At 40.8% G+C, this 72089-nt stretch overlaps 1 protein-coding gene and 1 pseudogene across 3 annotated transcripts; one reads left to right on the top strand and one right to left on the bottom strand.

Moving 5' to 3' along the window:
- Nucleotides 1-82: 82 nt before the first annotated feature.
- On the top strand, nucleotides 83-2184 carry LOC118644787 (annotated as a pseudogene).
- A 13513-nt stretch (nucleotides 2185-15697) lies between these two features.
- On the bottom strand, nucleotides 15698-57929 carry LOC105835710 (nuclear hormone receptor E75). 3 transcript variants are annotated; one of them, XM_012679206.3, is made up of 5 exons: nucleotides 57689-57929; nucleotides 30923-31011; nucleotides 23474-23618; nucleotides 20265-20506; nucleotides 15698-19893 (listed from the first exon to the last, which is right to left on the bottom strand). In XM_012679206.3, the coding sequence occupies exons 1-5, from the start codon at nucleotides 57840-57842 to the stop codon at nucleotides 17938-17940; spliced, it is 2586 nt and encodes an 861-aa protein (XP_012534660.1). In that variant the 5' UTR covers nucleotides 57843-57929; the 3' UTR covers nucleotides 15698-17937. The 3 variants fall into 3 exon arrangements, with proteins under 3 accessions (XP_012534660.1, XP_028049966.1, XP_012534661.1); XM_028194165.1 differs by lacking the exon at nucleotides 57689-57929 and adding an exon at nucleotides 31304-31610; XM_012679207.3 differs by lacking the exons at nucleotides 23474-23618; nucleotides 30923-31011; nucleotides 57689-57929 and adding an exon at nucleotides 20982-22030.
- Nucleotides 57930-72089: the final 14160 nt, after the last annotated feature.

Below are 72089 nucleotides of genomic sequence, written 5' to 3' on the forward strand. Positions count from 1 at the left end.
ATTATTTAAGCGTGTGCGTTGGAGGTGACTCGATAATTCGACTGACGAGTAATGTTAAGTAATTTGTAGAGATCCCGACGAAATTTTGATCCACACCCACGGAGATGCTCGCTCTCACTCTCCTTTCCCCGTCGACCCGTTCGATCGAACGTTTAAAAAGTATCATTAGCAGGATTTGGCACATCTATAAGGCTGCGAGCGCTGACGCTTGCTTCGGCATTCTGGTTGACAGTTTGTTCTTGTTGACAACTTCACGGCGGTGGCAGCGGCGGCGGTGGTGGCGGTGGCGGCGGTGTCACAAGGACGACGGCGCACACATCAATGTTGTATCGTCACGCATGTGCGCAGCATGTTGCTACGTGCACGCGTATACATATATCTCCGCCTCGCGGATTTGTCGCAATGTCTCGTGTCGTTCGGAGGCAGAGCCGGAGCGAGACGCGGCGAGGCAAGGAGCGGAGCGGAGCGACGCGGCCTGACCTTGTCCTTGAGCATAATCTTTCCTCGTTATCGGACGGCGTCGAGGCTGTGCGGTCGCATCGGACCGACCGACTGCGAACGATTAGTGCAGCTCCCGACCGTGCGTCAGCCTTCCTTTTATATTTGTGAATAATAATATACGCCCGGTCGTATCACGGCGTATCGGGAGTACGTAGCGGCGGCCGCACGATGATAAATGTAAATGGTTAATGCACGTTAATCGTTGAGAAACTTATTTGGGGAGGGGGAAGCTCTGTTGTTTGCGATTTAGCATTTTGCTACACTTGTAGTCTGAAATTGTATACATTAATGCCTAGTCACGTTCGCATTTTTTTTTTTTCCTTAAGCGTAAACATTATTGGCTTCATTTGTAAGAGTGATTTTCCCAGTCCAGATCTAAGCGGAGACTGTTTTCCCGCGAAGGAAGATAATCCGAGTACCACCTCGAGCCACGAGTCGTCATCTCGTACGAGCGCCATTGGTTATCAGTGATACCCCCCTGGTTCTAGGAAGCGAAGTTGCTATCGCTGACCTTGACTAGCGAAATACTTAACGCAGCGGCACGTGTGCGACGACGTAGAAGCTGACGAAGCAGAAGAGTCCGCGGATAACGAGCGAGGACGCGCGAAAGAAAAGGAGCCTACAGTCGCGCGATGTTTAATTAAGTTGGCATTATCTATCTTGATATAATAGGCAACACGCGCTCGAACGTTGTTTAGATAGACTCTACAGTCGCGCGGATTCGAGTGGCCGTCGATCGAATCGCAAAAAAAAGAAAAATAGCGAAAGGAATTAAAATATATCCCTATCTCGCTGCTTTATCTTATCGTGCGCGTGAATGTCATTATTCGTTATTTTAACTTAAAATTTCAAATAAAGGGGGGAGGGAATAGAGTACGAAGTTCACCGCAGGAGAAAAAACGGCAGAGAAGGAAGAATAAAGAGAGGACAAAGGGGGATTCCGACACGCGCAACCTAGCGTTTCCGAACGTGAATACACTCACTATATTATTATTAGCCAGCTCGTTGGGAACACGCGCGCGCAAGGTCAGCTTTCGCGTCTCGTTCCCTTCGCCTTACTCTACGAAACCGCCGTTTCATCCACCCTCTAATCATCGTCATGAAAATGAGTCCGCCCGTAAGTGTGTGTTTTTTTATAGACATTGACGCCGATGACAAACAGTCGCGAGTACTTTTCTCATTCGGGCACGTGTCTCGTCCGCGTGCCCGTCGTTGAAAGGTGGCTTATTCGTTGTTCGAAAATATTCACTGAAAATTACGCGATATTTGCTTGATTGTTGAGACGAGAGGTCCTGGCTCGCGTTTACGTAACTCCTTTTGTCCTATCGAAATGATAATTAGAGCTATTTAGGATAAATATTTCGGAGGCCTTGACGCGCCCAACTGGTTTATGTGCCGTGACTTCCGGCGCGCTTTCACAAATGACTCGTCCCTCGAAGGGCTTTTCGCGTTGCCTCACCTCGAAACGTTTGGTCGGTGTTTAACGTGATGACCCACTTGTACCTTACGATTTTGTTTGTGAATCTACGCAGTATAATTCCTACTGTTGGAACAGTGGCGTTTGTAATTAAACTATTCTAAGAATGTGATTGACTTAGAGATATATAGTAGGACTCGTGAAGTTGCAAAGAAAAATTAATATCATTCTGCGAGTACGAGTCAGGTACTTGGCGCACAAAAAAACTAAGTGCTAAACATAGTTTAGCGTTCAGATTAAAATATATTGTTGAACGTTTCGGTTCTTCCTTTGGGCCCTCTTCAGCATACGTTGGCAATTGGTTGAGATGCAAAAATGAATTACTGTCGACCTCGAGGTGGAAGGCTATTCGAAGAAATGTCAGAATATACAGGTTGTTAAGCACAGATATACTGGGTATTTGTATTCAGAATCGGTAGCTGTCGAGAATATATTAATAATCGTGTTGAAAGCGAAAAGCCATAAAATGTAGCAATAGTATTACATGTTTAGTAAAAGAATAATTTAGAATTTACGCTGAGTCACAGAATTTGAAATAATTGTTAATGTGCAAACAGCTGAAATAAACATTAGATTAAACGGATATCTCGTATGCACGATGGTAAAAAATAAAAAGTTAATTTAAAAGCTCTAAAAATGAGACTTTTAATAACATCTTTCAATAGAAAAATTTTTGTACCGATTAAACTATTTTCGGTCTCTAACAATACCGTATTAGGAAGTACCAATTAGGAATATCTAACCGGGCGAGACGGGAAGAGACGGATAGAGACCGTGAGAGACGGGGAGAGACGGGGAGAGACCGGGAGAGACGGGGAGAGACGGGGAGAGACGAGGAGAGACGGGGAGAGACCGGGAGAGACAGGTAGAGACGGGGAGAGACCGGGAGAGACGGGGAGAGACCGGGAGAGACGAGGAGAGACGGGGAGAGACCGGGAGAGACGGGGAGAGACCGGGAGAGACGGGGAGAGACCGGGAGAGACGGGTAGAGATGGGGAGAGACAGGGAGAGACCGGGAGAGACGAGTAGAGATGGGAGAGACGGGTAGAGACCGGAAGAGACGGGGAGAGACGGGGAGAGACGAGGAGAGACGGGGAGAGACCGGGAGAGACGGGGAGAGACCGGCAGAGACCGGGAGAGACGAGGAGAGACGGGTAGAGATGGGGAGAGACCGGGAGAGACGGGGAGAGACCGGGAGAGACGGGTAGAGATGGGGAGAGACAGGGAGAGACCGGGAGAGGCGAAGAATGTTTCTATTGTGTTTAAATTAAGGTAATAGGAAAAATAAAGATGGCTGTTATTTTATTGAAAAAAAGGAACTTATTTAAAACAGTCTTTTGAATGGATTTCTAAATCCATGGTAGCTTTTAGAAAAAAAAGTTAGAAGTACGTGAATAAATGAATATTAGATTTATTAAAGATAGATAAATGCTTATTCAAAAATAAAATAAAAAGAGCAACAGTAAAGCAAGGCTCTTGAAAGTTAAACAACAAAAGCAAAGAAAATTTGAAAAAAACGTAGCATAAGAATAGAGAGCCACAGCAACGCGTGACAGGGCATAGCTAGTATATATATATAATAATTAGATACTTCAAAATTTGAAAATCTTTATGTAAAATAAAAACTTCACGCAAATCTCATCCTTTATCGCTCTCTTTTTAACTTTGGCAGCTTTGTTGCTGATAACGAGTGTAAAAAATAAAGATTTCTTTTTTTTTTTCAAAGCGGTGCTTTCTTACATCTCGCAATTGCACAATTACGCAATTATTACGATCGGATACTGATCTTTTGCGGAAGAACTGGAGTTCCGTTACGATGCAACGAACTGTAGCCACGACGAGTAACTGTAAAGGACTCCTGCGTACTAACCTGTTGCAACAGTCAGCAAGGACGCAAAAAACGCAATGCACATTGATTGCGGTGGAACATTTTATAAATCTTCTTGCTTTTTGTGACTCTTGTATAAATAATTAAGTGCAATTATCGCCGATCAGCTCGTGTTTGCAACGTGTTTCTGATAATACCCAGATGAGACGAGAGACATTTCTGTTTCTTAGGTTTGAATAGATTTCGAGTCGATCGATTCGTTACCATATACTCCCGACGTAGGCTCCGATCGATAAGGCTAAAAATATCAAACGATAGCGTATGTATGCGTGTACGATCAGACGATATCAGAATCGTCAGTGTCATGCGGTGTCAGGGGGACTCCGTCATGGAATAACAGGAAATCGGATACCGCGGGTGGCGGACGGGAACTGGTATCGTTGTAGCTGGGACCTTAGTTTGGTAATTGCGACACCCTCGTCGCGCGATAGTGCCGACGACAGGTGATCGCGCATATCATGTGTCTTTATACATCCGTTATTCGCGGCATAACATTCTTCCCTGCACCTCCATTCGCGATAAAACGTTTGTTGCCTGAACGCCCGAACGTTTACGATAAACACGCAGTAGTCGATATCGAAGTCCTTGAGAGCAGGAAAATGATTTAACAACGCAACTGTTCAATCTATATGGGCGGATCACTCGCTAATGATTAAAATTATGCGTTGTTATCGTTGATCAGAATTTAATCAATTGACTTAATCGGATTTCGATAATCGAATCGATCATCACTCGTACGTTAAAAATTTATATGGTCTCATGTGTACTTCTACGTTAATCGCATTAATCGCTCTTGAGTTTTATTCAAGGACGATGCTCTGCCGTAAAACGAAAATGGCGTTACGCAACTGACGTCGTATTTCGTGGCGTTTATTGCTTCGGGAGGTCACAATGCGATTTTATATTGTTTTTTTAGTAGGACTGCCAAACCACTTTACAATTACAAACCTTTGTATTTTATCTAACAAGAATTGAATGTACATACACATATATTAAAGATCTGAACATATATTAGAATTATTAGAAATGTGCAAATTAATATTTTTTGACATCGAATTGCATCGAATTTCATTTCTTTGTTCGAATCCGAATCGAATCTTATCTGATTCGATTTGATTTGATTCATTCTACGTATACAATATGTAAAATAGTTTCTAATATGTATACCTAAAGTCATACATTTTTGAGGGTGTTTAATAAGATAGAATATTTCTAAAAATAAAAGTATTAAATGATAAAGTTCTGAAGAGACATAAAATCGTATCTCCGAGTCAGGGTATCTATCGAACAGCGGTAGAGGAACTGGTAAGTGCACCGAAGCATCGACGCTATTTCTGCACACACATACACACACACACACACACGCATACACACACATACACATACACACACGTATACATACGTAGACAAGTGTCAACGGCCTCGTCACTATTCAGCGCAAGTGCGCTTCGCTGGTCAGACATTGGCGCGGGCGTCGAGTCGAGGCAAAAGAGTGCCAGAGGTCGATACCCAATTGACGATGACGCCCAATTTCCTTCTCGTTCATACGTTTTAGATCGAACATGAGATTGTATAAAATGTAGGAAGACGGTCACCGGTAAATGTGAGACCTTCGGAAATTTCACGTTGTTAAATTCTTTCTTCGTGGGACACCTTCTAATTTGTCATTCGGCGTTATAATCCTAGTCCTAGAGCGATAAAAAGCTTTTACGATATAAGGATCATACGAAAGGAAGACGAATTGAATTGATTGTATTGAGATGACGGTGAACAAACCGTTAACTCGTTTTCGGACGACAGATTGTATAATTATGTATGTTCGTCGCGGTTCAACTGACAAATGGGTCCCGACAATATTACGTGATGCTTTCAAATTATGTCACAGTCAATCTCTACGCTGATCCTACGTTTACTGAACCATATAATATATTCGAGTGTATATAGCGAAGAAACAAGCTTTACACGTTTGAGAGTATTAGAATAAGAAATGGAGAAAAGCTTTTACAACTTGTAATTTGCACATCTTATTTAGCTTTTGTTGCGAGCCAAGATAAGTGAGAGTAAAACTTACAAATGTTAATAATACTATTTGCATTAATTCATATTTAGTAAATACTTTTTGTCTATGAAAATTTTGGTATGAACAAATTAATACGTACATCTAATATAAAAAAAAAAGTTTTGGATGCAGAGTTTTGAGTTTATTTGCCTGATTAATTTCGTATAGATATCTTTATGTTTATATCAATATCTACTTAGTGATGATTGAAGAACGTCAAAATCGTTATTATTCGTTACGATAAAGCTTTATCGATTTTATAATACATATGTTTCTTGATTATTGAGATTCTTTTTATGTAATTTGAAAAATGCTAGGAGAAATTAATAGCGCATCTCTTACAGTGATGTTTCTTTCAAAGCAGACGATATAATCTATGAAAAGTAAATGTGAAAGGAAAATAAGAAAGTAGGTGTGAACGAGGAAGTGAAAGCATTCAAACTCGTTTTTTTCTTTTTTAGAAAAATTATTGATTGCTTAGACTCTCGTTTGTGCTGCGAACGTATTAATTAAAACGACCAAAATTTTTGTGAACATTTAATAGGAGAGACAAAAACTTTATTGATAATTCTCAATAAGCACATTTGCATTCACAAAATATCTGCCAATTCACTTCCTTAGTATATGTATTTGGCGTACAGAGGTTAAATGGCGCGTAGATACTAGTTCGATGGTTTATTGCAGTAAGAGGTCAATGATTCCGTGGTCCTATGAAGGCGGTGTAATCGTCGAGCAAACTAGCGCCAGTTGAAGCGGGCGCAAATGTGACCTAATACGCGCGGGGGCAGTCACCTCTACCCGTTGTTATACCGCTGCAATCGCGGGGGATTCTATTTGTATCTCGTTACTTCCGAGTGGCAACGAGCTCGGTATATACTCTTTCTTGGAACGTCCGAAAGACAAGTAGTAAAAATGTAATCAAGTAATACAATTAACAAAATTTATAAATTACAATTAAATTATAAATAATATATTCGAGTTTGAATGCTAGTAATGTTTAATAATATTGAAAAATGATTATTTCACTCTGATTTTACTTTCCTGTCTGCCATGTTTTTACAGAAGTTTAGATAAAATAAAATAAATAAAAATTAATATTTTTCACGCAACATAATAAATATTATAATGTCCTAACGATCATATAACAGATTTTGGAGTTTAATAATGATTATTTAATTAATAATTGAATATTGCTCGTTGTTTCTTTAGTATTGATCCATGCTTCTATCTTTTAGCATATACAGACCTTAACCGAACAAGCATGTGCGATTCTCTTAGGCCAATGACCTACTGTAGTTGTGATTCCAGGCAGGGAACTTCATGTTTCGCACTTACGCAAATTATTTTGTTGCCTTATATTGTATTTTGTATTGTATATTCCTAGATGCATATATAGAGAATTCATCTTCCATAAAAGATAATCCAATAATAAAATTTTAATGTACCGAAATAATACCTTAAATACCTTAAATAAATTACTAGTTTGATAATTTTTTACAGGGGACCATTGACCGACTTGAAAATAAAGATTTTTATTTAAAAAAATTAATATTTTAGAAAAATTTAATCTATTTAACGTCAATTCGAGTATCTAAATATTATATGTAGAGCGCTACATGTTTGAAATCTCTTTAAATTTCTCTATAAATAGTTCATAAAAAATTTTTCAAGTAGATGTGCAACTTGATTGTATTGCGCGTATATGGAAACGAGCTCGTTCCAAGATCGATATCTCGTGCAACCAAACTGATGATCACCTTCTACCAGATAAACTCTCTCTCCTTGCAACGTTCCCGTAGTTTACGTGTATCAGTCGTAGGTTCAACGACCGACACGGTTTCGCTCGCGTTCGCGCCGCACGCCATACGTACGTACGTATACGTAGCCTTACTCGACCGGCGAAACGTAAAGCGTAAAGGCCCCGGGACTGGCGAGCGCGTGTTTCGGGAAGATGACGAAAATATACCAGTTAAGGAGCACGGTCAATGACCAGCTCGGTTCTTCCCGTCGTGTCGCCAGTGCGAGGTAATCCGATGACGAGTTTCCGGGCACCGAAAGCCGTCAATTAAACGCAGTACGAACTCGTCACCCCTTTTTATCGTACTAATACAAATTTTTACTCTGTCCATCAACTTATCTAAATGAGATATCATGGAAGATACTTGATTAATGGTTTCATGATGGGAAAAATTAATTAATGCTACATTATCTTGATTAAGTTTTGTATTTTTATTTGTTTTCTTAGAGCTTTAGATACTGTCTTATATAAGAATGTAAATTGTAAAAGAGAATAGATAAAATAAACGTGACAATTTTATATTGTGTCGTAACGATAAAGATTTGTTTTATGAAATTTTGCGTAACGATCTTTCATTTTGTGCGATTTATTGCCACTTGTCATTTGGGTCTGTCAAAGTTTATATCTTTTTATCTTTTTTATATTATTTTTTTTATACTATTGAAAAGGGAATACGCGATAGTGCGTATATGATGAAATCATTTAGAAAAGAGCGGTCATTCACCTCGACGTTCTTGAACTTTCAGGGTCGCTTAACGCGAAGCGCTCGACATGAGCCTTATCGTTTCAGCAAAATGTCGGCTCAAATTACGGCTAGCTCTTTATCGCATCGCCACGACTATTTCTATCAAGGACTGTGCTTACGTCGTACGTTGGCCGGCACGTTGATGTGTGGCCGAGCAACCTAAATAAACAAGATTTAGGGCTAGTTTCATTAACGTTGATTAGCGGTGACCGTAATTAACTAAATTTTCTTCTCGTGCACACTATGATCAAAGCGAATCTAAAAAAATACATAAAATTGCTAATTAGGGTTAATAATAGAGGCCATTGGTACAATTGACTTTTTGTCTCCTATGAATTGGTATTCGCTCTTTGTATAGTCCGAACAAAAACTCTTGTTACAAAAATCTTTTGACATTTCCTTTGCGTTAAAATCAAAATTATTAAAAATTTGCATATATCTATAACATACCATTTATTTTTATATGTATATCAGGAAAGAAAACTTTTACATAAAAAGTGAAAAAAAAATCGAAAGTCCTGAAATGATTTTACTGAATTTAGCTGACAATTAGAAGAGTAATCGGGTATTTTCATATTCGCGGATGACGATATAGGGATTCCTCGAGGTAGCTGGAACTGGAGCAATGACCTTCGAATTTGGTTCGGTCGAGAAGGTTCGTGAACCCTGGAAGGAGTTGGCAAGCCTCGGGAAAGATGGTACAGTTATACCCTCCTCCTCCATCTGCTCTTTCCTCGTTCCTCCTTCTCCATCTCCTTCTTCCTCCTTCTCCGGCCGCTTCTTCCTCCTCTCTAACAATAAACGCGCGCTCGCGTTCACTCCCGCGCTCTTGCCCGACCGAAAGGAAATACCGTATGGTCACCTCGGCCTCGTCACCGCGGCGAAGACAAGAGGAAATCCCGCGGCGTTCGTCGACCCTGAAGTCAGATATGACTCGAATCGAAAGGATGACTGCGGATAACAGTAACGAAAGCAGTCTTTATAAAAATGCATTGTGTGTGTTGGTCTTCTTTAATTCAAAGTTTCACCGCTATTATTTCTCACGATTTGTTAATTTTCAATATCGATAACTAAATGACGCACGCACGAACTAAAACTTATTTAAAATTTACTTAAAATCAATCAGAAAATAGTCTAAGCTTTTCTAATGTTTTTATGTTTTTATTCTCATGAGATAACCCTCAACGTAGAAAAACGTTATGGTGTTTTTTTTAGCTTTCGATTAAGCAAGCGAATAAAAATATCGTGCGTACGGTGACGCAAAAGCAAGACTCACGAAGGTTAACGAACCTCGAAAACGTATAAAATATTATCGCACATAATAGCACGTTAAATTTCATGGGTATTTCACGAAACGTGAGACTAAAAGAAATACGCGGTTTGAGGTAAATGGGTCATTGATTAGTCAGGGCCACTTCAGAACCGATATCAACGAGTTTTAACGGGACTGTGAGTAATCGACTTGTACCGCAAAAATGCAGTTTTGGAACGGAAGAAGTCGAGGAAGTACTACAGATGAATATACACTATTCAATGAGTTCTAAAGCTCTAAACTTATCAAAATCCCAAGATCAATCCTAAGACATATTTTTTATTCAATTAAATTCATCCTGGATTATTCGTTTACGATATTTCTATTCCGATATTTCCATTCCGATATTTCCATTTACTATTTGCGCTACTAATATTAATTATTTAATAGCTACTCAGTCATAGGTAAGCTTAGCTTGTACCTTTATTAATGTTAAAGCACATATATAGAGATCGACAAAGGTTGATGTCCGTTGCAGAAGGGGAAAGAAAGTCATCGAGATAAACTCATTCCACGGTTAATTACGTTTTATCAATGTTGTTTTTCTCGCTCGATTGAAATTTCACCCGACTGCCACGCGAAATCATTAATACCGATAACTGATACTGGTATGATTGAAGACACTACGTACTTACCACTTCTTCGTTCGTACTTTCCACTCTACATTCTTATCGCTGAATAATTTTTGATTTTATAGCTTTAAAGAAAAATATTGTAATTAGCGTAACATTGTTGAGTTCGAAGAACATGAAAAGATCTGTCTCTCTCTATTTTCTTTGAAGAACACTTTGCCAATACGTTTTGCATTTGTAAGATCAGTTTATAAATTCTAACAATGTTCCATGGATACGCGGGATACGCGCATTTGGTATCGGAAAAAGTGGCTCACTTGCGAGAGTGAAAGCACTGGAAAAGTGAAAACGCATTCGTTGCATTCATTAAATGCGCGCCTGCACAGCGTATTGCAATTAAATTGTCGTTTCAAGAGCTCATATTCGAAAGTATATAACTAAGACTCTCGCACGCGAGGCACATCGCAATGCGAAATATACATAACAATTCAGACAGATTTGACGTAGCGCTTTTTTACTAGTATAATATTTTTGAACTTGTATCTTTTCGTACCTTGCATTTTTTCATCATCCGTTCCACTTATAGCTTATCTGTATTAATGGATAATCATATATTAAATCATCTCCGAAAACCCAGCAAGTTATTCCGATCCTCGGAAACGAATGGCTGTACTTTTCTATGTATTTTTTTGATATATCGATGGGAGTGTTCGAAATGTGACTTCCGCATTTTTTCCTTAATATCATCCTATATCTTATTCTCGAAATGAGAGTCATTGAGATTTCTTTCTCCAATGTTCGAGCGTGAATAAATTTGGCGGATAACACGAACTTAGATCCATTTATCATCGCTGAATCTATGGAATCATATAAGCGAGCAAAATAAATCTCTCACAAATGTATTTTGATATTACGAATTGTTGACCATTTTTATGTCGAAGATTGTCACGGAAATGGTAAATTTTTGTACTTAAGGAAATTTTATGTATTTAAGGAAAGCGCAGTTTTCTGTGATTCTTGTGCTGTGACGCTAAAGAAATGCTTATCTTCTATAATTCACGATTGAATCTCTACTGCTGAACATATCTACCGTTTTTTTGTAACCCTGGTTGCAATATCTCGTTTCTATTAGCCTCCACATTCTATCTGATCGATCTAGATAAGACATGGATTAATGTACCTCGTGGCCTTTTCTTTTTTTGCATAATTACTGGTGTCAAGTTATCTTTTCTCTTTATTATTTAAAGGAGGTTATTAGAAAAGAGCAGATTTTAATTTCCTTTTTAATTTTATCTTAAGAATATCAGTATATATTAATACATTAATAATTATATTAAATTTTGTAAATTTTTTTATAAAACAGCTTTTATAATATGTTATGATAAACCATAATTGTTATGATAAACCATTTGTTGTATTGTTTTCTTTTTAATACTGAACATCTCGGAAATTAATGCCTGAAGTTGATCCTATGATGATTTATCTACAATATTTTATTTCTCATAAAGAAAATATCACGTGGCGAGAATGTATGCTTTACTTTCGTATTGCAGTGTATGGAACAACAACCGTTTGTACTAATACCGTCCGCATTGCAAAAGCTTAGCGGATTTTATGATCCACTCGAGAGACAGCGAAAAGTGAGAGGAGAGAAACTCGCTTGTCGTTTGACATTGCTCCTGGCTGATAATGAGTGTTTGCTCATTGTTGGTTCAAGGCTTTAGCTCCCCCTCGGACTGGTCAACTCTTTATGCGCATCGTCGGGCACAAATATTAATCCACACCTTGTATGACGGCCAAGGATGGTAGGTCAAGGTGTAGCTACTCGTTCCTCGTTCCTTCCTACCCGAAGTTTGAAGCTTACTTTATCATGTATCAAATTTCTATTCTGAGAATAACGTGACAAAAGGTGACATTACTTATTCTCTTCCTCTTGTGTCAAAATCTGTAATGTGTTAAGAACTGGAACTTAAAAAGGACATGATACAATTTGAAAACATTTATCGTACAAGAAGCGAAGCGTTTTGATTGCATTTCAAAAAGATTTTTTTAATCTCACCAATTATGATTCGTTGAAACGCAATTAAAACAGTCAACACTTCTCTTCTCGTACGATAAATTTCTTGAACGAATATGTTTAAGTTAAAGTTCGTTTCAGTTATTTGAATTCTTTAGTTATTTTTATATACATTATCGAAATCTCGAGATGTGTTTTATTTATAAAGAAGATGTTCTAAATTTTATGAGCTACGCGCGTGCGTGCACACATTACATTTGCACATATGCAATGAATTTAACAAAAGTTAATTCAATTAAGGTGACTCTTAGCTAAAATCTCGCGATGAGACCTATAGTATGTGAAATTCGACCCTAAGGGATTTACTGAAAGGACTCTAGAGAATCGGGGAGAGGCAGGGGAACGCACGTGGCTCTTAAAGACGGTCGAAGGCCGTATCGCTCGTAAATTTTCGGGTCTGTGAGGGGTGAAAAAAACCTGGGGCGAGCTTACTTCGTGCGTAAGGATGGTGCGTTTTTCGTAAGGGTCACGACCTTGCTACGTGAAACTGGAGCGTAGAAGAAACGTCGATGGGAATCGTCGAAGGGCATAGGTCGACGGGGGTAAGTCGTCGAAGTATGAAAGTGTCTTAACCCGGAAGAGAATAAGAAAAGAAAGCCTCGGTATTATTAACTTACAGATACGGTAATATAGAAAGATTAGATTCACATACGGTTTCAAAACAAATTACTTTGCGCAGAAACGCATTACTTTGTTTAGAGATAAAATAATAGATTTATAAAAATTTAAAATTACAAACCGTAGATAGATACACGTTTACCTTTTTCCTGAGTTAGATTTTAAAATTAGCGTTATATTATTGCGATTTGTCGAAAAATAAAAAATGACATAGATGTATAATTAAATTTAATATTTTACTTTTATCCGCAAAAAAAAAAATTTCTACGTACTTCAATTAGTAGCAGCGCACACCAAGAGTCGTGAGAGTGAACCCGCTGGAAATCATCCCGATTGCATTCGCGATTTATGTTTGTGGGCCGGTTTTATACTTAGAATCCAATTATCGGAAAGCCACGAAGGCGGGCATTGTCTTCGCGATGGAATCCTACCAACGGCGTGCGCGACTCGAGGCTACCTTCTACTGGCGTTCGAGAGAATGCGCACTGTCCCTGGACAAGCAGAGTACATTCCCAGACCGGGTTTCAGCCTCCAGGACGCCCTCACATTACGAGCCGCGTATCCAGCTCCCGCGTCCCCCGCACTTCCGTCCCCCCTCTCCCCCTTCTACGCATAAAAGCCTTCGCACTCTGCGTCTCGGCTAAGGAGCGCGTTCAAGGTTCCGGCCGAGGCCACAGATATATCCAACGAGATCGGCATCCTCTTTTGTGATTGTATTCTCCCCCTGTGTCAACAGCCGGAACAGCACAACGAGACAATGAATAGTACTTGAAACCTGATAACGTTTATTATTTTTATTTGTTTCTTTAATAATAACTTTATATTTATATAATAGAATCGAAACAGGATGGTTTAGTGTCGTAGGAACTTGAAAAATATTTTATGTATTCCAGAAAATTTAGAATAAAGAATTAAAATAATGTTATTCACAAGTCACTTTTGTGTATTTGCTGTCTATGATTGTATGTTCATAGCGCGAGGGCTAACAGGTTAACAAGCGACCTTCGAGTTAACCGCATTGCGCTCGACAGTAAGTTCTGTTCAGTGGTTTATTGTTAGTCGACACGACTTGTTGTCGATCTCTGCCCGGCAGCTTCATTCTCTACGTTCTCTTTTTGCTTGCTTAATCCGTGGCCCGACGGATACGCTGACCGACGGAGTGCAGCTCAAGAGACACCCCGACGTCTGAGAATTAACGCGGATTAACGGCTCGCTGCAATCTCATGATGCATCCTTGTAACGAATGCACGATGCACGGGCAAAACTCGTATCGCGATTTATACTCGCAATTCATATGGCGATATATGTCAAATATATAGTAAATTAAATAGATAAATATCTATTTTAAATCTGAGGCAGCGATGAGACCAACATCACATTATATATTTGTTGAATCGAAGCTGATCGGTCCGTAATGTACTCGTGCCAGACAGATTCGAACATGTAGCTAAATCAGGATGATAATTAGATTTCCAATTTTCATCCGGTATTTTTAGTTAATAGCTCACTTTTGTTATTCTTCTTATTCAAAAATACAACGCCCTCGCGTGACATAGCAATTATGATGAAGCGCATCGACATGATGATGTGGTGGAGGCGAAGTGCAGAGTTCACGATAGGACAGTTCACGTTAGCGAGAACTAGGTTGCGTGGCAACCGACGCCCACGGGGCGCCACGCGCCTCCAATGTAGGTATTTACGCGAGAGGGGTGGTTACCGTTTCTGTTATGCCGCACCTCACCGTAGGCGGATTCGGCGGATCAACGAGAGAGATCGTGTGTCGGGCTCCAGGAAAAACAATTACAGAACATCATTGTTCACATTCCTATCATAATTAACCCTCATATTTCGATATTAAATTGTGCGCAATTTGATTTATACACTTGACGTATACGCTATATTTTTTATTACTCTTTTCTGATGCGTAAAATAAGTAATTAGATAAGGGGTAGAAATAAATCATTCTTTTCGATCTAATCGATCATTCGAAGATGGTGACTGATAACATAGTAAACGAAAAGACATTTAAGTCTTTTGCTGCAATTGTGTCGATGTCTTCAATAGCTTAACTCCAACAAATTCCAAGTGTAGTCGTACCTAAATATTATACTTACCAAAGCTGCGTAAAGTTCAAGGTATCATCAAAAAAATATATAAACATCACGACGTCCAGCTTAACGAATATATAGCATGATTATAGAATTGTGCAAGTCAAATGAGAATATTGAAAGTTAAATAATATGAATTACCTTTTTGCAAAAGTATTTTTTAAATATGAAATATTTCAGATCTCATCATTGATAATTAAATGATTACATATATTTTATAATTACATTTAATTTAAAAAGCAATTAGCATCATATCCTTTTCTGTTTCTTATGCATAAATTAATTTTAAATAGACATTATATTAATATATTATTATATTATATATTAATATAATAATAATAGTACATTATATTAATACTAATGGATAATAGTATTATATTAATACTAATGGATAAATTTATATTTTTCATACTATACATAAAATGAAAATAAAATCATCGGATAAGGATTTGAATATATTCTTGGAAGATACGGGGTAAGATCTCGGACTTTTTGGGAGAATCGGAAGGTAATAGGTTAGTGGTAAATAAGAAGACAATATATTTTTTATGTATAATTCACCAGACAATGTTTATTCAGACGACCTCACAACTCCCAAGCGTACAAAATGACGTGCTCACTGGGCAATATGCGGGGCTGCATTTCTTGCATGTAGTAGAGTACATTTTATCCATATTTTTCGTTTTTTTCACCAGAAACAACAGCTGTGTTTGTATTCTTCTTAATGGATAGGGAAATATATCATACTTTATGTATCGTTTACTATAATAATTATGTGTAGTTTATGCATAACAAGTATTACGAATATCAACGCTAGGTTGTCTGCGGGGAGGGGAAGGACAAGAATAAGTGTTCGCTCAGTGTGCAAATGTGTGTGTAAATGAGTCCCTTTTGTGTGTATATGCGTGTTTTCGTGTAAGGACAATCAGAAGGATTCTACGAGGATTCGCTCGGACAAACGAGTAGACGTGATACACGCGATACGGCGAAGGAAATGCATTTCTCTTTAGGTACAATAAATACAGAGACCTCTAAGCTGGGGAAAGGGGGTGGTTGTTTAGGAATACTCTGGCTAGGCTATATTCTAGCCGGAAGATTGAATGTGCTTTTAATGCTCCATTCTTGACGAGTACTAGCTTCTCTTTAATCTGACCGAATTTTATTGCAACTCTATTTAAATCATCTGAGGACCAAGCTGATACAAAACTCAAGACGGACATGGTTAAAATGAGCTCCTCCTAGGTCGAACCGCGAGGATCTAGCCCGTCTCGAAATGAGGCATGACTGTTTCTACAACTGTTTCAAGATCGGTTTACTCGCCCGCAACTCAGCGTGTTATAAGTGTATGCGTATTCGTTGCGATGTTTATGCTGGAACTGGGATATGCAGGGTGGTTAAAGGAGAGGTGGCGGGGCGGGGCGTCTCAACAACACGTCGGCGGCGGCCCGCCGCGTATCTTCTAACTTTTCTCACGATTTTTTCGAAGCAGAAGAGGTTCACTCGCACCTACCAGGACATAGCCTTACGAATCTACTATTTACACTGCGTTTCAACGTTCTAATCGGAACTCCGCTTTGCTCGAGCGCTTCGCGGCTTCTCTCTTTCTCCTTCGTTCCCTTTCTATTTTCTTCTTTCTCCCCTCATTCTCTTTCTTTTTTTCGCCTTCGCTTTCTCTTTCGCAAGCCTGTCTCGATCTATCTAATCTGACTTTCATGCATGCACACACGACACATAATATTGTATAACGCGTTTAAGCGGGCCTACGATACCTATTTCGCTATACGACGCGATTAAAGGATACAATTACTTCTCGCGTCGTCTTCCCGACGAAGAGACACGACATGTAATATAAAGGTACGGTAATTGCAAACTGGTGGCCACAGCGGACCGATCAGTCTCATAACAAAACGCTTAATTTTTTAAAACCGCGTACGCGATTTTCATTCTCGGTTGCCACCGCGATCAAGAAGCTTTTCGATTTGCCCCGACTCATTTGCACAAGCACGCTCATTCATTCTCTCTTTTTCCCCATTCATTCTAGATCTATCTGTCATCATTCGCACAAGAGTATCATACGCGTCTTTTTCTACATGTACACGAAATGATAATTTTTTACGGTTATGATACCTTACACATATTACAATAATATTATAATATAATTAGTTTTATAATTATATTTAATAATTATAGTAGAGTAGATGATCAATGAATGAGGTGGAGACTGTACAGGATGCGCGATTTCCATGATTATCACATGTAGATAGATTATTAATTTCTGTAACACTCAACCTTTCTTTTTTTCCATCGCAGATGCTCTATCTTCTAGATGTACACCTAGAGCAGATAGGTTTTTAGATAGGTAGACAGGTAGATAGGTAGTTTTAGGTGGATAGAGGTGGCTCCCCTACACGGCACTGTTGCTTTCATCGAATTGACACTTTCGTGCAAGCGTCTGTTCATCGTCATTTCGCGCACTCGGAGAAAACAACTCGCCACTGAACGTCTGTCTTCCTCGTGATTGTACACGGAGATGTACCCTGTCCGTTTCTCCGTAACCTCCACCTCCTTTTTCGCGCGATTTTAGCCATAAGTAGTTTAAATTAATAAATTATTTGGTTTGTCACGCGCTCAGAGCGTCCTGGCACTTTCATTTCTAGTTAAAGGCCGGGGAAGGTTGCGTCATGACAACGACTTTCCGCCGGTTGATGATTAGTGGATCAAATATCCCGGTTTCGCGCGCGTCAATGCATATTATGAGAAATCACTCGAGCTCGCGAGAACACTACGCCTCGAGAGAGAGGGCCTTGCAGGGTCCAACAAGCGGTCTGGGAGATGGTGATGGGGATGGCGACTTCTTAGACAAGTTCAGCGGTTGCTGGCTGTCCGCGATATCGACCTGTAGCTCCATCATGTTGCTTGAACAGCCCGATAACACCAATGTAGCCGCTGTACTCGAGGTCGGCCTTGGACTCGTGCTCGTACTACTAGTTGCCGCCGCGGAAAGATATCGCGGTGACGAAGCAGGAGAATTGGCAACAGCGAGATAGTCTGAGGAAGACTGTTGTTGCTGTTGCTGTTGTCGCGCACCTGTCGTCGTCGTGATCACCGAGGTGGCCGGCCATCTGTTCGAATAGCTCGTGGTGGCGCATTGCAGAAGACCCTGAGATCCTTGCGTCGAGCGTGTGGTCACGGTAGTCGTCGAGGCGCATTGTTCCGCGGGCGATGGCGATGCCGTCGGTGATCTGGGACTGGCTTCACCCCGCATTATATAGTTGTGTATGATGTCCGTACGCTTCAGTTGTTCAGCCGTCATTCGTGGACCTTCCATCAAGCTTCTCGCGAGAGTGGAATGCGTGCTGCTCAGCAGACTCCCGGTTTGTGGGCATTGGGATTGCGCCGTTTGAGTGGGCGGACTGCGTGCTGGTGGTGAGGTTAAATGCAGATGCAATTGAGACTGTGTGTGTTGAACTACCACAGCGGGCTCAGCCTCGGCGCTGTCCTTCTGGCGCAAAGCGCGGAACTTCTTATGGGGCTTGTAAGCCTCGTCCATCAATGAGTTGGTATCATATAGGGGTGGTGCTTGAAGTACGCGCTTCAGCACTGGCATATCCTCGACTTCTTTGTCCTCCGAACGTGGACTCGAGCACACAGATGTAGGAGCGCTGCTGGCACTGCTGCTGGCCGGTTTGTCAGGCTTCTCGGTACCGGACTCGATTCCGCTGTCACTTGGCGAATCCAATTTGCGGAAACTGCGACACTGAGGTGGCTGTGGAGTTTTGGACATAGTAGAACGATGAAGTTCGTCATCGCCGGAACTAGTACTGCCAGAGTTCGCACGTCGTCTATGCGGACAGAGTCCACCAGCTAAGGTGGCAGCCAGAAGAGGCGCACTCGATGCATGATGACCACTGGCTGGTGCTACGTGGTGGTATTCCGTCAAGGAGGCAACTTCGCCGCTGCAGGTGCTTTCTGTACTCGACACGCTACCCAATGGGCTCTTCACCGCTTCGTCTAAAGTTACGTCCGAAGCGGAACCCCAAGAAGCCGGAGGCTCTTCTTCCATTGGCCAATGCGGCTGTTGTTGAGGGGAGATGACATGTTGCGTTTGCTGCTGTTGATGCTGTTGTTGGGCTTGCAACTGCTGCTGTTGCTCGGTCATTTTGAAAGCCAGTAGTTTTTCAGAGTGGAGGGTATTCAGAGTTTTTAAGTCGGGTATTTTCTTTAATAATTCATGAAGGATGTCGGGATGCTGGGGATGGTTCTGTGCTAGTACCGTCTGTAGAGCATTTCGGAGCTTATTGTGCATACGTTCGACCAGTTCGGTATTGCGTAGTCCAGGTCTATCGGCGGCAATTACCACAATCGAACAGAACAGTCCCAACTCAGCGTCAGATAATCGTAAGGAGTTGACTCTCTCGGCGAAGTCGAACATCGAATCCATTAGGAATCGCGCGTTACTGCTATTATGGATGGACTCTCGTTTGAGCACTTGGCCGTTCAAGCAGATCATACTGTTCGTTTGAGCATCGAACATACAGGCCAATCGCACGAGCAGCACCTCGAAAACGCCAGCCTTTAATAGAGTGACCTGGTCATCCTGTGCCAGCAGGTTGAATCCAGGTATGCGTTTCGCGAACTCCACGACACCGCGTATGGCCGGCGAGAACCTTTTTGAGAAGTCTTGAAGTAACTCTTGCTGCCCAGTCAACGGTTGCGGATTAGGATTCAAAGGACATGCCTGTAACAGAAGGAACCAAATCCCGAGGTCAGGAGGCGACGAATCGTTAAATCGCGCCGAAGGTCGCCCATATCGCTATCGTTAGTCGGAAGAGCATACTAGGCGTCCTCGCATGGCGAGACGAAGCGAGGCGGGACGAGATGAAGTGAAATATTTACGCGCTCTCATCGCGTCTCGCTTCCTCCTTCGCGGCAGCCGAGGTCGCCTGGTTCTCGCGCGATTTCCGCGTAGAACGCTTGAAAGATCAAGACAGCCCAAGGCTCGCATAGTTATTGACGTCAGCATAGATGCTGACCGTTCAAATCTCAAAGCGACACGAATGGTTTGCGTAACCCGCGTCAATGTCAAGAGGAAAGGTCGAGCTTGTTTACCAAGGTTGGTGGACACGCGGTGTAGTTGGGGGTTTCGCGGGCTCTGGCGAGGATCGGAGCTACTTTGTCCCTGGTGAAGTCACATGTGTCGATATGAGCTCGCACCACAGTTGTAAGCAGACGTTGCTCGTCCTCCAGCTCGGCTGCTACCGCCTTTTCTTGAGAACGACTGTGAGAGCTCTGCTGCATAGCAGCCAGAATCCTGGCCTTCTCACGCTTGGGCACGCGGCCGAATCGTACCGCTGTAATCAGAAACAAATAAAATCAAAGGGTTAGACGTGTGTTGTGAGGCTCGTACGACGCACGCAAAAAGAAGGACGACGATAAATAGTTAATGCGATCAATGGGTGAATCATGCGACGAATCGCTATCACGAGATGACCTTCGCGCAAACGAATGTCGGCACTCGCGTGATACTCGCATAGGGCGTACGAGAGAGTCGAAAGAAACGCGGCTCTCGATCACGGTAAAACCAACGGCTATTCAAAGCGTGAGTACCGTCACACCAGATATGGTTTCGCGCCAAAGGTGAAAAAAAGTCAGAGGGGAAAGCGCACGACTTTCTCGCGGGAGAGATGAAAGTGCCGCACGCTCACGCGCGCTCACAAGCGCTGCTGCTCCGCGCGTTGCGAATCTTCAATTAGAAAGTACGTTAAATGTTTGATCGCTATCGAAACCGCTTATACATCAAAATGACGTTTTCGAAGGGACACCTACGTGCATTGTGATAGTTGACTACTCCATTAAGGATTCCTTTCAGAATTGGCAACTCGTCTCCCATGACGATTCAGGGAAACGCACTACGTTAAATCTCCGATTAATTTTCGATTCTATCGCACTTTCACGCACGTGGTTGACTTCTCTTGAACAACACCAAATCACACCGCGTTGTGCCTCGGTACACGAGGATCCCTTGACTTTAGCGTTGCACGTTCTTGACTGATAAGCCACGAGCGATCCTCTCGGCTGACTCGCGAGTCGCGGGTCACTCCAAGCGATCGCACGGCGCGAGATAGCGCGTGCTACGACGGAGAGGTTTGCCGCTCGAAGTTTGAAAAACGAGCGCGACCGGAGTACGCGTGCAAACACGAGACAGCATCACCGCCGACTGAGTGATGTTCCGCGGTTGCGTTCAACAGCCCCTCCACTTATTCAACCATCAACGACCCCCACCATCGCACGCGAATGTGGCCTTTGCCGAGCCTTTGGCCTTGAACTTGGTTTCAGCGACAGCCGCACGAGGCGTACCGCCGACCTATATACACTATATAGCGAGCAAATGTACGCGTCAAGCCGTAGCACCCGGCGCGAAGAGTGAGAGAGATAGTTGGACTTCTCTATGCGCAGATGCGAACTTCCTTTGTCGGGGGTAACTTACCCTCGACGACCTTGTGCAACCCCTTGCTAGCTACCAACCCTGTCACCAGCTGTCGATAGCCAGCTTTATCTATTTGCGGACTATCGATCTTTAACGTTAAAGACGTGTCCTATAAGCTAAAGCGAACTACTCATTTGATTTGTTTTCATCTTCATGTCTTCATATCTTTATAGAAGGTTTCATATAATTTGATTACGATTATGAATTTAATTACGAAAGCAAGTAATATCAGAATATCAATTGAAAACTGCATATAATAATCCGGAATATACAAGAAAATCGAAGCATCCTACGCAAAGGACTTAATCGGTATTAAAAAGCTGTTTTAAATTCTCATTGTCAGTCAATTCCGCACCAAGTTCGCTTTAACTCGTTTTATCTCGGGGTACAAGTCTTGTTTTTAAAATCGCATTTACAAAAAACATTTCTTGACGTTATGAAATAAAAATGAAAAAAAAAAAAAAAAAAAACGCGCCCGGTCATGATAATGATGACTACAATGACGACAAGTTATCCGTAGCAAAGCGTGGAGCGCTATGACCACTTGGTCACGTATGACTCTGGCCAGACGGTAGCCCGCGACGGGAGCATGCGCCTACCAGCCAGGTGGGATTCAGACAATGTAGAAGAGGGGAGACTCATGAAGGAGAGGAACGCTTCGAGGAAGGGGAACGTAGTTAGGAAGCAAAGTTCGCGAGGTCTCCGCATGGAGTGTAGCGCCACGCGACGGCGCGCCGTCGCCGTCGGTGGGGAATGATTGCGTTCCACGACCGAAGAAGCCAAGCAAGCGACAACGATCGTTCCTCGAGGTGGGGAATGAGAAGGACGGCGACGGAGCGCGGCGACAGGGAGGAGCGGTGCTGGGAAAGGAGGGTGGAAGAAGGTGGGAGGGTCACCGGGGGACATAGCGGCGAGTAGCGGTACTCTTTCTACGGACACGAAGTCACCCGCCAGACGAGCAACGGCCGTCTATTGACCCCGCGAATCGCATTGATATCGGTAGGCGCGCTATTTACACTGATTTTTAAGACGAAAGATAACGTCCGTGCCATGCGCATTGTCACTTGTGATGACAATAAATCGATTAGACTTTTGGCTACATTCGAATCATCAGAACTATTTAAAAACTGGATTGATGTTAGGTAACTCGCAAAAATTGATAAAAATATAGTTTCATATCTATTTAAGGAAGCGCGTTCTAATTTTGTTAGAAAAACGAGATATGTATACTGGCGACCGTGTGACATGTCGACGACCTAGGTCAATGATCCGGGCGGGAGATGTTGTGCAGCATCCCGCGCAGCTGCGTTACCGATTATTCGATAAAAGGCGATTAGGATTTTATCAATTCGTCGGAAAGAAAGCAAGATCTGATTACGCCAATTGAAAGATAATCGCCGTTGCTTTCTCAAACAGCGAATTGGCCACTTTCGCCCGTTGCGACATCGTGTCGCGGGGAACAACGTTACGCAAACGGTCAATGACCCAACACACGCAAATTAAATTAAAAAAATTTTTTTATAAAGCGTATGACACATAAAAAAAGCAAAGAAGAATATATAATGCTTATTAATGTAACAAGGAATTTTAATTAAAAAGCTAAGCTTACGAGTATGCTTATACGTTTGGCGATGTAGCATTTCTCGAGTCTATAAATGAGATATTTCATAACGCGTTTTAGAACTGTTTCATTAATTTAATTAGGCGAAAGTTTTATTAGTAAATTACATGAGATAATCCTACATTTCTTTCAACAACGATTGATTCACCACTAAATTTTGTCTAAAGTGACAAAGCTTATACTTGTGCATAAAATATTGAAAGGACTTACCATCACGACTCATGCCGACGGCGATGCACTTTTTGAGACGGCAATACTGACAGCGATTTCTGTTGATTCGGAGGATGCTGCACTGTTGATTCTTGGTACACGGACGATACTGAATTTTTTGCTGGATGCTCCGACGAAAGAAGCCCTGCGAATCACCAACAAAACCTTCGTCAATCTGACCGTCGCTGTCCGACGAAGACCCCGATGAGCAATCGGTCCCCGAACGCGGGGCGGCCAGATCACATTCGCACAAGCACCCCATTAATTCACTCTGGCTGAGATAAAAATCGCACGGCGTCTAACAAACGAAACGAATACGATAAACCACCGTGCCGTAATCAAATGATTATCACTTGCCTACGTATCTTTCGGTATCGTTCGAAACTAATGATTCTACCTAGGTAAGAGTATTCTCTGCGAAAGCAGGAAATCTATCTTTGGCGGCTCGTATCGGTCACTGTCCTCACGTAATACGCGTTCACCAAATCCGTGGAGTCTCTTCTCGGGGGTAGTCCGTCTCCACGGTGGACGCGCGTACCTAAGTACAACGCGAGTTTCGTAGGGGGAAAGAAGCGACCGTTTGTATCGAAGCTTGGCTGTGGACTGGCTCTTTCTAGCACAGAGAACATAGAGCCTCGGCACATTGCCTCTGGCGTACCGAGGTGGGGGACACTGTGACCTAATTCCCGGACGTTCACCCGCAGTTCACCGCGTGAAAGTGAGAGTCCCCCTTGCGCGGACTGGCGCTCCTCGGCCGTCTCCCTCTTTGAGTTCTCTCTTTCTCCAGTTCCCAGTTTCTCTCTCTCGCACTGAAGTGAACCCTAGATGATGTCCTCTTCGTCGTATCTACTAGCGCTACCATAGAGGCTCGCGAGCGCTCTACTAACGGGTTTCTTCCCTCCCTCCTCCCCACCTACCGACCGGAGGAGACCACCCTCTCCGAACGACCTGCCCTACCACCTCTCGGTTCCTACCCTCGCATTGATACTTCTCTAATATCCACCTATTCGCAAATAAACGTGAATATACAAATTTCTTGCCTACTTATGTATCATTTTTTATATTTACTTCCAAGTTCTATTTCGTTAATCGAACACACTGAAAAAGAGTGTGGAATTAATAAAAATTGGGAAAGGGGTAGGTTAGTGCAAAGATACTTCCCGTTGTGTATCGGTCAACGACCTCGCGAGACGATTACGTAACGCGCGCAACGCGTGGGGGACCCTTCGCGAAGCTTCTATATGTTTCTGTGTTCGTCATGTCGTCGTTGTCGTCGTCGTCGTCGCGTCGACAGTTGCGGGTGTGCGTACGTCGAAGCACGTACGCGTACGAAAAGTTGGCGATGCTCGTCGCCGAGTAACTCCGCCGTGACGTCAGACACGCGACCTCGCCTACCTCAACTTCGTGCGGAGCCCATCGAGAGAACGATGTACCGTTGCACCTCCGCGCCCGGGCTGTCAATCGGCGCGAGCGTTTGATGCAAGTCAATGAACTGTCAGCGTTGCCAATGTTAAGCCTCGCTGCCTTCGATCATTTCAAACGGTTGAATTCAGTGGCGAATTACATCTTCGATCCTTCAAACGAGGGGAAGGTGGCTTATTTTAAATAATGGAGCAATTCGCAAAAATCAATAATTAAGTTTTGTAATTAAGATTTATTTTGAAAGTTATATTATTGTAAGATATCTCCAATATCAATTTACAATTTTGAAATGTAATAATTTCAATAAATACTTCATTAATTACTTTATATTTTTATGAGTCTAAAAGAATTTAATTCGAGGTATTTCTTCTTCCAAAAAATCATTGAAATTGCAGCGAAATGCTATCGGGTTATTATCGTGGATGCCCGGACGAAGCCAGCAACCCCTGTTGAACCTCTCGGTCGGCGGGAATCCGACGAGCGAAGGGTGAAGGAGGAGGTGTGGGGGAATGCGGTGCATCGATCTCTCGAACCGTGCATGGCCCGTGACGGGTCAGGGGGCGACCACCTTCGCGCGCTACCTCAAGTTGCGAGTATTCCTTTGCGCACGCGTCTTATTCTCAAAATCTTCATGAGAGAAACTAGAAAACCTATTATCAATATTTTAATTCTAATTAAAAATTATTTCATATATCTTATTAATTTCTGCTATAGTGCTAACTCCATGTATATAAAAATGACAATTTTTAATGACGATAAGAAATGTTCTCTCCTTTTCTTCGCTAAACAATTCCAATAGCAAATACTGAATTCAACAATAGCTTCAGGAAAAATGCATCGAGAGGAGAATGAAACGAAACTTTCGCCAAGTTGAGAAAGTTCTGTTACTCTCCGTTCTATTCCAATGAGAAAAAAATCTCATTTCCGCAACATCTTATTAACTAAGAAATTAATTACTACAATAGTATCTCTTTAAACTATAACGTTTAAAAGAACGAAGAATTCTTCAACTTCTTGAAATTTAAGCTAAAACACACAGGCATAGTGATGTGCGGTAATGCGTGACTGATAAAAACTGATCTTAGAAATTTTCTCAATTTCAATCTGGAATGGAATCGCGCGAGGATTAGCCTCACGATTTAGTGGAAGCGTTCGTTGTCCGGCCGATAGCCGTTCAAGTTCCAATTTTATTTTCCGTGGAAGTGCAGCGATGACACTTAGTAGCTGGCAGAGGAGACGTCGGTCGGTGACGGTGGTACAGGGTTGTATACGCGCGTTACACGCTTGCATATACATGCACATATATAGATGAAGAGAGTGTGGGATATACACACGATGTGGTCGCGGGGCCAACGACCGGAGCGCGCGACTGCTGCAACGAATAGAGGGGGAGGGATCTGTCTGAGGGACGGTAGGGGAAGGTGAGCGTATCTGCTACCACGCGAAGGTGGTGGGGGCGTGAGGTGCCATAGTAAAAGTAGGAGGTTTGATGCCAAAGAGGGAGAGAGGAGGACGCGAAACGGAGTAACGGTGACGTACGTAACGCGCGCGCGTGCGCGTGCGCGCTGCTCCAACAGTCGCGACACTCTCTGCTCTGCTCGGGGGCATTAACCGCTCGCTCGTTCGCTAGCTCGTTCTAACACTCTCCTACGACCCCAAGAATTTGCCGTTCCGTTCTGTTGCCCGGGCATCGATATCGGTAAAGTCGATCGCAGAGGTCAGAGATGGCTGCTCCCGTGCGCGCAGTTGTTTTGTACTCGGCTTATACTACTGAACGATAGAGCGACGCGATACGATTTAGTTATACATAACTATAATATCAGATATTGATCTTGATTGCTCTTATATAAGTAAGATGCTTATCAAATTATGTATAAATTATTTATTGGCATTCACGATGCGATTTCATTACCCGACCTAATCAAAAGATTTACCGGCATTCACTCCGTGAAAGGATACAAATGATATATAAATAGTTAAGAACTTTAACTTTTTTTTTTCTGAAAATGTCTTTTCAATTTTTCCGTCAATAAAATGATTGTTAATTTGTGCAACGGGATTCACCCTTCTGAATTCCGAATCCTTCTAAACGTTAGCTCGCTAACGTGTCATGCGGAGTGACGTATGTATTTGAACGGCAGGAATGATCCATTATACTTTTCGTTGATAATATCGTGTTTCGTAGGACGAATTTATCGGGTGTAAAAATTGCAGCGGTCTGATTTCGCCTTGCGGGAAAGCGTTATCTCGAAGAGCTCCCGCTTCGGTGGACAAATACCACGTCGAGCGAACACCTACCACGATAATAAGCGGCTGACCCGATTCTAAAGTAGATGCACCGGGGTCGGTAACCTCAAGCGAGCACCGAAATACTCGCGCAATCAAATGAAAATGAGATCGCGACTCGTTACGACGTCAAAAATGACGGTTACCCGAGAGAGGAGAGGAGAGTGGGGGAAGGCTTCCCTGTGGGAAGGGGGTGTGCGGCGAGGACAGCGAGATGAGGGAGGAGGAGGTGGAGGAGGAGGATGAGGAGGAGGAGGAGGAAGAGGGAGAGTGACGTAACTGGCTCGGAGGGTCGACGACCGGAGGGTTAATGCACCGGTCGCCTGATTTCAACCCTCCGGAAAAAGCGCCGACGTGCACCTCCACCGATTGTTTTGTATCGCGAAGATTTAAAGAGGAGCTCTACTATTTAAAAAAACCTCATTCTTTTCCAAAATAGTGCTGTCTAATGTCTTCAACAGGGAATTAGCATAAGAGTTTCAGCTTTGTGACAATTGATTTCTTGGAGTTTTATGTCAAATATTTGAATTTTTATATTTTCTCATTTTGTGAGATAAAAAAATTTTCTTATTGAAAGTTCGTGAATTCAACGTTAATATAGGATGTTTAACGAGATCGCAAGCTTTACAGATTAACCAAACCACACAATACTAATGAAAAGCGCTGTGAAAATTATATTTATTTCAAATTCAATCTGCTGCGATATGTACCGTTATGATCGCTGGAGTAGAGCGATAATAACATCATTCGACTATTCTCGACCTGCAATCGATTTAATTCAAGTTGATCTAAAATATTTAAAATACTGCATCTATTTTATTCTCCTGCATAATACTTTAATACATTGAAAAGCTTTATTTCTCGGTAAATCAGAAAAAAAATACTCGACATCATACTTTTTAAATTTGACTTATTTCATATTGGAAAAAGATTTCTCTCGTTCATCATCAATACTTGACAACTCAGAATTTGAAATTTTTTAATTTTTTAATTTCTTTTTTCGTTCTATTTTTTTTTTACATTTTCGGATCTATTAAATAATAGAAAGTATACAAAAATATCGTACTGGCTTTCTTGACAGTCATATAACGTTTTATACACCGGGACATTTTTTTCTTCTTACGAAATTAATATTTCAGTACTGCAGTTTATGAGAAAAGTAGCGTACTGATGGGACAGTAGAGCGAAATAGTGCGACTGTGTAGTGGTGTGACCGAGCGACCTAGTCTTAAAGATATCCAACACTCTTCCGCGTTCTCTTCCCTTTCCACAAGCCCCTCTTCCAGTACCTTAAGACGCTCTACCGCTAGCGGCTAGGTCACTCGATGGAGACTCGTTCGGCTTAGTGCCTCTTACGGCGCTGCGGCTATAAGTTACTGACCTAGTCAACCAGTCGGGGGCCATGACTCTGCCCGAGCGATTAGTCTCCTCAGTGAATTTCAACCGTCGGAACAAACTGACGAACAGAAGTAGAAGGAAGGATACTAGACGGAGGCGACCGAAAAAAAATCTTCGTCAGGTGTTTTTCGTATGGAATGCGATCGACATAGTTCTTTTCTCCCGTGGGTATAATAAAAGCAATGAAAGCAGAGGTACCTGCTGTTGCGCTACGGTTGGAAAGATCTTTTCTATACTTTCGCTTCCCCGCGGTTGCAATCATCTCGGTTTTTCGGTAGGGCAACTCTCTCTTTCATTTCTTTCCTTTTAGGACTTTTCCGCAGGAGGATGTCTATTGCGGTTCCATTAGCTCTATTTGATTATTTCACTCAGAAAACCACCAGAACAAATTGTTTGTTATGTATTGTGAAAGACTTTCAAAAAGATGTATTTAAACCGTGTGCAGCTATATACAAATTACAAATTTTCTATGCATATTTCTTTGTGGTATAGTCACTTTTCAAAAACGAAAATAGAATACAAAACGAATACAAATATAAATAAAGACTTGAAAAATTTAAATCTCTTAACAATTTATATACTTTACACATTAAAAAATGTTAATATGATTACATTTTTCAACTCTTGATTAAATTTCTTTAGTTCAGTATTTATGCATTTAATTTAATATATAAAATACATAAAATACCTGAGCTTTAGTACAAATATTTATATATTTAATTAAAATTTAAAAAATATTTAAATTGAAGAGATTTAATCAAGCTGAAAAATATAATCAAATTAAAAACTTTTTTCATGCATAATTTTGTATTTGTGAACATCTATTATTTACCAACAAATTAAAATCGTAATATTACATAACCCATATAATAATCGCATTCGAATAATATAAATATTTTGTACGAATACGTATATTTTATTTAAAAAAATCAGATTAAATGGTATGAAACATGAGAAAGACGATGGCACGAAGTTACCGCGCGAGTGGTCTAAGTCGATCTGCGAGCGCGAACGATACACGGTACCTGGTAGCGTGACCACCTCCACCGCATCGCGTGGTTATGGAGGTGGTAAAACCGGCAGTGGGTAGTGGCGCCGTTCCTTCACTTCCTAAAACGCGTCGATAGCTAGTGCTGACCCTACTATCCGCTTCCGGCCGAGTCGACGCGAATAAACGAAACAAAAGATGCCAATCTGAATATAATTTAGAACGGCTCGGAAAGTTTCTCGTGACAAAGGAAAATTCCATATTTTTTGCCAATGTTCAAATATGTTGAGAAAACAATTAAGATGCATAGTCATTATGTCTTGAATGGCGTTTTTAGAATTTTATGATTTTTTTGTGAGCCTTATTTGACAAATTTTTTGGTGGAACATTAGCTTCACATAAGAGCCGCTGACGAAAAAAGGACTTTTGAGAAGAATTCGATATGTCTACCTGGTTTGACCTTTTTTTGCACTTTATTGAAACGGAAATACCACGGTAAAAAATTTGTCATATTTTCTACCTAACTATTTTTCCTTCTGAGAAAAATAATGATTAATCTTGTGAATGGCGAATAAAAAAACAAGACCGACATCGACTAGTATTTATAGAAAAATGATTGATGTTTTTAACTATAATACATTGATCGATAGTATTATAGTCGTTAAAAAGTATGTGCACGATGGCCCTGGCAATACATAAATTGAAAGAGGCCTTCATGAGATTCTCTGTCGATGTTGAGGAACTACCGGCTTGTGAAACTTCAAGGATCACCTTAAATCTCTTATGATTTCCGCGTGGCTAAGGTTATTCCGTGCTTGGTCGACAGCTCTTTATATAGCCTTGATATCACATCACGTATTTACATTCACACACATTCACTCTCTGGATGGCGTCGCACAACAATTTCGATATTCTGAGATAGAAGACATTAATAATTTATAGCTATCGTCTTGAATTTATGAATTTTTTAAGCAATTTAAAATCCATCTTGGGTACCTTGATGAAAATTTAATCAAATTCTCTTTCGATTTTTTTCATCTTTTTAATATTATACACATTTTATTTTATGATTATTGAAATTTGAAAATTTTCAATTTTTACTTTTTAATTATAAATAAGTTGATGTTTACAGTAAAGTAAGACTGATTTTCTCAACAAAACTAGGACAAATTTACATATCGAAATCGCTCGGCGCAAAAACACATGGCATTGCCGATCGCTCATGCGAGATTAGATTCCGTCAGCGTCTCAGATTTAAAAAGTCGAACAAAGGATTGTAACTTAAGACTGCGTAGAGACGATAGCCAAAGGAATCGGATCGCTATGTAATTGACAACTGATCTGCCGGTACTCACCTTGCATCCCTCGCAGGAATGAACTCCATAATGAAAACCGGATGCCTTGTCACCGCAGACCCGGCATAGCACGGTGGTCCCGTCGAATTCTGAAACAAACGAGAGAAGCGCATTTCGTTAATGCAGGTCATAACGATATCCTCTGCCGCGGCTTCCTCTCCTCTCGCGCTGCGCGAGAGAAAGGTAGGAGGGAAAGAAGAACACTTTCTCCTCTCTCGCGCGTGTAGCGGGTTACAGCATCGCGCCGCATTACAACTTTCTGCTTTCACCCACTGTCGCGGCATCGTGATCCCACCCATTTTACGCTCGCATGCCGCCAATCATAAATTGTATTATTCACCGTGATCTCGTCATTGTACAAAAAAAAAAAAGTACGCGTACCTATGTTGAGCTCAGGTTCTGGTTTAGCGGATGAAACAGTCGAGTCCATCGTCGGCATACTGGGACTAAGACGATGATCTGCTAACTGCATTACATGATACGGACTAGACATGCCCTGACTGGGTACGCGCAGCACGTTGGACGCGCGGGAATCGTGCGAGGATACGCTGGGGATCAGTAATTCTGGTGCGGATGATGTGCTTAGCGTGTCCTGCGCGCTACTGTCCGGAGTAAGAATCATGTTTTGAAGAGTCTCCGCCGTTAATGCTCTCCTTCCCGACGGAGGTAACATTCGTTACTCACAACACTTCACTGAGAAAACGATTAGAAATATTGACATATTGTCCCAGAGGTTTATGATACTGTTCCACTTGTATTCTTATCTCGCTCTCACTGTCACAACGTTCACTAACCAATCACCAGTAAATATTGATTTCGCACGCCCGCACGCGCTCGTCACGTGCAGCTCTTGTTCAAGAACTCTGCGAATACCGAAGCACGCGAACGATCGGCGCGATCTGCGACCTGTGTAAAGGTTACGGCCAGACGTTACAGCGAAGTTTCGCGATAGACGACGCGACGGATTTGAAGCGGAGCTGAGCGCAAGCGGATGGTAGCCTGAAGAGAGAGTGAAAGTAAGTCTTCGCTCGAGGGAGGTTCGCGTTGGTCTGACTCTTGTTCGGCGCTGCCGAGTGTTGGTTACCTGGGGGCCGTGCAGCCCTTACTCTGAGTAACTCGAAAGTGGAGGGGAGGGATTGATGTGCCTGCTCGGCTGCCAGGCTATCAGGCCTGCCTCGACCATCTACAATGTCTACGCCCTGGCTACCTAGTATGTAGTAGAGGACACTCAACACATTGCTCCGTAAACTCTCTTACAGGGCCCCCCGAGAGTTCATCGTATTTTCCACGCTGGAGGTCACTGACAAGTCGCTACGGGCCCGTGTGCTGTGCTGTCGTGGCCGCGACGGATCTAACCAATCGGCTGCCAGCTCGGCGGGCCCCGCAGCCGCACGATTGGTCTGACTCTTCCCTACCATACCTACCAATCGGCCGGCGGAGTCTCCTTCCTCTCGTTGGAGGAAGTTCATCGGCCGAAACCTTGACTGAATTACCCCGCGACAGCGGCCAAGGCCATGCGCCCTCTCGCTCGAGCTAACCGCGAATGTAGTGATTGTCGCATTGCTTCTCTTTCTCGTTCCCCCCCCCCTCTCTCTTATTCTTTCTCTTTCTCTTCCTCTCGTTGTCTTCTTGTCTTTCTTAAGTCTCTTTCTCTTCTCTCGCTCGCTCTTTCTTCTGTATATTGCGTTTTCTTCTTTTCTGCTCTTTTTTTCCTTCTTTTCTCTCTTTCTTCTCCATCGGCATAGCAAATAATATTATTCTCTTTCTTTCTCTCTTTCTCTTTTTGTTTGTGACGTATGCTTTGTTTCTTCGTAATGTGTCTTATTTTCGCGGAAAACGTTGAATCTCGCGCGAAGGTTTACACCATGACCTTTGTTATTGTTTCACCAATCTAAAAGATTATTTGTATTGATTTTTGATAATATTAATTGCAAAACGTAATTTAATTTAAAAATTTATTGTCCAGATATTTCGTATCCGCGAACGAAACACTGACAGACACGTGTACGTTTGCATAAAAAATGTGATGACGGCTCCGATGTATCCGCTGAATCGGCTGATATAAGAGATCAAGTTAGTGTCGGTATTCTAACATTATAAATTACATTCAGTGTCCTGATCGCATTCTCGTGACTGTTTATCGGTTTTCTTACGTCGTATCGAATTACTGCTGATAAAACCGAATCCGATATTGAATTATCAAATCTCTTTGAAGTACGCAACAAGAGTGGAAGAATTTCGTGTAAATATTGAAATAAACAGCAGATATATTTTTTTTATTAAAACAGTAAATAAACTATTCTTTTATATTAAACGTTAAATATTTTGATCTAAAATAAAATTATTATTAGTAAATTGCTATTAAATTAATAGTACTGATCCAAGAGATTGATTAAATTATGAAACACTTTTTCATTGATACTTCATATTTTAATTACCTAATAATGTGCACGAAAGAAATAGGGAGAAAGAAAAAATAGTGAAATTAGTCGTAATGGCAATGTTGTAAAATCATCACGAGAGATAAATTATTGTGTCAATGATGAAACATGTTAGCTTCTACACTTGAGAATTCTTATCAATTTGCACACACATCAATTTGGAAAAATTAATATTTATATGTTTATAAAGCAATAAAGTCCATAAAATAAAACCATTAATATTTATGATTTTTATGTTTTATGATGTATTTCAGTTAGGGTCAATAGTTAAATCACGAAGTTGTTCTAATATAAGAAACAGTTATATTTTTCCATCGAAAAATTTTCTTGTATGATTAATTTGAATTACTAAAAAAAATTTGGGTTTTTACAAAAATGTTTGCAGGATCCAAAATTTCTTATTGTGGAAAATCTTTTAATGTACTTCTGATCTATAAAATCTAGATTATTAAAAAACGTGAATGTTGAATTATGGAAATATTTCATAATAATTAATCATAATAATCATAGAACAATATTTGCACACATTTACTATTATATTATGGCACAAATAAAATTATAAACCAACAATGAAATATGAAACAAAAATAAAAATGTAATACAATCCTTAATATTGAACAATCCCTTTGTTCTATTATGTTTTCCATAAATCGGTGATACGTATTTGGGAAGGAGTTTTAAGCGATGCTTATTAAATACAGCAAAATTACATCTCTCCGTGAAATAGATTTACGCGCGTAGTTCGCCAAAACATTTCTTTACGCTCTCTTACTTGGCTACGAACTCGGACAGACCTCGAACTTAATGGCCGCGACGGAGGTCAGACGATGGCGTTTCCTTGAAATCGGGTAGCGACCTACAGCTACGCACATTTATATGCAATGAATATACCATGATCTTAGCATGTATTTTTAATGAATCGTAATGTAAAGGTATATCATGCGCATTTTTGTGCTTTAAATATCACATTGAACGGCATTAATTTCTTAGATGTAAAATAAATTTGAAAATGCACTGAAAAAAATGTTATAATAACCAAATATTATTATATATTTAGTTTTATTGTCAGATATTTTCACATATTTAATTTTTCTTTTTAAGCATTTTTAATAATAAATGTTCACATAAGTTTAGCATCTGTTTAACTCATTGTCAGTACTAAAAAGTATATCGATATATTTAAAATATTATGTACGCGATTCTCGTTTCTTTTTTTTATAAAATATATACATAAACACTTATCCCGAAAAGTCATGGACCATCTTATCCATATTGTGAGAGAAATGTAGTCATAGTATTTATTTAAAAAATAGAAAAAGAAATAAGATTTAATCACACATTACAATTTACATACCTTCGCTATGTGTCTAACAATTATTGTGTAATTACACTTCAAGTGTAATTTATTACACATTGTGACAATTTTTAATAAACACATGAAAAAATTTACAGACAGTTAAAAGTAAAAACATGATATAATTATATATTCGACGTTGTCGAAATTTTTAATGAACACATGAAAAACTTTGCAGGCAGTCAAAAGTAAAAATGTGACATAATTATTATGTATATAGCTCCTTCTTCCTCTCTAATTTTTCTGTCAATTATTTTTTTGTATTTCTCTCTTTTTCTTTGACCATTGGCATTATTTCACTCAATATTTGGTAGTTATTATCCAACTATTTTAGTAAACGGAAGTTAGTTTATTTTCTCTAATTTTCATAAAAATTGAAATAATAGTGTAATTTCTTCGAAATATGTACGGATGATTATTCGCGTGTGATGTCGCGCATAATGATTTTCACGTATAAACGATTAGATCGAACGTAAATATATTTTACGACGCTGAAGGAATATTAATTCCGTCGGTATCTATAAATCCGTAGATATGCTGTTTCGTTTTGCCTAATTATCACGCTGGAATTACTTGACTTTCCGCCTTCGCGTATGCTGAGTACGTTTTAGCAATTATGTTAATGGGAATCATCAGTGTTTGCATTGTATCGAGGCGGTCCGCGATTCTTTCTTTCGCCGTAATAGAATAGTAACGTGCAACGATGCATGCAGGGGAGAGAGAGGTGCAGATAAAAATGTAACAAGCAGGAGCATAATTAGAGGTTGCTTCCTCGCGGCAACCAAGACTGCATTGTCTACCGTCCGTGTCCTTGGCACTGAACGACCGGTCGCCGACTTCATCGTCGCTTTGCTGCTTTCAAGACTCTCAGCTTCCCTACCAGTTTCGTTATTGCATGATCATGATGCGTCAAACGTTCTAGACATTCTATTCGTCTCTCTCTCTCTCTCTTTCTCTCTCTGGAGCTTGATTAAAAAATCATATTAAAAATTATTATATATTTCAAAGGCAGAAAGACGCATCTTAATTAAAAGAAAATACACAAAGTCACGAGATTATATCTTGTATAATAAGAATGTATGTATTCCGCGAGAGAAATACATACACAAATGGTTGCAAATATATAAGCCTAGTACAACAGTATGGGCGCCAATTATCTCATTTGTACCGTTTATATATATGACAAGAAAACAGTTTTCAATTTGGCCGTTACGCTGCGATTGCAAGTACTGGCGGGTTAACGGCGAGCGTGGTCGTAGATACATAGGCTTGGTGCATCAGCATGGGCGCCGATCGTCGCGTATATGTCGTACCGCTGAGTAATATGGCGATACTTCCGCAGTGGGCGCTATGGGGCAGGCTATGGGCATAACGGTGCGCACGGCGCGTCACGCATATGCGTGCGTGATGTCACTGAACCTGGAGCAACATCAGCAGCAGCAGCAACAGCAACAGCAACAGGAACGGGTACACGTGTGTGTACAATCCGTAAGAATACCACGCGACTGTTCTATTTCGTCGCTTTACGCGTCGCTTATGCTTCACTGAACTGGATTCTACGTTGCACGTGCTTCATTAATTTTTGCAACGCGTTCCTAAGATTGTGTAACGGGTAAGATGATTGCACTCACGGGATAGCAATTGAATTACTATTAACGTATGTTTGCCGCTCTAAGATACCACCGATTGGAAGAGAAGACATCCTCATGTTTCACATTTGCGAAAATACCTAAAGATTAAGCGTAAATATTTATTCATGTCTCATTTGAAAATGCCATAAAATCTATTTAAGTGTACACTTTCTCGATACGAATGTCGGGGGGTCAGTTGTCCCAAAAAAGAAAAGGAACGGAAGGATCGGTGGGCGTGGAAAAGCAGCTGCGTTGCATCACGCGTGCACTCGCTGCACGTACATTAACATGCGGCGTTGTATTTCGTCGGTGTAATCTTTTTAATGCGGCGCGTGTCTTCGATCATATCACGCCCGGGAAGCACAGTGACTCAGGATATGTGTCAACGATGCATCGATGTGTCGAAAGCAACGATGTGTCGAAAGCAACGATGCGTAGGTATTGAACTTCTCATCCGTAAAATATTAACGTAATATACTACTGTATTTCCAAATTATTACATATTTACTAATTCTGACTTTAATTAAAATATACATTTTTCCATCTTATTACACATTTACCAAGGTAATATCAGCCAATCTAGTTAATTTGAATCTAAATTTGATAGCAATAAAATTTTAATTAAACGATAATGAAAAAGAATGCAATTATTATATTTGCTTTTCATGAATACATTTTATTCATGCATCAAAACGAAATTGGCGCAATTTATAAAAATATGACGCGATATCGCTTCATTCACAGCGAAAGAAAAATGGAAAAAGTAATTTCTCTGCTGGCGCCTCGCGTTAGGTCGGCCGATGGACGACTTGTTCCGCGACCTGCAAAGACGCGCAAGGAGGCCGCTTGACCACCTTGTTGCGCTCGCGAGCGACGAGCACATGTACACAATTGGATCACGTCTATAAATGGTGACGCGTGCAATTGCTGCCGCGAAAGAGCCATCGCGTCGTCCAGGTGGGACCTGGAGGAAGAAACGAGAGGATGACACGCAACGATGCGACGAAGGTAATGTAGATGTCTGCGTCGAGTACAGTTGCAACGAACGGCGAAGCGAGATGAGCGAGCCAAGACGTGTCCGCGATTCGCGTAGTTCGTGCTAAAGAAAAAAAAATGCAGTACCGTGCGCCATTCTGATTGTGCGTCCGAGGAAGACTTCGATTTTCAAAGCCTCAGCATCCCGAACCGTTAGATCTTTGATGAACCAAGATGAACAAGTTATAGTAAAGTACTGTCGGCCGCAAACCCCGTCGATTCAGTGTAAAGGTAGAAATAGAACATCATGATTGAGCATCCTATGTTCATCATTCCGATCATGGTGCCTGCGAAGGTTTCGATTTTCAAAATCTCATTTCCTTAAGTCATTACATATTGTCGACGAGGAAAAATGATTGAACTATAATAGATTGCCATCTATAAATCGGATCGCGTGGGTTAAGCGAACGCAAGAAGTGGGATCCCGTGCTATCCTAGCTGTATTCTAGGAACCAAGTGTGCTCCAACCTGCAAAGTCTTGAGCTCCTTGAACCGTTAGATCCTATGCCCCTTGAATATCGCGATCTTTACGTATCGAATGGTCACTGCATTCAGTTCTTGTATCTTAATATCTTTGAAAATCTAGAAACATCAATATTGGAACACACTCTGAGTGGTTAAGCTATTATTAAGCTTTAAATCATTTGATTAAAGTTATCGTGGTAAGTTTGTAAATACCAAAGGCAAATGCGGAAGGAAAAACATTTTCCGCGAGGAAACGACGTGAGACGCAAAAGTAAAAGATGTCGGCATTGGCAAAAAGAAGAGAAAGAGATAGGAGGTAGGGGAAGGAAGAGAAAGAGAGAGAGAAGAGAGCGAGGAACGTGTGCCACTAGCCTCAGGCTGGCCTGCTTCGCATTGCTACTCCGAGGTGCAAGTTGATTATAGCGAGTATCTTTACCCTGGTCCCGCCTCCTCTCACGGTCTGACGAACGAACGGCCGCGGCAAACCACTTTTTTTCTCTCTCAATTGATCGCGAAAAGCGAGGAGAAACGAGGTGGCCGATCATACGAGCCTCCTAAGCTACTAACTGGGCTGCCTGTGAGAACGACGAGACCGTGTTTCTAGGACTTGATTGAAAGAATGATGTAATCAGCAATTGATCGATCAATTATTTTTTCTATTTAATTTTTTTTATTTGGAATTTAAAATATGCATAAATTTATTATTTACAAATTTTATAAAGACAATGTTAATTTACAGAATATTTAAATGTGATATTAATTCTATTTATGAAAAAAACAGAGATCTCATATTATTACTTATCTCCTGATTGCACTCATCTATTACAATACAATCATGATTTAATTTATAACCGATTTTACACTATTTTTTTACGATTAAGAATTTCTCATTCAATTATCTAGTCTTTATGATAACATCCATTTTACAATATTCTAGTATTTATGATACTATATTTTACAATTACATGTTACTGAAAATTATATTTTTAAATACATATCTACTTTTGTCAATTTAACGAATATAATTTCTATTAATATTGAAAATTAGATATCTCTTGTAACTAATATTTAATAAAACCTTTACGTTTTATAGTATTCGCCTATTATTAAAGGAAGTAAAATATCTATTTGGAAATATACTTTTGAAATAAACTCCGAGAGTGTAAAAATGGTTGTAAAAATTTGTCCACCTATTTATCTCCAGATAAATGAACGACAGTAAATCATATACGTGATAGGTAATAACGTGCAACGACGGAGCCAACCAATCAAATTCTCGATTCGCGTACCAAAGGTTAATGCATTTAACATGAACAAGTAATGAGGGGAAAAGGTTGTTAAGATCCTGGATTCACGGTCATCGATCTTAGAACGGCGAGAAGTCCGTTTGCGAGGCGTGGTCTCCAGGAAGACAATGGATACCAAGTCGGCATCCTCGCAGTGCGTTGACCCAGAGAAGTAGTCTAGAAACGATTAATGATGCTTTTACATAACCGGCCTTGTCGCTCTCGAATCTTGCGAGGTCTTTGCCTGTCGTGATCTCGCGACGATCTAATTCATCGTCTGGCATCTGCATTGTGAGCCTGACGATAAATACGCTGCATGGGAACCGGTTTTGCAAAATGCGGGTACAGCAACGTACTGTGCGGACGGCTGTTGCATCTGTTGCACCGAATGCAGAAAGAACCGTGGGTAGTGGGAAAGAATGCTTTGATACATACAATACTATCGGTTTTTTTTTTTACAGGTTTATGTAGAAAAAGTCGTTACTTGCAAGATAATATAAAGAATCAAAAACGCATTTTATAACTCGATATTTCTGTAATGTGCTGCGTAATGATTAAATAAAAAAAATAATAAAAAAAATTATAAACTAGAGCGTGCGTTCCGTGAAGATATGCGTCTGAATAATTTTTTATTGTAAACTTGCGAATCCCAAGCAACGGAGATCTTTCCGCAGGCCGCAGGCTGCTGTAAAGGGGGTAATAGTAAATTACCGATTCAATGTACAGTAAATTTAATTGGAGTAGAGAACCGTGTCGCGCCTCGATTCACTGTCGACGGCGGCTCTCGCCGGGGTCCTTCACCAAGTGGGCCGGAAAGCGAAACCAATCGCGATTGGCGCGACGCGACGTGCGCACCCGAGGGACAACCGAAAAGCTCGGCGCGATAAGATTCAATGACCTCGCGCGGTCGCGCGGCGGAATGCGCGCTTTTCGCGAACGACCGATGCAGCCACCGTTCTTTGAGATTTCGCCGAGCATAGGAAACGAGGTCCTCCACCTCGACGATGCAGTGTAATTGGGTATGGTGAGGCGGTAGGGGAAGGTCGGTTACGGGTGTATCGCCGCGAGTGGTTGCTAAGTCAAAATTGGTCTATCCACGGAGCGAAGCTTCACTCCGGGATGGAATCGGGAGGAGGAGGAGGAGGAGAAGGTGGAGGTGAAGGAGAGGGAGGAGGCAGCGGCTTCCGCGAATGTTACGGGACTGCATAGCGACGTGGGAGTGCAGCGACTGCACCGGCGCGCGCGTCTTGCACCGACGTGCACGCACGTGCACACACGTGCACACACGCTGATCTTGGGAGTGCGCCGACCCCTACCAGCTCGCGAAACGGTCACTGACCTCCGTGCCGTTCGTCCCCATCCCATCCCGCGGCTCGCCACCGCGTCGCGCCGCGCCACGCCGGGCCCCGCGGACGAGCACCTGCGTCGACGCTGACGAAACGACGCCGCGCCGCGACGCCCCGGTACAAAGCCCCGGGATGGCGAGCGAGATGTGCGGCGGCAAGTGTTCAAGAGCACTCTTACATCGATTTTTCTTTTGTATGTAAGCTTTAAAGGAAAATTATTCCACAGGAGTCGCTCTTATCAAGCGCATAGGTGGCAGCAACATTGGTGTAAATGCCATTTTGATTTACTTTATTTCAGTTTTTTTTTTGTGAAAAATGTAAGTTGATGTCATACAACACTCTGGAGTACATCGGAAGATAGTACGGAGAGATAAATGTAGTTTTGGGAAAGAAAATTCACGTTAACGTAACGTTCAGTTTCGCCATTTGAGGCTTAAATTTTCTTTTTTTTTTTTTTTTCTTTACAGTGTTACTTGAGCCAGCGGCACACGATGCTTGTTTTCGTACTAGATTATTTGCCTGGATTGAAATACTCTGTTCTGAAGATGGATGAAAATTTTCATCTAGCAAGCAAACCAGCACGAAAACAAGCATCGTGCGCCACCGACTTGACTGTCAAAAATTAATAACAATTCGAACGATTCGAACTCGGATAATTCAGATCTTGCTTCCAGAGATAGCGAGGTCAATTACATTTAGCTTAGCGCGAGGTTTATGCGGCGCGAATAGAACCAGAGGAAGAAGGTGAGTTAGTTCTCGCTCTCTCCCTTCGGCCTCGTTAGATAGCCGCGCTTTTGCTTCCCGGTGCTTAGGAACGCTCGATATGCGAACGTGGCAGAGAGAAAGAAGAGAGGGCCGCTCGAAAAGGTGGGGGAGGGAACGGGGAGAAGAGAGCAGAAAGAGAAGAAGAGAAGGAACAAGAAGTGCAAGAGGAACAAGAAGAAAGAAGAAGCCGAAGAAGAGGGGAACGCATCCTCGGGGCCGTCCTAACGGTAGGGCGGGTCACTGCACGCGGCTATGCGAATGCAACTCTTTGCAGTTGCATCGCGAGCGCCGGGCAAAGACTTCCACCACCGACGTGTGCACCGGTGCAATGCCCTACCTAGGTGTAACGCTCCCAGCTGCCCTTACGTGTATCCTCGCAGATACGCGTCCTCTTTCCTCCTCTCTTCTCGTTCTTCGTCCTCTACCTCCTTCGAGTCCTTGAACTCTCTCGCGAAGGGCCCCGTTGAGAGCACGAAGTGGCAATCTTCGACGATAATAGCCTACGAAGATGTCCGAGGACGCACCTGACTCTTCGAACGACTCGTATAAATGATCCATTTAATCATAAAAAGCGGATTAACTCTCGTCTTTAATACTTAAAAAAAATAATAGGTTTACCATAAGCTCGCAAGATTGTCGAAAATTTGTTAAATGCACAGCATTGCTTTACAGTTAAAATAAAAATAAATTTAAACAATTATGGAAGACCTTGTCTTCAAAGAAACGGAACTGACCGAAAATCACAGGTACATCTTAAGAATATGGACGTGACCTGTGTCGTCACATGGTCGACGATATGATCTCCCCATTTACAAATGCATCGTAGTTGAGAAAATTCGTCGTGTTTCGTGGGTACGGAACGCGACGCGTAACAGTACTCCTACGTCTCTACACTTAAGTACGCTCAAGTCCACGCGCTCGTACGCTCGCGTAGCAAGAGGTACGTGCGTGCGTAAGAGCATGAATGACATAACGATTGTAGAGTCGGCCATCGACCCTGCATCGCCGGTACATTATTGGTGCTGCACTAGGTTCTCCGTGCACGATTTATGTGTTTTTTTTTTTTAGTTTTTTTTAACAGCTACGCGATCGAGAAGAGAGTCGCGGTTGATGATATCATGAATGACCACTAAATTTTGCACTACGTAACTCTCTTGCCTTCTTTTGTCTTAGACATGTACGCGTAAGAGCCGACAGTATGCGAATCACACCAACGTGTTCGGTCGTTGACCCTTGGCAAATGCACTAGTGTGATGTGTGTACGTTTAAAGAACTCTCATTAAATTTTTTTTTTTAATGAATAGACTTTCTCTAGCATGTGATTCATATGATAAGAGTTTTTGATTTGATTGTAAGTGGAATATAAGTTACGTTAATTTTGCCAGAAATTTAAGAAAAAATTTATTTAAAGAAATGTCTATACATTTGAGATGTATAATAACAAAAGCATTCCAAAATATAAAATTAGATTAGTATCTCGAAGAACTGTGAAAATATTGCATAATTTTGATCGCGTGTTCTCGGCTTAAAAATTTTATTGATTTTATAAGAATATTTAACATGATAAATAGTGCAATAATTCTGTTAGTAGTCAGAAATGGGCGCCTCGTAGCGAAGCGTGCTTGGCGCGCGAAACCTGTTTTTGTGACCCACATCGTCGAAAGTTCGTTGCCACTATAATACAGACATGGCAGTTACATACGCAGTTTTGTTAGATGAATGATCTTTTGCGCCATTCGGTGTGACCACTCTGTTTCATTGTACCGTCTGTGGTAGTGGAAAGACACACCATAACCACCATTCCATTCGCAATCGTGGAACCAAGAATAATTCTCTATCTGTATATAACAATTTCTCTTTTTTAATGAACTACTAATAGAATAAGAAAATAAAAGAATATCATTATTAATATCCACATTATGTTACAAAATGTTTACAATTAATTTTTATTTATGTTAATAAAAATTGATAAAAGTATACATATACAATTTATACATGATATATTTTACATTGCAATATTTTATAACATAAAAGTATCGATTATACTTTCTAGTACATTTTAGGAAAAACAAATATAGATATATTGAATATTTTATTCCTTACAGTAAAAAAAAAGGAAATACATTTTATACTGTGTATGTCACTATATCTTGAAAATTACTCTTGGCCACGTGGCAGCTTTCACGACAGGCCGCTTTTTCGATTTCCTTTTCCGGCAGCTTTCAATGAAAAAGCGAGTCTCGTTTCGCGACTCGCTCGACCGTCGAAGATTCTCGATTTCGGGGCACCGACGACGAGAAGGAGGCGATGAACTCGGTCATCGGGCAACAAACTGCAAGCCCCACTAGCTCGCCGTCGTGGCTTTCTCTTTGCCTCTCGCTCGTTCCCTCCCTCGATCTTTTACTTCGCGTTTCTTTTCCTCTCCTGCTCTCTCTTTGCCTTCATCTCTTTCCAATTACACGGCGTACACACGCGTACGTTTGCTCTATACGCTGAGGTAACGCTGCTTCAAGGGACGCTTGACCGTGAACTTCTCGACGCTTCTTCGAGGTTTCTCGCACGGAAATCGGGAGGAATCATGCCGACCGCGTGACGCTTCCTTGCGATTTCTTACGGTCGTATCTCGGAAGAAAAGATAGAGTAGATGTTAAGCGAATTATTTAGTTTTTCAATGCGAGAAGTCATAGTTCCTCAGATCCTTAAAATTTTTTACTATTAAAAATCTTAAATTCTTTGGTATCCTTTATTTCTCACAATTTTAGATAACAAATCTTTGGATTTTTACATCTTCCTTTGATTAGATTGTTAAATTAGATTATTAAATAATGACCTCATTTGCATTTATCAGAAATTAAAAAATCAAAAATACTATCTTTTTCCAATAAAATTTAAATATTTAAGAATTTCTTGAGCAATATTTAAGACATTTATATAAGTCATTTATGCAACGTAATTAAATTTCTTCTCGTCTTAAGTCGTCTTTCATGACCTAACAATATGAATTAATTATTAATTTTAATGAAACGTTTCTTTGCTACAAAATTGTTTCTACTTCGAATTTTTCTTGTCGTATACGCGAAGTAGCAGTAAAGTTTCCTTCCGTAATCTTTAACGACTACTTAAATAGATGATACCAACAGGTCGACAGATAAATGTCAACTTTTGACTTAGAAATAGTAGGAAGTAAATATCTCATCGCGAGATTTATGACTTTTTTTATCTAACCAACCCTTTCTCAGGACTAATTATAAATTGATAAACCGCGCGGATTCCGCCATTCCCGGAAGAGACGAGAGCGATGTCGACTCGAGGTAATTCCCCGGCGAAGGATGTACGGGAATATAGGAGAGAAGGACGAGAGAGGACTGAGGGACGGAAGGAGCTTAGGCAGAAATCTTGTGTGCAATTACTTCAAGGTACACCTAACCAGGGCTATGCACTCCGCGGGCGAGGGCCTCCTGACAAACGGTGAAAAAGCCCGTAGCGTAACCGTTGCTGTTGCTGCTGCATAGCACATTGACGTCGTTGCTAGTGTGGGTTACCTGGTTAGTGACCGGCCAACCGAGTTCACTGGCATCGGCCCTCTTCCAGGTTGGCTAATCTTGCGATGAACGGAGAACGCCTGCTCGCCTGCTTGCCTGCTTGCCTCGCTCCTCCGCCTTCTTCCTCAACTACCTTTTCTTCTTCCTTCTCCTTCATTCTCCTTGCTCCTTTTGCTCCTCTTTGATGGGAAATTCCCTTGACAATTTCTGTTACCGCGGTTTCCATTGTTTCCGACACATGCCGATGAAACAATTGACGATCAACTTAATCACTTCTTACAATTAGACTCATGTATGAAAGATGAATTCTGATTTGATTGTTTAATTACTTAATGATGTGAATTCGTAATCGGAAATCATTTTACCGCACTGAAGAGTTACGATAGAGACTTGTTTTGATTTGTTGAAAGTCTTCCACTTTTTTTTCGTCAGTCATAATATAACTAAAGATGTGCACTGTTATTTGTATTACCCTTCAATTAAATTTATTAATAGTATCTCGCGGTAAAGTTTTTACATAATTATTATTAAACAACGGTAAGACACGGAAGTCCGGTCTGGCAATAAAGACGTTAAGTGCGACGTATGAAATTTACCAATGAATCACGATCTGTGATTCGTATCCCACGCTAATCTATTCTGTCCGATCTGCTCAGGCCAGTGACGCACCAGGTCATACGTTTCAACATTTATAGCTTCGCACGCTGTACGCACGTGCGTGCGACTTCGTCACTCAGACTGCAGGTGAAATAGGTGTAACGTGTGTCATTAGATTTACCGTACACATGGCATCACGGAGTTGTGGTCCAGCGATCTTCCACAGATAAAAACTTTCTTAATTTTCAATGATATACAAAAGGTTAGATGTAACAGTTCTAAATATACAATGAATTTGGTAGTACTTTAACAAAAGAACAAAAAAATAGAATTGTATTTGTAAAATTTATCAGAGAGTATTGCGTAGAAATTTAACTAATTTATAATTCGCATAAATTAAACAATTTAACGACACGCTCTTCGAAATTCCACTCAGTCGCGACGAGTATAAAATTAAACGGCGACCGTGAATCTACTTTTTATATAGTTTTTTTGTCTATCAGTCTTTGAAGTCGCCTACCTTGGGATTTGATGATTGTCTCCACGCAAGTTGACCTCGGAAACCACAAGAAGGATCTCAAAGGACATCGACTACCACTTTGCCTTTATCTTTATTTTGCGAGAAACTTCGATCTACAGATCTTTATCGAATCGTATGATCAATGAGCATGAGACTTGACAAGCCCTTATTATTAATTTTCAGATTTGAAATTTAATTCGCTAATAATCTTACAATTTTCATCGATGAAATTCTTCGTGACTGATGTTCCCGTTCAATGTTCGATAATCATAAATAAGCCCGGCTCTTGTTTTGTGTAGCGAATACGATAAGTTCGGTTGCTGAGACGTGAGGAATGGCGAGGACAATGCTCGGGCTGAGCCGCTGCGGCGTCGGTCAGTGGCCGTGTGCCTTGGACGGTTACGTATCACGTATTCACAACGCGAACTCTTCTTTGATCGGTCATCGGCACGACCCTCGACCATCATGTGCACACGCGCAAAGCGCCGTCAGGGCGGTGGGTTTCAGCAATCCATACGCATGCACACCAATGTCGCGTGCGTTCACCCCGCAGTGCTAGTAGGGGTAAGTTATCATGTGTCTCCCTTGTCCATTCATTTATTAAAATGTAGATTTTATCACAATGAAATGGTAACTGTTTATTTGCGAATTACAGCACGAATAATTTTATTTTATGCAGCAGATGAAATATTTACTCCGACAATGAAAATGAACAATGATAAATAAACTACAAATTAGAGCGCGGATAAAAGTGAAATGCATAAAAGTTTAATCGGACAGGTTCATGAACTCTCCGAATTACAGTCTTCTAGCGCATCTCGGTGGCACGAGATGGAACGGAAATTCTAAACGGTATCACTCATCGGTATTCTTCAGCGAGCGTAATTGTTCGCCTCGTTATGCACCAATGTATCAGTCGTAATTTGGACTGCAACTGTAGCGGTCATCCTGATAATCGAATCTTTATAGTACCAACGATACTTGGATTGTTTCATGAAAATTTTCGGTAGTGTTCTTGGTTTAAAGATGTTTAAATCAAGATTGAAACCTTGTTTTGCAATTATCGATTTTACTTTCCAATCTAAAGATGAAATATTTGTTATGAAAATCCAAACATTTGTTAGAACCTATATAGTTAAAACTTAAAACTAGTCACTATTATATAGGTTTATTCCCCTAATAATGTTTGGCATATGTCGACAGTGCTCAACTGGAGCAAGTACGTTTCGGTCATCGATTTAATATCCACAACGACGTAGCTATTGCGAGAACGAGACGAATGGCTGAAGTAAAAATGAGAATTCTCCGTGAGGAGGGGATGAACAAAGACCGCGTGCTCGGCTAAACCTGACTGTGCTCCAGATCTGCCGAGCGCTCTAAATTCATAAGTACCGACGGTGCAATCGAGTCCACTCGGGGCATCGAGTGCTCGTTTATTCACGTGCTTGGAGTGCTGCGCGACGAGCGCGAGCGCGAAAATGGGAGGAGACCAGCCGTGGCGGTTCGCGGGTGTAGAGGAATGGGAGGAGGGAGGTTAGTGAACGCAACTGGACGTCGGTCAGTCACCTCCAACCATATTGCTCCACATCCACTGAAGATAAAACGCGGCGGGACGGGAGGGAGGACGCGGTGGCTGGGCTAGATGACAGAGAACAGGGACAAAGTTATGCATCAGGATAAAAGGATGCGTGAGACCGGCTTGTGTATAATAGCACGGAATTTCGTTCAAATTTCATCCTCGTCCCATTTTCTAAAATAGGTTGCGCCGTTGCCATTTTCGCGATATTTTCGGTTTTACGAGCGGGAAAAGAAATTAACGCGGCCAAGCGCGTCGATGTTGCTCCATCGACGTATTCAGTTACGCGTCTCAAAAATAGATCGTATTGTATAATTACACGTTACTTCGTAAGGCGAGTGTTCGCTTCACGGCGAGAGTGTCACGAAACAATGTGCGATAGCGTGCTGGGAGAAAGTCTCGTGAGAGAGTATATCTGGGAAAGCCAATCGCCGGTCGCATGACGCGTACGGCTTGCGATGCGATACGTATTTTTCGTATATACTAGCGAGCGACGAGAGAGTACTACAGAGACAGAGAGAGATCTTTATCGCCTTCTTGTTTTCTTGAGGATCGAGGATGCTCGAGAGTTGCCTCAGTGAGTCGCCTATTCCGCTCGCAGTGGGACGATAAAGAATCCAATTCGAATAGCGAGACTACATTTTTCTGGATGCAAATAGATCGCACAAATTCGCACGGCGCGGATAACTTCGAAACAGCTACGGTATTTTGAATTTACGAACGGCCTATTCCCGTTTCAACAAGAGGACCGCGTTCGCGAGTTTCTGCTCGCGAATGCGTCCCTTCCGGGCTGTTAGGAGGCCCGCTTGCGGTAACGAGCGGCCGATGGGACGGGCACTGGTCGGTCCCCATGGTGCGTTGGCGTGGTCCCGCATTAGCATCGATATAGCGAGGGTCAGGTTGGGTTCACTGAACCCGATGCACCGTGTCGGCGCATCGTGCGAAACGCGGCGCGATGTCTGTTGCGCGAGGAATGAAGAGTACTCGACAAAATGTTAGAAAGGGCCGACAATTGGTATCAATTGATCCAAGGAACCACGAAGAACCGCAAGGTCTAAAGAATGAAACAGTTGTATCATCGACAAAGCCAAATTTTATGAAACAAAGGAATGAAAGAAATATTATTATGACGAGATTTAAATTAACAATATGGATAAATTAGTATAATTAAATAGTACAGTATTAATATTATGTTACATATTATAGATATATAATTAATAAAAATATAATTAATAAAAATGTAAGAGCTCGCAGAATTCTAATGAGATTAAATAATATTTACTTAATATTTTTCAAATTTTATCGTGAAAGTAACACATCTTTCATCCACTTTTCCTTTCATATCCAGCAGCATGATTATTAATGTGAGCATTAATGAAGCGTCATCCTATCGATAGTGGCGACAGACACAATTGGACGCATTGTAATAGAACGCATTTGATTGCAATAGTTTAAAAATACTTCTGAAATTCCAATAGAGTTACTCGTGTCGACGGCGGGAGCACGTGGCGCCTTGCAAAACTGGCCTGTTCTGTGCGCTCATTGGCCCGCGACGCGCGCCGCTGACCGAATAACCAAATTTGCGCTTGCCTACTTTGGTCGTTACATAATCATGTTATTTCGACTGATTTCGCCCTAGCGGTCCCTGAGGAGTCCACTTTAAACATGTCTCACATTTCATTACTATCTATACGATTGATCTCAGTAGGAAAATTTTTGATTTTATTAAACTGTGCGGTACTATTACAACAGCGAGTGTATTTATAGAATGTAGAAATTCAGAGTAACACTTTTTTAATATACGAAAAATTGTTTTTCACTTTTCTTTAAGCAGTTAGCAGTTTAGTCATGGAATTTTACGACAGTAAAAATTGAAGTGTCTTCTAAAAGTTAACGAAAAAGAAATTTAAAGATTTTGTTCATATCTTCACTATTTATCTACATGTTGCTAGGCGATTTTATTCTTATTCTAATCGACTTATGCCTGTCTTTGTGTTGGAGAGAATATTTACGAATTGGAAAAGTTAAAGGAACGGCAGAAGTTCATCGGCTGAATGCAGCAAAGACTGCATTCGCGCATATACACGGCGTCATTGCGGTTGCTCCTAACGATGCATCGACCTCTCTCCATGTGGCATGTGCACGGCTAGTGCACGGTGGATCTACAGTTAGGCGAACCGAATTCGCGACAATGAACGAGGAAGTTAACCGCAGCTTGCCGACCTATTTTTAGATCACTAACGGATGATTTCATATTTCGATTTAAACGCCCTATTTTTTAATTTCGCGGTCATTTTTATTTTTACTTATTTTCATTTTTGTTTTAAAACAATCTTTCTGAGTAAATAAATTTTTGCCAAATTTTTTGCTTGATAAATGTGATAAATTTTCGACGTAATTTCTCTTGAAAACATTGTACGTTTCATAAAACTTTGGCACATTGAGTAAATGGAAGTTAATTCTCAATTCCGATATCGAGATATAGTTTTACGACCTGTAGCGACCGTATGGTGGGCCTCATTGATATTTCGTTTCATTTTTAAAGCTGTCACATTTGCTAGTTGCGATCGAATCTCGTCCACAAATCGATTCTTTTGTTCACGTTGATTCGTGATCCCAATTCGTCCTGATCCAGCTTCGATCCAGCTTCAAAGCGATTAGCATTAGATCTCACCAACGTACCGCCTACGTGGCAAAAGGGCACCTGCCAACGAGATCCTTGATTCCGATGAAAGCGAGTCTGCTAAGGCTACACGAGGGATTGTTCCACGGAAAATTAATCGAGATAATAATAACAGGTATAATTGTACGATTGCGGTTATACAAGGAGGGAATATCATAATCGTTCCAAGTAAACAGCATAACAGGATATTTGGTAAGAATTGTGTCCAATTAAGCGAATGAAATACTATCGGCTGCTTACCAAGCGTTGTCTCGGCATTTCGACATCGTAATTTGGTACGACTCGAGAACAACAACAACGAGGCCCTTGACCCCTCGCATGACACACTATACCGAAAGGTAGATTCTGCTTCGTGGCGTAATACGCCGAAAGAGTCAGTAGCCCGACGGCGAGCCATTGACCTAACAAGGCCGAACGGCTTACAGTAGAAATTTGATGGATTTCGGAGTTATTATAATTATCTTAATTAGCATAAACTCTGTAAATGGATGTAACCGATCTCGGAATTCTCACTGGAACGTGATGTAACATTTTGAGAGCTCCGTTCCGGTAACAATTCTGTCTATTCGGTGGCTCTATCTATTCGGGATGATCTCACCCACATTTTGCGCTATGAGAGTGTCCGAACTCCAAATCGAAGTTCTTCCTGTGTTAATGTGTCTGGCATCGAAAGATATTCGCATGTCGAATTCAGCCACGTGACTCGGCGGAATCGCTTCCTTGGTCGTTCACGCGTGCGGCCTCGACATGGAGGACATTGTCGAGGATTTGGCGAGTCTGTTCGAAGTGTGGCGCGAAGAGAGAGGTGGAGGGAGAGAGAAAAAAAAGAGCGTCCTCTCTCATCACGAGGTGTCACTGACTCCCGTACGTAGGTGATCGACCTCCATAGTCTCCCCGCCTCTCTCTACATTCGTCCCTTGCCACCTTCTTACTCCGTCGTTGCTTCCCGTTGGCACTCTTGCCCCCCTTTCCTCCTGACTGTCTGCAAACGCGTACCGCGATGACGTAACGCCGGTTATTCAACCTGGTTGGCCAGTGACGAAATGCCAATGGCCACGATCCGGCTCTGCGAAAGTTTCCTCCACTTCGCATCATGAAATGAGACGCGCTCCCATTTTTTTTTTCTTTCTTTATTTCCTCTTGCATGTGCACGTCTTCTCGATATTAAACATCGTTAATTAATCATGAGATTGCATTTTCGAAGGTCGGTACGTGTCTGCCGATCCCAACGATAACACAAAATTTGTCGATCCAGATAAAAAAAAATTAACTAATTACCCGCACAATATTAAGGTAGCCTTATTAGAAACAGTAGCAAGGAGAGCTCTCAAGTAATTTACTTGCGGTCTGGACGCATTAGATCATAAGTTCGTATTCGCGTCACGTGGCTTAATGCGAATCTAATGTCACGAACTTAGAAACGAATCGGTGGGGATGTATCGTGCCACGGGCCTAGACTGTTTGGCCGAAAGTGTTCGGTGTTTACGAATGTTGCTTTCGTGCGTTTCCAACCGCTTCATCGTGCTCTGATTAAAAGGTGGCGCTAGAACATTCGGCTTTGACTATTAACGCGTTCCAATAGCAATGGAAAATTAGCGCGGTTTTTTTTTTATTGTATCAGGATTATTCTTACTTCTTGAGAACACAATCGCTGATAAGCGACTGGAAGCATAATTACGAAGATAAAAACCTCCGATAACGTAGAATGACACTGCTATAGCCTTGACAGACTTAAAGTTATAAATTTGATTTCAACTGATTCGCTATCATGTAGATCGTATATCAGGACGGACGCGACATCGACAATGACGTAAATAGCAAAATATATTACCGTTGCTTAAATATATAAATCATTTCTTCGATTGCGCGATACGTTTACTCGATCAAAATTAGTCCTCCCCCCCCCCCGCCCCCAGAAGCACCTGCTACCATCGATCGATACGCTCGGACTTTACGAGTAGATTCTGGCACGTGTACCTCTACTCTAAACGAACTCGTGATTCCGTTATACGTGGAATCCTGGGACGAACGAGGAGGTAGATAGGTGCACGCGTCAAGGATACGCGTGGTGGCGACGGCGGCGGGTGTTCGCGCGCTAGCTCGTACGTGAGTTTAACGCGTGTGGAGGAGAGAACATGAGACGCAACGCGCGGCGGTGAGTGACCTATGGCTCCTCTTGTCCCTGCCCTCCGCGAATATTGCGTGTCAATGTACTTGACTCACGTATGAATGCCATGCAATGGTGCACGTATGCGGTCACGTCGAACGCGCCTTTATACCAATATACGCACGGTAGATCTTTATTTTTCTTCCTTAAACGGTGAGATGACATAATCGGAAATTGATTAGCCTAAATGTCCGCAATCTCGAAAGATAGCACTTGAACACCGACGTCACAATGCTATTCGAAAGTATAGGGTCGAATTAAATTAGTCAATCAAATTAGAAATTAGGTTACTGTTATAAAATGACATGAAATAATTAATGAAGATTATTATATGTAAACAAGATTTTGTATCCTCCTTTTTATAAAAATATTAGAGATATGAACTTAAAGCGAATTAATCCAGAAACAACTCTGATAATACGTTGAACTGAAATAATGAAATGCCAATTATGGATGATACAAATCTGCATTTCCTGCATTTGTACAGACGTTACAATGTTAGACAGAGCAATACAAAAATAGATATTCGCGAAAGTAATATGCGGAACCATCACAGATCTGAAGGGTGATGGAGTGATAATCCTTGGCAATTTTGCTTTTTGTCGTACATCGGTTTAACGGTGAATTCTTAGGTGAGATTATGAGGAAGCAGAGTTGCGGTTCACAATGTCATTAGTGAAGACGGTGAGATAATAATGGATTTTCTTCGCAGTGCTCGCTCTAACTGTGTGTGCGTTTATCACGCAGCGCTTAGAGTATGACCGGAGAGGCGAACGAACCCGACCAGAAAAGAAGGAAGAAACGAACGAGGCGAGCATCGCGTTAATGATTTCTGTCGTCATTACGTGTAATCGATATAATCTCGCACGTCGGGCAAACGTGTACGAAGAGTCTGCGTGATGTCTGAGAAGTCTGACGGCGTTTTATTGCCTCGCGTCGCATAATGTGGAAGTTATTATACTTATCGCACATACACACACACACACATACAATCGTTTACACAGTACAATCGCAAAGCTACAGCCGTTTGTTTCGCCTACGTATTTCTTAATTAATCTGGAGCTCGAGATGAGAGTTCGATTACCTTCTACCGCGAGGCTTTTATTTTCAAAATTTGATGCAAAAGAGATTAGATGTTCAATTAAATCGAGAATGGATTCCGTCGATTTTTTTTTTTTTATTCACCTATTTTTCAAAAGAGGTTTTATACAATACATCGCCACGGGACACGGGGACGACGGGGAAGGGAGGAAGGAGAACGAAATAAGGGGAGAGCTGGCCGCCGAGTTGGCGCGCAAATAGGTCGGGGGCAATGACCAGCTCGGCATTGCTGAACTGAAAATTTATTGAGGACGCTGTCGCCGCACTCTCGCACATTGCGCAAGCCTCGTGTACAGTCCGCATCGAACACGTCGCCCGTGCTCATTAATCGTAATTGAATCCCGAAGAAAAGCAAGAGCGCGCGCGTCTCGGGCGCGAGGCCTTTCCGCGACAAGTCGTCGCCACGTAAACTACTTTCGATTTTCACTATCTCCGAAAACTTTCTAACTTGATGGGCAGAAATATCACGAGTGGACGATAGACGGCAAAGGTATTACTACACATGATCGATGCGATGGAAATACGAGGAAATTTTCCATGTATAAAGGATAGAATTGAGTTAGAACACGGAAACAACAGTTATAACCGGTCGCACACTCGTTTTAAATCGATTTGTCGAATCTGGCACTTCGAAAAAGAATATGTGATAAATATTCAAATGTATTAAAACGGATGATCCTTCTACGATCGTCATTTGAAGACGACGTTGTTTTTATTTGCTAGATGTTTCGAGCGTTACTTTCCGTTCGCCATTTTATAAAAGTAGGTAGGTGTCGCAAAAGCAAGCAGGATGGACGAAGAGAGGTGTACGGCGCGATCGAAAATAATCGAGCAGTCCGGTTTCGCAAGTCGACGCGGTCCAACGCGTAAAGCAAGGCCATCGGGTCATAGGCATGGCCTAGTTGCGCCCGTTGCTGACACACGAGGAGTACGAACCACTGTTTACCACGGAGTTAGCAGAATGCCAGAGGAGAGGTGTACTCCAACACCCGCAGACTCTATTGACGTAAGCGCTGCTAAATTATTCGTGTTAGCTGCGTAATAGCCGAGAGACTGACTGGGACAAAAAGAAATCTGATGTAAGAGATGATTTCTGTTACCCTAGAATGATTTAATGTCTTTAATCATTTTTAACAGAATCGCACAAAAAATTATAACTTTTTTGTTTTGATTCTAATGCTTTTGTGATTCGATAAAACAAATTGACTCTTCCTAATTTCTTATATAATTTATATTGTATTATATATTATACAATTTATATTAGTATTATATTAATTTTAGTGATACATGAAATGATAGACTACAACAATGACTAACAATTAGCGGCAGCGCTGAACCACTTTGGTGATTAAGCATTTAAGGTTGATTTGATACGATAACGTTACGTCGTCATCGATACATAGAGTAGAACAAGCGTCGTCTAATGCGTGAAAGTAAGAGCCGACAGCGTTGGTGTACCACGGCCTTGATTCGGCCGGGGTTACCGGCCGACATCCAGGACGGCTGAGGTCCGTTTACCATTGCTCAATACCACATTGGACATACTTCACTGTAAAAACGATCATCTCACTTGTGAGACGTTGCGATGAAATTTTGCTCTTGCCTTAGGACGTCAGAAATTCCGTCGAGCTTGAGTTTCAGCAACTTAACCGAGTTTCGAAACACCGAGTACGCCCATAAGCAATCGTCAAAATATATCGCTGCATCGTATTCTTATTGCAAAAGACAATTACAAAACAAATTACATTAATAAAAAATAAGACGAGAGTTTGTTAATATATTTGCTCATAAACTCAATCTCATTGATATTTGTCATACGATTTTGCTTTTAAAATGACTATTCCATATTCATTGCATATAACATCGAATATGAATACGAGAAATGTGGACGTTTTTACCGAGAACGAAGATTTATCAGATTCAATAATTGTTTCGATTTAAGAAAAAAAGGGAACTTTTGCAAGGTATGACGAAATACTGACTGAATGATGCGTACTTGGTGGTGATTGGCTAATCGTTCGCGTTAAGTCAAGAACCATTTGGCTTTACGAGAGACGCGTTTAAGAAGTTCGACGAATACGTTTATATAAGCCGATGGAAAAGGTGTCACACATGCGGATAAAGCTCGGCATGGGGTACACGAGGAGGCTGCGAGACGTGACGCAACTCCGAAGGTGGGTCGATGAAATGACAACAAGTGCGAGAGAATCTTCGAGAGAGCAAGGAGGGAGAGATCGAAAGACGAGAAAGAAGAAATGTCGCCGCGAGCGCGAGGTCAGAGCTGCAGCTTTCTCCAAGTGGCAGAGGTAGCGAGCGATCGAGAGTAAAAGCTGTCAAGGGGAGAGAGAAAGAGCAGCGAGCGGGAGGCGAGTCGCACGGCCGAGAAGAGAGACAACGTCAGAGAGAAAGGTGAAAGCACTCTCACCTCGACTCGCACCGCCCGTAGAGGCTCTGGATTTTTATCATCTCTAGAGCGTTTAATAAAAGTATGTAAGTCACAAATGCGCGTAAAGAAGTTTCGACGAGATACTGATGAGATTGCTGAAACAGTATCATAGTAACTTTTCTTGACGATGATTCTGAATTAATAAATAAATTAACGCAAATGGATTATATATGACGTATCATTGGAAATAGTAAATTACTGACAGCGGACGTAGACCTCATTCTCAGTCAACACAGCCATAGAATAACGGCCATGAGCCTTTGCTAGCAGATTGCGAAACTCGCGACGACTGGTACACTCTCGTTTCTATTATTGCCAGACGGTTTTTTTCTCTCCGCGTGTTCTCAGGGACGTAACGAGCATAATTTTGCATGAGATTAGACGTCTGATCTTACTGAAGGCGCACTTGCCACGGGTATGGACACTGGTTTGATAAAATGCGATTGTTGGTGAAAAATTAGTGCTTGTTGACAAATGATTAAGGAATTTCGATACATCCTTGAAATGAGAAAGTCTGATGTGCGATAAAAGGAGATAAGGCAAACTTGTTTAAACAACTCGTTATTGTAGGTGGTCGCCTAAACCGAACGAGCGAAACGGAGCGCCTAAGAAACTATTAATCATTAAGACTTGTTTTAATATGATTTATTTAAAATTACTGAATTCATTTAGGTATGAAAACAAGTAGCATTGAGTTAAATCTCGGAGTGTCGATGATAGCAAGAATATGTTTTCTTTTACAAGGGCAAATAAAAAGATATTTCTATACAAAGAATGTACGTATTTTTTTCTGCGATTTAAATTTAAAGAGACAATATCTTGAGCGATGCAACTGCCATCGCGCGGTACACCGTGCAAGTTAATCGTCAGGTGTACGTAAGGTTCGCGGTCGACAGATGGCAGGCCCGCGTCCGTGCAAGCCCGCGAACAATGTCAATGTCAACGAGCACGTGAGCTCCGCTCGAGGTAAAATCGATACGACTCAGTGTCAAACCTTTACCCGGAGCAAATTGCATACTCTAAATGTATCCAATTGCTAATGAAAAATGGTATGATCACCGCGTAGAAAAGTGCACTGATATGTGTTTCAAGTCGAAGCCTGAAATTCTACGACGTAATCATAATGTGATACAAACGTAATTCTGCTGACACGTTCAAGACTGTTGCAATTAACGAAGGAGAATTCATTTTATCGATACATTTCTCTTTGCAATACTATTAAGTATATTAAATTCATATATCAAATATCAATGTCAGGCAATATCAATGAAGATATATTTGAAAGTGGGCAACTAATTTAATTGCGTAAGCGAAAAAAGCGACAACTTATAAGAGGACTAAGATAGCCTGCAACGTTTCAATGATTTGATATGTTGCTGATAAAAATGTATGATTTGCATGATCGGGGAATACGTATCTTCAATATCGCGTCATATGGTACGCAAAAATCATTAGACTAGTCCAATCCTGCATCAGTCTGCGACCGATCCTGCGCGGAACGGCAATGTTGAGCAACACATCCTTCTAAAGAAATGACCTCGTCGAGGCAAGAAGTTGTAATAATACAATAGCAGTAAAATAATTGTAATATACAATATAATATACAATAATATAAATTTCTATAACATTGATAAATGGGGGTGATACGAGATGCCGGCAAAGATCGACAAGATGGAACGATACTATACATACATTTTTATTTGATAAGTGGACAGTTGGTTACGTTTGTTCAAAGGAACTCAGCTATTTGGAACATGAACGTGCCAGAAGCTGACACATTTATTGGGCACTACAACGAATAGAAGACGAACCTTTGACGCGTTGATGACGTCTCTCGGCTTTCTGCGTCTCAGTGATTACAATAGTGGTCGTCTCGTTGATCACGATCGGATTCAAGCTGTTGTATTCGATGATCGGTCCACGAACGGACTCGCTCGCGTCATCACGCATCACGATTGTTGACATAGCCGCGATGATGACAACGGTGCTCCGCCGCGACGGAAAGTTAATGCGTACTCGAGGGTTGATATGACCATGAATGATGCGGCAGGGCGAAACGCGGGATGAACGCGGTGCTTTTTGCGCAGGCGTCAATGTGCCTACGCTATTTGGGGGAAACTTGACCGGATGCATATGTGTGTGCGTTTAATTTTTTTCCGGAAAATTGTAGAACGAAAATAAGCAAATATACATATTAAGGATTTCATATAGGATTTCATATACACGGTATAGGACTTTTCATCATGTCACACAAAGATATCTTTAATTAATATTTCAACGATAATGAAATTATAACAATGACATAGATTATCGTGATTCTTTTCGCAATCTTTAGATTCCGCAAATTGTCGATGCACATTTATAACATCTGTTTACGAGCGATATAAATTCTGCGAGAAATAACGGCGATGGAGGATAAGAATAGGATAGAAGGCTATAAGCGGAAATCATCAATAATTAACAACAGACGGTTAGCATTAAACGCACGAACAATGATATTGTACCTCTAGCGAAATGATTAATCGATACGCCCAAGATAGTATCTCTACTAATATATAGCTATTAATAAATAACGAGAAAACAACTCTTTTCAAAGAAAAGAGAAATTTAATATGAATGTCATATTAATTTTATTTTGGGTTTATATGTGAATATATATATATATATATATATATATATATATATTTGTTAAGTGTAATAAATTAACAAATATATATATATATTTTTTTTTTAATTTATTATTTAACGATATATAGTAATATTGTGGACTACATTAATAGACATTGACTTTTAACAAAAAGATAAAAAATTAATGTTAACGTAAGTGATATGAATAAAAGCACGCGATGAAACCTGTACATATTATTGAAAGATATAATCGATTCAAAGGCTCTTATTAAGTTATGTCGATCTCACACACGCAGGTGATATTTCATATCTCTCGCTATTATCACAAACTTGTATGACCGTATACTGTCATAAGTGGGACACCCCCACGACACTGATCAACTAAAAATAGATACCATATGCAGAAATGCGTTCATCTATAGGTATTGCGTAAGAGTTTAAGCCTGACGTCAATGTATCGCGCAAGTCAGCGTTCTAATTATTTACTACATTCACCGACCTTTCGCTGGATCAATCAAGTCATTGCTTTAATTTTTCTCTTTTTTAAATTTTATTTTTTTTTTACTCTTGATATGTTACGTTGCATAAGGCAATTGTCCTGCGTATATGGTCGCAATAAAACTTGTACGTCTATAGAAACGTTGCAAATTGACGTATCGAGAAAGGCACCAAGGACGAAACTGTTATTTAGAACGGTCACACAATATTATTGCTTTACCTAAAATCCCAAAAGACGTGACAATACAGTAGCAAAGTCGTCATAAAAATATTTGGGTTTTTTACTCCTTTTATACCCGTTGTATTTAAGAAAGCACTTGTATTTAAGAAAGTATATTGCTTTGACAGGCTGGTTAAAAAGGTCGAGCGTTTTCGAAAATTGCCCGAAATCGATGAATCTCTTTTCTTAAAATGCAACTCGTAACATCATCTTGGCTGTTTTATCGTATCAATACCGACCCGCGAGATGTGAATTCTCTGTCGTACCGACTTTTCCTCGGAGATTCGCGAAAGGTAGTGGCGCCTTCGCACGGATTATACGCGAACTGTCCCATGATTATGTATGTGTCAGAAGATCTTCCATGCGTGTGCGTAACAGCTGTATCACACACTTGCACACTTTTCTATAGGATGATTCAAAATTCTTAACAATACTTGTTTTCTATTATTTGTCTTGTCCGGTAGTGTCGTTCAGCTAAAAATAAAATTACATTTCCCCATTATAGATTTACGATTTACTTTACTTTTACGATTTTTGTAAATCATTATCCGCGTTTAATATACTCTAGAAGAAATCGGGAAAACTTTATTCAGTGGCATTCCCCGAATTTAGTCCTTTAAAGAAGTAACTCAATATTCGAAACAATTGGATGTCACGCGCGATACGATATGCTATCTATATTTTTACTTTGGATATCTTTAAAGATGATTTATGATCTTATGTTCTACAGTGATTTCTGGAGTTAATTTATTGCTGTGTTCCTCTGACTTATTTTTTGTTAGCTGCCTTTTACGATCCTTTTACGACATATCTTTCGACTGTAAAGGTATAACAGATGATTCTTGTACGTCTGAAAAGAATATGTAACAGATACGTTACATAAAAAGCGCATACACTGGCAGCATTACGTATAGAAAATTGTTTCCAAAGAATATGCAACTTTTGGTATTTGCAATATTGAAAACTAATTATTTCAATAAATTTAAATGTAATACTCATCAAGTCTATGAAAAAATTCATCGCGCGTAGAAAGTTTCTCCCTTTCATTTTTTTCTGAGCTTTCTGAGACGATAAACATTCGTATAATTACGCGCGATCACAAATGGGTTTATAGTTCTGGGGATAAAATTTCACTGTGCTGGCGTGTATTTTTGAAACAATCTATAACAAGAACGGATAGAACCGCGAGCGCGCGCGAACGCGTGCGAATGTGGTGTACCTTGGAGCACCTACTACACCTACCTACGGGGTTGATGACCGTGCGCGAAGGAAAGTGGGACGGTGCGAACGCTACCAAACGGCTAATGTGCGAAGGCCTTGAGAGATCACTGACGCATACCTCCACATACAGACAAATGCGCATAAAATACATGTGTCCTCTCCTTTTCTCTCATTCTCTCTCTCTCTCTCTCTCTCTCTCTCTCTCTCTCTCTCTCTCTCTCTCTCTCTCTCTCTCTCTCTCTCTCTCTCTGTTTATGAAACAGCTTTTGTTAGCAAAATTTATTTCAGACTATCAATATCTTTAGAGATTGCAAAAAAATTTGTTTGCACATTTGTTATGCACATTTACTATAACCCCATAGTTATTGATTCTTTACGACCAAACGGTCAAGTTATTGAGCACATGAGTATTTATCTTATTAAAGTCGACAAAATTAATTAAAAGAATTCATGGAATATGTGTATTAATGAAAGAATTCAGGAAAACAAACAATTCAAGAAATAGTATTCTAAAATATTAATAAGGATCAATTGACTACTTCTAGAAAGTGAAAACAAGCAGTCGTATTCTGAGCTTTACAATTAAATGACTCTTTTAATCATATTTTGAAGAGAATTAAAATTCATGCGCTTTGTTGGTTAATGTTCACGATATTTTGTACTCTTTAAATGCCTACATTCGCGAGAGAGAGAGAGACGAATTATATAAGCAATGCTTTCACACGAAAGCGATTTCAGCGTTGGAAACTTTTCTATTTTCGCACGCATCGAACGTAATCCTCTGCTTCTATCTTTGTTATAATCAATTGTAGAAAGTATTTAGATCTCTGATATAAATACTACGTAAGAAGAATTTATTCATATAAAACTCTTATTTTAGATGATTTATTTACAAGGTCATTATTAAGAGTGAAATGTACGCAATTTTCTGTTACGTTAGAGACACCAGTCCCCGTTGCCCGTTTCCGGCCTCCCGTTCTCTCGCGGAAATACCACCACGAATCCCGGGGTTGGTGGTATCGGGTCGTTGGGGCAATGATCTCACCACGATTCCTAACCCGGTCAACCGCGACATGGATTCGACGCACCAACCTCCACCTAACCCTCTTCTCCTCTCCCCCTCCGATTATGTGTTGCCGTAACATTGATTGCTCGAGAATACTCAGAACCATCATACAAATGATAGCACAAATTATATAAATTATGACAATAAATTGCGACTACATTTTTTTTCGCGAAATAAATATTTTTGCAGCGGATAAGTAACGAATCTTATACGAGATATTTCTGGTTTGCATAGAACTATATAAACAAATAACGTATCTCTTTCTCGTATTGCGTAAGCTTGCGCACACGCTTAGATAATTAAAATAATTAAAAAATATCTAACTGAAAAGAAGTATGACAGTTCTGGAGCAACCTACATATTATCGTGCGCCCAGCTTTTATATCGATCATATCGGCTTTATCGGCAGGCGGTGACATTATGCAACGGCATTATTATCATATTTATAACTTGCCCAATAGTTGCAATTAGTGCGATTAGCGTTGTGTACGAGATGAAAACGGGTATGTAAATTGGTATGCCGATATAGCGGCCGATTTGTACGTGAAGTTCGTCGCGGATCGGCGATCTCGTGTCCTTCGGAGCCGGAATCCGCGTCAAGTGGTTCATCGACATCGAACGAGGATAATCGCTCTGTATGCGCACCTTCGACGTTCACGCTGCCTCTCGCGCGATCGTGATTCAATATTTTTCCCCTTCTAAGCTGAATGTACTCTCGGCGGATACTCGGCGGAATGATTAAGTGTTTACACGTCACGGTTAACCGTCGTGCGATGCATTTTATTAGTCACAGATATGATAATCACTTACAATGCGGAGAAACGTACATATTAAAGAGCACAGAAGCATTAGAAGGTACGACGCGATAAATACGATTAGTATTATTAGACGAATAGTAAACGCAATTTAGTGAAAGTCGAAATCGAAATCAAATCTTGGAATTTGTAACTTTCTCTTTGAGAAACGCATGTTATTTTACTGACAACTTAATGTAGTTGTTCTTATACATGTCGAACAATTGTTAGTAGTAACATACGAAGCTCAGAGACACTTGATTATATTTTATTTTCTCATTGTGACGCATAGCTACTGATCCTTATATTGTTATCACTCAAATCGATGCGGGTCGGCCATGTTGGGATACCTTTAGATTGATGATAACTAAAGAGAATATCTAGTAAAAATCTAGATACCGAATACAGACCATTCGTTCCAGGAAAAATTTTTTAGGAGAAGATAAAAGGTATACGTTTTTCTATAGAAAATAAGAACTAGAATGGATATTATGAATTATTGCGCATAAAAGTGAAAGGTGTAAAATTGTTTTATACTTTTCTTTTAGAAAAATTGTCAAAAAAATCTACAAGAATAGAATTTTTACAACAATTCTTTCTTAACCCTTTCACAATGTTAGAAAAATCCTTTGAATAAAAATGAAAAATCCTCGTTTATGCTTTAAAGAATTATGTCACGGGTACAATATTTGTTTGACATGTGTGTTTTAAATCTCTAAAAGGAAAAGGGTTAGAAACGCTTAAGAAATGCTTAAGAAAGGCTAAACCTAACGGGACTATCTGACTAATAAAGTTATTGTAGTTCTTACTTAGACTCTCTAATTCAATCTTCCTTTCGATTGTTCTCTGATCCTTTTTAAACGAGAATTTATCGGATCAGAAAGAAACGAATTTTTTATATGCCCATGATTTGTTAAAATATTTTAAAATATTTTTACTTTAAATTTTTATGACAAAAAAAACCCATTTATTTGAACTTCAGAACTTTTTTGTCTTTCTTTTTCTCTATTCATTTATTTCATTTTTTTGTGAATACATTGTGAAAAAAATCATTCCTACACCGACAAAAATCAGTCCTGTACCATAACTAAATTTATTTTTCTCGATAAAAAGAATCAGGTTAATAAATATAAAATATTGCTGGACAGTGTCATCTTAGCACAAATATTATCTGTTTCGGGTAATTATCTATTTCACAGTAATCATTTACAATTAATTAGAATAATTAAAAAAACCTACAATTGAAATATAAAAAGCAATTACATTATTTTACTTTAAAGTAGTGATGGATTCAAGACAAGAATTCGACGTTCTTGTCTTGTCTTAATTTTTTTATATTAAGAATCACTATGTCTTAATCTTGACAGTCAACTTCTTGTCTTGATTCTTGATTCTTGCAAGATTCTTGATACTTTTATAATATCTATAAACTTCATATATACTTATAGATATTATAAATTCTATAAAATTTATAGATGTATGTATAAATTTAATGAAATCCGGATATTGTAAATAAAAATATTCATTTATTTACATTTTGATTTTGTTAAAGTTTTTGAAATATTTTTATAAAAATTATTAAAAAGATATATTTTTGATAGATAAATATTAACTGAATACACAGAAAAAAAAATCATAAAGTATCAATTATTAAATATATTTAAACAAAAATATATTTTTAAATAAATATATATTTTTATTTATCACAATACAATTAATATTAACTAAACTATAAATTTTGACTACGTTGCATACTTGTCAAAGAAATTAATATTGACTCTTTTAACATTTTTTAATTTTTATTTGTATTACTGTTTAATTTTTATTTGTATTACTTGCAAATGTAAAAATGAAATCTTTTAAATAAGCATTTCAAATTTTGTTGGTCGCATATCATAGAGCGATAAATGTGATCGATAAAAACAAATGAAGCAGTGATGTTAGAAAGTTCGGCAACAAATGCGATCGCGTTTGCGATGCCCATCTCGAATGGCCCGTGACTTTTTATCTATTCCTGCTACATCGGTTTCATCAGAAGGATTATTTTCAAGAGCGGCACTTTTTATTCGTAATCATAGAAACAAAATGAATGATGATTCTGCCAGAAGTCTGTTATTTTTTCAATCCTGGTTTACATGCAGTTTAAATGAAAAAATTCATTCTAATACATAAAAATGTATAAGATCTTTTAATAAAGAATTTTCATATGTTAAAATTTTAATCAAATTTTATAAAATTTTATGTATTTTAATTATACACATATACTACACACATACATACACACACATAAAATGTACAATTATAATTTCTTGTCAAGAAATCTTGATTGATTTTTTTTGATCTTGAAGTAGTAAATCTTATCTTGTCTTGATTTTACTAAGTACAAGAAATTGGTGTTCTTGCTTTGAAAAATCAAGACAAGATATTGAAATTCTTGTCGTACATCACTACTTTAAAGAAAAAACAGATTTAAAAAATATGTTTAAAATTCGGTAACTTTGATATACAAGTACGCGTTATTAGATAATAATATAGTGTACATATAACCGTGGTCTATTGTTGTTTCACATGTACGCAGATTGATTGACATAAGTGGCAGGTGAATAGAAGCAGATCTCAAATATCATCATTGTCGTCATAGTAACATGAGATATTTTCGCTTTCAGCAGAAGGAAAAGGATTAAGTCTCGAGATGTAAGTGATACAGCGGGGCGAAGTGTAGATTTGTCCCCGCCAAGCAGGGTGGAATGACCTCGATAGCGCAAATTATCCCGCCAAACGTAGGTGGCCCGTGTATATCCGTGTCGAGTGGCCCCGCGAAAATAGTTATAGAACCATGGAACCCGTCTCCGAGAGGTTGCGTGTCCTGGTGGGGATATGATTATATCGGGTGGGAGAAATCGAGGGAAGGGCGTATCGAGAGAAAGGGGGGTGGGAGAGGGAGAGAAAGAGAAAGACAGATCTGCTGGCCTAGTTAGGGTGAGTGCCACCCTCGGCGGTCGACGACCTCGCGACCTCGACGCTCGCGAATCTCCCTCTTGCCTTTCGAGGTACATATGGTAGTTCGCTAAAGAAATGTACATTACTTGAAAGAATTTATCTGCGAAGAAATTATATGGAGTTTATTCGTTAATATAATATTTCTTTTTTTAATTAGATATTTATACTTAAATATACAGAGATAATTATTTATTATATATTATTTTAATTCTCAAGTAAAATGAATAAATAATATATTCTCTTTCTAATATATTTCTATCTCTTTCATATTTTTAGAAAAGTCTTGTTGTGCGAGATCAAATTGCAGCGTTTAAAACAGACTTTTTGTAACGAACAGACGTATTTTGCATTAAGCTCATAGCAAGTGTGGAATTAGCGAGTTTTCGAGGGGATAGGCAAGCTGTGGCACGGAGGAGGGATGCATAAGTTGGGGTGGATATAATATCTGTAGCATAGGACGACAGGTTGGTAGAAATGCTATACTTAGCACCGAAGGGAGGGATGAACGATACCGGGACTGGTTGGTGGGTCAGAGTTCATTGGCCTCGAGGTTACCGGCCCTCCCTTCACCCCCACGACCTTTTCCCCACACCACCTAAGTTCCGAGGGTTGGGACGCGTGAGTAATCGCTCAGTTTGAATTTCCGTGAAATACTTTAGATCGTAAATGGTTATTCGTTTCACTTCTCGCTGATATAATCGAACGAAATAAATGAAGTGTATACAGCTGCGTTGAAAATGAGATGGTGAAAGATGACGAAATGACGACGATATGAGATTTTCGCTCGATTTGCGATAAAATTCGAACGAAATAATTCGGTGCAACATAATCAAAAACATAATACATTAGAAAATTACTTTTTTTTTTTTCTAATACAACCGAACCACAGACATACATAGTTTACCAGAAAGAAAGTAAAAGTGGTCTGGCTAGGAAGTTAAGGCAGCAGCGAAGGTGGTTCGTCCGGATGCCAATGAAAGGGAAATACGCGTACGAGAAATAAGATGATTCCCTTTCTCTTTCTTTTCATGTCATTTTTTTGTCATGCATTTTTCTCTCTTCTTTCTTTACTCGTGTTAACGTTGTATGAAACACAGTGTTATGTGACAAAAAATAAAAATGAAAAGAGACGTGATTATCTTTGATCAATTATTAGAAATATATTGTTTGCGATCGACTTCTCTCTTATTGAAAGAGAAACCTATCTCGGTTTTAAAACAGTCATATTATGTTTGCTTTACTTATTATTAGCTTTCAAGATCTACGAGACTGCTACAAAGCAAGTTTTCTGTTCTAATAGACTGATGTTATCTGCATCGAGCCTCTTGACAAAAGCGTTGATATTTACTGCGACTAGTCAAACTGGGTCGTCGGTTCCTCAAAGTATCACGATGTTCCCACTCCATGCGCTAATGCAGAATGAGCGCGCCTTATGTGTGCTCGCATTACGAGTGACCAAGAAAAATTGTCATTTTTGCTAGCGGTTCGGCGAACTCGAGCGAACGTGCGCTTACTCGATAAGGGTTCCGAGCTCGCGAGCGATAAGAGTGCCGACATGATTCGAGGTTGTTCACCTCGACGGCAGGAGGGAGCGAGAGAAAGGCAAAATGGAGAAGGGAGCGAGAGGAGAGAGTGAGAGAGTGAGAGGAAGGAGATGAAGAGGGAGAGGGGAGAGAGAGAGAGAGAGAGAGAGAGAGAGAGAGAGAGAGAGAGAAAGAGAGAGATACGTATGTATGTGGAAAGAGGATGAGGGAGATCGTACTCTTATCGGGCTTCTCGTCAGTTTGGTGTAGGGACGTTGCGAGATTAGAACGACCCCGAGAGAGCAGCCCGGAGAGTCGACGAACCGGCCTCTGATTGGGCGATGCCGAGTCAACGCTCCGCTTAGAGGGTACAGAGTGGGAGAAGAGGGGAGGGAGAAGGTGGACTGGGAGAGGACACCGCGCATCAATCGAGGTCACTAGGGACCGGGAGGAGGCCAGGCCATTGCCCGCGCGTCTTGCTTTTGAGGTTAGCCAACAGTCTGCACAAGCGCAATTAGAAAATATCCAGTCGAAGATATATGATTTTATTAACCTTTCTTTTATCAAATTTAGACGTCGTTCTCTCCTTTTTTCTAGAATGTGAGCGCGAATTCTGATTCGTGAAATAACTCTTTTTGACGACTACTTTCGTTTCAACATTTCTAATAATGCAAGTTTCAGATGAATGTTGAATAATGTTGATTTAGGCACACAGATTTTGAAATGCTTATCAAAAGCATACAAATTTAGAAATTGTTAAAATTTTTAAAAATAAGCTATACAAATGGAAAACATGGAATACAAATATATACTTCAAATAAAAAATAGAAAAAAATGTTTAAACTGATAATACGTAATTTTTGGACATAAACTGTTTTGTGTTTTAATTACAGAGTTCGTAACGCGTACATCTAGTAGTTATCATAATTAATGATCCGCTTTGTATATGCGCCGCATGATGATAGGTCAGTGCTCCAGAGATGATAATAATGAAGCACCGGGCGGCAAGAGGATGACCACTCGCGACGTGCAAAGAAACGGTGAAAGCATTCTAGCAGCGAGAGTGATCACGGTCCAGTGGTGCTGCTAGCTGGTACTTTCTCCATGTATAGTGAAGACAGTCGGGTCGAGGAGCGAGGATGAGAAAGGAGGGATGGAGAGAGCAAGAGAGAGAGAGAGAGAGAGAGAGAGAGAGAGAAACAGAGAGGGAGAAAAGAGAGATTGCGGCGAGAGGGATTCGTGAGTAGGTAGTTTACCGTCGTAATTCACTGTCGTATACGGTTACGTAACGAAGCCCACGCTGACAAGAATTCTTAGCCGATGATAGGCCAATGGTAGCGCGTACGTTCTCGTACGTACATACGTACGTCACCAAAGTACCACCGCCACCGCCACCACCGCCGCCACCACCACCACCACCGCCGCCGCCGCCGCCGCCGTCGTCGTCGTCGTCGTCGTCGTCGTCGTCGTCGTCGTCGTCGTCGTCGTCGTCGTCGTCGTCGTCGTCGTCGTCGTCGTCGTCGTCGTCGTCGTCGTCGTCGTCGTCGTCGTCGTCGTCGTCGTCGTCGTCGTCGTCGTCGTCGTCGTCGTCGTTGTTACCGCTGCCGCCGTGCATTCGCTCTCTCGCGAAGTCACGCGTCACGCATGTCTGTATGCGTATATGTGCGAGCGGTTCGGCCAATCTTGGACACGCCGACGAGACATCGTTGGCTGTGTGTTGGTGACCTTCGCTAGTGGATGTAGGTGGGGAGGCTTAGTCGTCGAATAGCTAAACTGGGGTGGGAGAGCTACCGGGTAGTGGGGTAGGTGGGGAGACCCAGTTAGAGTTCGTTGAACCGGCCCGACGGCGATTGGCCACACGAGTCGCGGAGTTCACCACGGCTCTACTTGGCGAACGATGGGACAGGGAGAGGGACGGAGGGTCGGACTGCTCGGTTAATTTCATCTTGCCCCAGTTACGGGGCAGGCAGGGTGAACGAACTAGCCTCGCGCCAAGGCCCCGTCGACCCACTTTCCTGTCGGTGTCGGGAGAGAACGAGATGGCAGATCGTGAGCGCGCGATTTGCTAAGAGGAGGAGAAGCGAGACAGAATGAGAGAAATAAATAGAAGGGGGAGAAAGAGAGAGAAAGAGAGAATAGCGAGAGGAGGAAACGCCCGCGCGTATGTATGCGTGAAAGAGGGTGGGAGATTCTAGAGAGGTTCTCGCACTATCTAGGCTAGTACCGACACCGCGAACAAGAGGCGTATGTGTGTGTGTGTGTGTGTATGTGTGTGCGCGCGTGGTATGAGTACGGTCAGAGCGGGGAAGGGAGAAACGCGCGAGAGAGGAGGGAGGTAGAAAGAGACGGAGAAAAATTGCCGGAGCGCCGAGTGGAAGGCCGCCGACCGAGGGCAACGAACTCGGCCTCGTCCCGGGCCCCGCGACCTACATTCCTGCCCGCGCTGGAAAGTGAAAACGCCTCTTTCTCCATTCCTTCCTATATGAATAGCGATTCGTGTGTTACGTTAGGTGTGTTTCCGCGAGTCCGTTAGGTGCACTAGCGGTTAAGGCCTACGGATGATGCGTAAATGTAGCGTGTTGGAGCATCGCCCGAGGGCGGACTCTCCCTTTCGTTGGGTCTTTCACTTACCGGCCAAGACGCATCCCAGGAGATTCTCGCTGTCCTGCGGACCGGTCCCGCGATAACAATTTCGCGCCGATTGCTCCTTGTCATTCTCGTGGGGTTCGCCTGACGGTGAGAGGATGTCCGACGCCGAGGGTTGTTGCTCCTCCGCCGCGGTACCGCGTGGCTTGACCTTCTGCACAGTCATCGCCCAGCCACCGGAAAAAGTTGCGAGTTGCACCCTTGATAATCGCGCTATATTTCCCCGACTCCGCGCGACTCTCTTTGACTTATCCACCCGAACGTAAACAACCAACAGTTGAGGAACATGCCACACCGCGGGGACATGCGAGACTGTCCCGTTCTCACTGACAGCGAGTGTGGCAAGTCAAGAATCTCACTTAACGAACCCGTAAACGGTATAGCCACGCACTTGTTCGTCGATTTTCCGCGTCGATCGCCGTTCAATCAGCCTGATCGCTGATCCAAAAATCGCAAGTTCAATCACTGTCCCTTTTTCTCGGATGATACACCGGATGATACACCGGAGCGTCTCGCGTTGTTATGTTGTCGCTGTCGCACCGTAGCTGTCGGCGCGACCGCGTGGCTGTACCTGCAAATCGGGAGCTGATCCACGCTCTCGTGGTTCGTTGATTAGTTGGTGTGCTGTGTGTGCCGTGCGATGCAGTACGCGAGTGAGTTCCTCGCAGCGTGGTATACCGCCGCACCGCGGCGCCTGCGCGCCGAGTCGCCGTGGATCACCGAAGTGCCACTGCCGCGCGTCCACCCTGCGCGCTCGATCATTCGCTCTTAAAAATTAACTTTAGGTTCTTATAGAGATTTGAATTCCGATTAAAAGAGATTGTCAAAATTGGTGAATTCTCCTTAAGTTGGATGAGCCATTTTTCTTTACCGTGCAAAAATATCTTTTTGTTTTTAGAGATCGAAAGTCACTTACCATACTTTTTATACATCACACAATAACATTATAATTTTGAGAATATATAATTATCTTAAGATGATATTTCCAAAAGATTCACGTATATTAATCAATCAATAATTCAATTTTTGTATATTGTCATTTTGTATATATTCATATTAATTATTTGCGTAGATTCAAAATAAAAGATTCATATGTTTATAGACCGAGAGATTCAAATATGGTTCATAATTTTTAATTAATCTTAATAATCGTTTGAAGAGATATTAAACATTTTCAACGAACGTACAACAAGTAGATATTGATACGCGTTCTCAGAGCAACAGGATGTAGTCAGAGTCGATCTTATCGAATCGAGATTAAGTCGCAATCGTATCCTCGAGACAGAACGCTTTATTCGTATTTCCAATTGGCACGGTTGACCTGTCATTAGGATCAAGGATCACCGACAAACACTCGACCTAGGTTTTATTGTGCTCTGACGATTCACCAAATTGTATTGTCCACTTAACGATATAACGAAAATTTGTTTTTAACTCCACTAACAAGATGAAAAGACGATTGAATTCTCCAATCAGTCAGTTTATCATATACGACTCTTGGGGATTTATAGAGAAGTTGTAAAATATTATATTTGTATGCCCCTACATTTGAATCAACTTCAAAGATTTTTAATTAACGTTAATTCAAGAGTTACGAATTAATCGATTACATTTCTTTAGATATAAGCAATTAGATGTTGAAAATGCAGATTATTGTTTTGTTTTAAAAAAGTCTCTATTTTTTTCCTCAAAAAATCTCCGATTCAAATCTCCACTTAAAAAGTTTGAAAGAGATGGTCTTGTTACGGCCCTGTTGGATGTGGTCACATAGTCGAGGAATATAGCGTGTTCCCCTGCCAAGTTGTCGTTGACTTACCAACACTCAGAGAGTGAAAGCCGTTTAAACCCTTGCACTAGCGAATACGCATGTGTGCGCGCAGCATGAACACGTGGGTTACATCTACGGAAAATACAAGTTGGATCACAGGTGAGATGGTGGGACCGAAGCGAACAACGGTGCACGAATGCCAGCGTAATCTAAACGCTGTCGAAGCCTAACCTACCCCAATTATGGCCTGCAAATATAATTATATAGTGTTCTGGAATATGTAATGAAAGAAATCTCCGTTACATTACAATGACTTGCGCTTCTAAAAAATGTGTGAATCATATAAATATATTATTTCGTCAAATAAAAAAGTAAAAGTTTTCATGTTTGAAAATTCTTTTAAAAATTATTTCATTAATTATTCCGTATATTTAATTATAGATTTGTCTATTATGAGATGGTATTATGCAAAATTGCTTTTTGTTTCTCGATTTCTTGAAAAAGTTGTTTAATAAAACATATAATTGTTAAAATTCAACATCACGAACCGAATATATTTGTAAATTGTTAAACTTTTGTGCACAATTATTCAAACAGTGTGATTAGAATTAACAAATATACATATATAATTCATAAAAAATGTTAATTGATGTTGAGTTATAATTCAATGTCCTGGCATAATCTATGTAATTAACTACTCGAAAGCGACTATTACCCATTAGATGTAAATATCGTTATAATATCTTGAAAAGAAAACTTTTTCTGTGCTCTAATCTATGTCATAGATTCTATACAAAATTTCGAACATTACAGTAGTAAATATGCATAAGAAACACATTACTTCTCCG

This window comes from Monomorium pharaonis, chromosome 3 (genome assembly GCF_013373865.1).
Source record: "Monomorium pharaonis isolate MP-MQ-018 chromosome 3, ASM1337386v2, whole genome shotgun sequence".
Classification (NCBI taxonomy): domain Eukaryota; kingdom Metazoa; phylum Arthropoda; class Insecta; order Hymenoptera; family Formicidae; genus Monomorium; species Monomorium pharaonis.

Coding starts and splice junctions, on each gene's coding strand:
- LOC105835710 (XM_028194165.1), bottom strand. CDS start 31,595: ATGTTACCTCCGTCGGGAAGGAGAGCATTAACGGCGGAGACTCTTCAA. Junction 20,507..23,473: donor CGTCGGCATGAGTCGTGATG/GTAAGTCCTTTC, acceptor TTCTGATTACAG/CGGTACGATTCGGCCGCGTG. Junction 19,894..20,264: donor CCGCGTGTCCACCAACCTTG/GTAAACAAGCTC, acceptor CTTCTGTTACAG/GCATGTCCTTTGAATCCTAA.